At 39.7% G+C, this 71,782-nt stretch overlaps 4 protein-coding genes and 1 long non-coding RNA gene across 15 annotated transcripts; 2 read left to right on the forward strand and 3 right to left on the reverse strand.

Moving 5' to 3' along the window:
* Positions 1-8,885: 8,885 nt before the first annotated feature.
* LOC103833572 (protein GrpE) lies at positions 8,886-32,440 on the reverse strand. Of its 9 annotated transcripts, none has more exons than XR_004449910.1 (6): positions 32,169-32,413; positions 31,622-32,095; positions 30,956-31,327; positions 30,707-30,772; positions 16,193-18,250; positions 8,886-9,954 (listed from the first exon to the last, which is right to left on the reverse strand). XR_004449910.1 is itself a non-coding variant. In XM_033276464.1 (6 exons), the coding sequence occupies exon 6, from the start codon at positions 18,055-18,057 to the stop codon at positions 16,396-16,398; it is 1,662 nt and encodes a 553-aa protein (XP_033132355.1). In that variant the 5' UTR covers positions 18,058-18,250; positions 30,707-30,772; positions 30,956-31,050; positions 31,134-31,327; positions 31,622-32,095; positions 32,169-32,413; the 3' UTR covers positions 14,494-16,395. The 9 variants fall into 9 exon arrangements, 5 of the variants coding, with proteins under 5 accessions (XP_033132355.1, XP_033132356.1, XP_033132358.1 ...); XR_004449909.1 differs by lacking the exon at positions 8,886-9,954 and adding an exon at positions 14,494-14,941 and having other exon boundaries at positions 15,054-18,250; XM_033276464.1 differs by lacking the exon at positions 8,886-9,954 and having other exon boundaries at positions 14,494-18,250; positions 30,956-31,050; positions 31,134-31,327.
* LOC117127124 lies at positions 27,955-31,016 on the forward strand. The gene is made up of 2 exons (XR_004449912.1): positions 27,955-30,169; positions 30,358-31,016. It is a non-coding gene; the product is annotated as an uncharacterized LOC117127124 (long non-coding RNA).
* A 14,510-nt stretch (positions 32,441-46,950) lies between the features above and the next one.
* Positions 46,951-49,482, forward strand: LOC103833575 (serine hydroxymethyltransferase 7). The gene is made up of 4 exons (XM_009109655.3): positions 46,951-48,135; positions 48,423-48,828; positions 48,922-49,023; positions 49,113-49,482. Exons 1-4 carry the CDS (start codon positions 47,098-47,100, stop codon positions 49,337-49,339), a joined length of 1,773 nt encoding a protein of 590 aa, XP_009107903.1. The 5' UTR covers positions 46,951-47,097; the 3' UTR covers positions 49,340-49,482.
* A 7,378-nt stretch (positions 49,483-56,860) lies between these two features.
* Positions 56,861-58,812, reverse strand: LOC103848759 (uncharacterized protein At4g37920). The gene is made up of 5 exons (XM_009125590.3): positions 58,549-58,812; positions 57,878-58,378; positions 57,556-57,800; positions 57,289-57,476; positions 56,861-57,214 (listed from the first exon to the last, which is right to left on the reverse strand). Exons 1-5 carry the CDS (start codon positions 58,667-58,669, stop codon positions 57,055-57,057), a joined length of 1,215 nt encoding a protein of 404 aa, XP_009123838.1. The 5' UTR covers positions 58,670-58,812; the 3' UTR covers positions 56,861-57,054.
* A 6,788-nt stretch (positions 58,813-65,600) lies between these two features.
* On the reverse strand, positions 65,601-67,420 carry LOC103848760 (tRNA (carboxymethyluridine(34)-5-O)-methyltransferase). Of its 3 annotated transcripts, none has more exons than XM_009125593.3 (3): positions 67,274-67,420; positions 66,088-67,128; positions 65,601-65,972 (listed from the first exon to the last, which is right to left on the reverse strand). In XM_009125593.3, exons 2-3 carry the CDS (start codon positions 67,047-67,049, stop codon positions 65,873-65,875), a joined length of 1,062 nt encoding a protein of 353 aa, XP_009123841.1. In that variant the 5' UTR covers positions 67,050-67,128; positions 67,274-67,420; the 3' UTR covers positions 65,601-65,872. The 3 variants fall into 3 exon arrangements, with proteins under 3 accessions (XP_009123841.1, XP_009123839.1, XP_009123842.1); XM_009125591.2 differs by having other exon boundaries at positions 66,088-67,117; positions 67,274-67,395; XM_009125594.3 differs by having other exon boundaries at positions 66,088-67,060; positions 67,274-67,387.
* Between the last annotated feature and the right edge of the window lie 4,362 nt (positions 67,421-71,782).

Consider the following 71,782-nt stretch of genomic DNA (forward strand, 5'->3'; position numbering starts at 1 on the left):
CTTCCTCGTGGGCCAAGCGCGAACCATGCTGTGGTTCACGGGCTTTGGTTAGGAAAAATCGTAGGATGGGCCTCGAGTCGTGTTTTAGGTCCCTTTGGGCCGTCTTCCGACTCGACACGTTTACTACGAGTTTTCCGCGGTTTCTAATCCGCGAAGTTTGATCGATGAATTAGAATAGCGGGAAACATAGACTGAGCTTGCTACGGTCTTCGGGAGATAGCATTCGAAGGTTTGACGAAGAATGAGGAATGCAAGACTGCGTGTGTCGTATCGATGTCGGAAAGGTTCAATCGCTACACAGCGACCGAACTTTGGCTCGAGCCCGGTCGCTACGTAGCGACCGAGCGGGACGAGCGCTCGGTCGCTACGTAGCGACCGAGCTTTGGTTCGAGCTCGGTCGCTACGTAGCGACCGAGCGGAACGATCGCTCGGTCGCTACGTAGCGACCGAGCGGGACGATCGTTCGGTCGCTACGTAGCGACCGAGGGTGACGATCGTTCGGTCGCTACGTAGCGACCGAGCTTGGCTTGAGTTCGGTCGCTACGTAGCGACCGAGCGGGACGATCGCTCGGTCGCTACGTAGCGACCGAGCGGGGACGACGTTCAGTCGCTGCGTAACGACCTGTTTCGAGCTTTCGTCGGACGTCTCGATTCTTTCTTCCGCCAAGCTTTTTCGTAAGGAAGAATCTATTTCGAAAAGTACTCTTCGGAGAAACTCTTATTTTCTTCTTCGGACGTTTTGAATGTTAAATTTGTCGTAACCGTTTTTGACCCCAACAGTTAGCCCCCCAGCCCGTTAGAGTTGTGACTCTAGCGGGCGGATAGATGACTTTGACAAGGTTAAGTGTATTGGACGAAATTTACAGTTAAAACTCCGCGGAAAAAAGTTGTCGAGGCGACATTCCGAACCCATACTTCTATAAGTAGTGAGCTCTTGTCATTCATTTTCTTCACACCTTTCCTCCTTCATTTTCTTCAAAAACCTCTCTAGTTTCATAACTTTCCTTTCAACATGTCTTCCTCCCAAGGTGATAAGAAGGATTCCGACGTCGAGATGGGTGAGGCCACTTCTCCGGCTCCGGTTCCAACTTCTCCGGCGGAAGTGCCGGCTTGTGTTGCCGGTCATCTTTCTTTCCGAGAGAGAAACTAGTTCGTCGCCAAGCCGAGAAAGAATTGGCTCAGACTGGCTCCGAGTTTCCGTCTTCCTCCGCGCAGGTCGTTGCCCCGTGTCATGGGACCGGCGTCGCGGCTCCTCCCCGCAAGTCCTACCTGCGGGATCTTCCACGACTCCGATCCTCGTCGAGGACAAAGAGAAGGCCGCTGACTCTATGCCTCCGCCTCCAGCCAGAAAAGAAATCGTTCTGGCATTGCGTGCTCCTAGCGCTGTCCAGGCTACTCAGCCTAAGAGTCGGAAGAGGAAACTGGCCAAGAGCGGTGACGGGGAGACTTCGCAGCGAGGTGGGTCGAGCCTAGCATCGGGACTTCGCGGAAAGGTTTGTTTCTTGTTTGAATTCTCGATCGTCTTTCGTGCATTCTTTTCATGGACTTAGTCTTAAGAATTTTTACCGTTCGCAGTTCATATCGTTGATCGATGGGATGATCAGCGAATGTGGTTCTGAGACCAGTCGTCTTCCGGGGAGTTGGTGGAGCTTCAGGGCAGATGGTCCGAAACCGAGGCTATGTTGACGGCTGTCGAGGACTCTCACTCTGCGAAAGTGTCGAAGCTCGAGGTTGCGATAGGAGAGCTTGAGAGGGACCTCGGGAAGACGGCGAGTTCCTTGCTTAAGGAAAAGAAAACCAGGAAGGCCAAATCCTCGGAGGTGCGTCGACTCCAGCGTCAGATCGAGAGTGACGCTGGACTAGCGCGCCGCGGGATCCAAGAGGCTACGGATGCCCTTCGTGCGGAGTTTCAGGCTCGCTTGGCGAAGATTTCTGCTTCCCTGGGTTCCCTCGAGTGTATCCGGAGCAGGGATTTCGCTTTGGCGACGATTGAGGGCGGGATGGCCGTGGTTCGGTCGTTCCAAAGTGAGACTCCCCCGACCTTGGAGGCCGAAGAGGCCCGACTGTCCGGCTGCAAGGGAGATATGGCGGCCGAGGATGGCGATTTCGTCTCATCCTGGCCGACCTAAAATCCGCTTGCTTCCTTCCGACGTGTCAGAAGACCCAGAGGGGAAAGATCCGATGGTCGGAGAGAACGGAAGCGACGCGGCTCCAGGCTCGGACGAGGCGGCGGGTGAAGAGGGAGCGTAAGTTCTGAGGGTGACTTGGGTTAGATCTCTTGCGAGAGATTGTTTTTTTTTTTTATGTCTTTATGCTTCGGCCTTGAACGGCCTTGTTTGTATTTCGGGACTGGCCGTGTGTGGCTTTGAATCCCTGCCGCTCCGCGGCTTTATGGTATGATAATCGGATAACGTTTTTTATGAATTTGTGAATAGTGGGGAGGAAGGTGATGAGTTGTCGTCTCATATCCTTCTTCGATTGTGAAATGTTTTATTCGAGACCTGTTTCGAGAGTTCTTCCGCGAGATGTGAACTCTGCGGGGGCGCTGAAGGTATCGAACGTAAACATAGAGGCGTGGTTTAAGAATCTCTTATCTTTCGATATCATGCCTTTGAGATGTTAGAGACCAGTGCGCTGGGTTTAGGGCAAGACCTAGGTTTACTTTCGGTTTAAGGATTGTGCGGTGACTAACCGGCTATCGTTTTTCCTGTCGCGATTTCTTCCTGATTCGTATCGATGTAAAGTCCGCGAAAAGTTCTCGGCTTATACGACTTGTTTGATACGAATCGAGCATCTCTCCGGAGACCGGAAGTGCTAGACCAAAATTTCGGATTTCTTTTATAGCGCTATTATCCTTGTGTCGGATGTAAGAGAGTCATCTCCATGAGATGGCTATGTCTGTTTAGGACGTTTGTGAGTTCGATGTGATCAGCATCGGACTTGGTGGCGTGTGCCGTTGTTTTGATTAATTTGCGCAAAATAAATGTTAATGTGTGCATATATGTGTTTTTTGCGGAGATTTCGTTTGCTCGGAAGAAACCAATTTTGAGGCATCTTTTGCGACGTCTCGCGATGCTAAAGGTTCGATTCTCCCAAGCGGCCGACCAATTTCCGAAGACCTCGTTGCGATTTCGCGGGTGAGGATGTTTTGATAAGTCGAAAACACCAAAAGTGCGGTAAGAAGTTTTTCGATTTTTTGGGAGTATACGAGTATACGTACCACTCCCCCCCTTTTTAATAAGGGAGGACAGCTGAATTTGCCTTTCGGCAAACTGCCTACGTACTCCTTGCGGAGATCAAGCCGTCTCGTAGTTCAGTGATTGCGAGTTGGTTCGTTTAGTGATAGTATTTTTTGAGATGCATCGCATTCCAGGTTCTAGGGATTTTTATGCCCTGCATGTTGGCTATTTCGTAAGAACCTGGTCGGACGACTTTTTCGATTTTATAGGGACCTTCCCAGTTTGCTCCGAGTTTTCCCGCGTTTCGTTCAGCGGTGTTTTGGAAGACTTTGCGAAGGACCAGATCTCCCTGATTGAACCTTCGGTCCGTACGTTGGATATAGTATCTCGCAGCGGCGTGCTGGTAGTTTTGAATTCGGATGAGCGCTCGATCCCGGCGTTCGTTAATGAGGTCGAGATCGTCCAAGAGCATAGCATTGTTGAGTTCCTCTCGTTCGGGTAAGAACCTTCTTCGAACACCGGGAAATTCTACTTCCGCGGGAATCATGCACTCCGCGCCGTATACCAAGGCGAAGGGAGTTTCTCCCGTTGCTCGCCTTGGGGTGGTACGGTGAGACCAGAGGACTCCCTCGAGTTCGTCGGCCCATCTACCTTTTTTGGCCTCCAAGCGTTTCTTCAGTCCGTCGAGAATGGTCTTGTTGATTGTTTCAGCCTGTCCGTTGCACTGCGGATATCTGGGAGTTGACTTGTTGAGTCGTATCTTCCACTTTTCGCAGAATGCCTCGAATCGGGTGGAAATAAATTGAGACCCGTTATCGGTTACGATTTCGTAAGGAACTCCATGCCTACAGATGATGTTTTTCCATACGAAATTCTCGACTTGGACGTCTTTTATACTCGCGTACGAGTCCGCCTCTACCCATTTTGAGAAGAAATCGGTAAGGACTAGAAGGAAACGCTTTTGCTTTGAATTATGCAGAGGTCCGACAATATCCATGGCCCAGCGCATAAAGGGATAAGGCGACGTGATGGAGGAAAGAACTTCGGCGGGTTGTCGGATAGTTGGCGCATGCCTTTGGCATTTTTCGCATTTTCGTGCGAATTTTCGCAATCTCCGATCATTGTTGGCCAATAGTACCCGTGGCGTTTGATTTTCACGGCTAGTGATCTTCCGCCGGAATGGTTGCCGCATGAGCCGGAATGTATTTCCTCCATTACTTTCCTCGCCTTTTCTCCTTCCAGGCACGTCAGGAGCGGTCCGGAGAATCTCCACTTGTAGATTTCGCCGTCCACTGTTACGTAGCGTGCGGCCTGTGTTCGGATCTTGCGAGCTGACCATTTTTCGGCGGGCAGTTGCCCGTCGATAATGTAGTCTCGAATCGTCGTGAAGCCATGGGGTATCACAACCGTAATCGGATTGCTCCGATGGTGGTGGTATCGTAATCTCTTCTTCCTCGTCGTCTTGACCCTCTATGAGATTGACAACGACTGGGGGTCCGATACTCGGATGTTCGATGAACTCGACCGGAATTACCCTTTTGAGTCCTGGATCGGAACTTGATGCTAAGGCCGCGAGGGCGTCCGCCTGGACATTCTCGGAACGGGGGATCCGGGTAAGGGCGAAACAGTCGAAGTCTTGAGCTAGACCTTGGACCAGTTTGAGGTACGCGTCCATCCGTTCGTCTCTGGCTTCATATTCTCCGCTGAATTGACTGGCCACTAACTGGGAGTCGCAGTAAGCGTGGAGATTGCGTATTTTTAAGCCGTGAGCCAAACGTAGACCTGCGATCAATGCTTCGTATTCGGCCTCGTTGTTTGAGGCATGGAATTCCAGTCTGAACGATTGTTCCAGGATCTCGCTTGTTGGAGATGTGAGACGGATCCCGATACCCGATCCTTGCTTGGATGAAGATCCGTCGACGTGGAGGAGCCAGGTGGAATTTGGTTCCTCGTTGGTTATTGCTCCCGTTGGAAGTTCGACCAAAAAGTCCGCGAGCACCTGTGATTTTGCGCTCGTCCTTGGTCGGTATTCGATGTCATACTCGCTCAACTCGACCGCCCACTTCGCCAATCGGCCTGATTGACTTGGGCTATGCAAAATTGTCCGTAAGGGAAAAGTCGTGAGGATAACAATCGTGTGGGATTGGAAATATGGTCGTAGTTTTCGGGCCGATGTTACGACCGCGCATGCCAATTTTTCCATCAACGGATACCTAGATTCGGCATCCAGCAAGGTTTTGCTTATGTAAAAAATAGGTTTCTGCTCCCCGCGTTCTTCCCTGATCAGGACTCCGCTTACGGCTGTTGCCGATACCGCGATGTACAAGAACAAAGGCTCTCCTTCCACGGGTTTTGCGAGGACTGGAGGAGTAGCTAAATAACGCTTCAGCTGTTGGAAGGCGTTTTCGCACTCTTCCGTCCATTCGAATTTTTTATTTCCTCGCAGGACGTCGTAGAAGGGCAGGCACTTATCTGTTGATCGTGAGATAAATCGGTTAAGTGCTGCGATTCTGCCGGTCAGTCTTTGGACTTCCCGTTTATTCTTCGGCGAAGCCATCTCGATTAGAGCGTTGATCTGTTTTGGATTTGCTTCGATACCGCGGTTGGTGACCAAGTAGCCGAGGAATTCTCCTGATGCCACGGCGAATCTGCATTTCGTCGGGTTGAGCTTCATGTTATGGGAGTTTAGTTGTGCGAAGCATTCTTCGAGATGTGACACGTGATCCCTTGCTTTGAGGGATTTGACAAGCATGTCGTCGATATAAACTTCCATCGTTTTTCCGAGTTGTTTGGAGAACATTCGGTTCACGAGTCGTTGGTAAGTTGCTCCAGCGTTTTTGAGGCCGAAGGGCATTACCTCATAGCAATAGGTTCCGCGATCGGTAATGAACGCAGTCTTCTCACGATCGTCGGGATTCATCCTAATTTGATTATAGCCTGAGAAAGCGTCCATGAAGGATAGGAGTTCGTTGCCCGCCGTTGCTTCTACCAATCGATCGATATGTGGTAGAGGGAAGCTATCCTTTGGACATGCCTTGTTTAGGTCGGTAAAATCTACGCAAACTCGCCACTTCCCGTTTTTCTTTTTGACTACTACGGGGTTGGCGAGCCAGTCGGGGTATCTTACTTCCGTTATCGACCCAACTTTAAGCAGTTTTTCGACCTCATCGTTTACTGCGGTAGCACGTTCGGGTCCCAGCTTCCGTCTTTTCTGTTTGACGGGTTTGAATGTTGGGTCGATGTTCAGCTCGTGACATGTTATGTTAATGTCGATTCCTGGCATATCTTCCGCAGCCCACGCGAAAGTATTAAGGTTCTTTTTAAGACAGGTTATGAGTTCTGTCTTTAAAGGCTCGTGGAGATTGGCTCCGATCTCGATGCAGCGTTCTGGGAAGGCTTCGTCGAGACAGATCGTTACCACGGGTTCACAAGTTGGCTCGCGTTTTTCATCTAGAGCTGCGAAGATACGAGATTGCCAGAAGACTTCTGCTGAATCCTGACTTCGCGTATCTTTGCTGGAGGTCTCTTTCTCCGCTTTCTTAGGAGTAATTTCGAGGATCGGTCTCTTTCGTTTTAGTTCCGCGGCGAAACAAACCTGAGAAACTCTTGGATTTCCCCAGATTACCTCGACTCCGTTAGGGGTCGGGAACTTGAGGCAAAGATGGTAGGTTGATGGGATTGCGCGCATGGTGTTCAGCCATGGCGTCCCCATGATAACGTTGTAAGATGCGGGGCGGTCGACGACTAGAAACTCTGTGATGTTTGTCACGGTTCCGGCTTTGACAGCGAGTCTAATCGATCCGTAGGCCATGGTCGTTTCCCCCGAAAGCCCTAGCAGTGGGCTTGGGCATTTTGCGATCTCGGATTGACTGATCCCCATCTTTTCAAGAGTGTCTTTGAAGATGATATCGGCCGAGCTTCCGGTATCGATTAGTACTCTAGCGACGTCGATATCTCGAATTGTCAACTCGATAACAAGGAGATCGTTCCGAGGTTTGGCTCGATCGACCGTTTCTACCCCCCTGAATGAGATGACATTCGCGCACGTCGAATCTCGCATGTCTTTCCTGATCGTTGAGTGGTTTTTGCGGGTTAGATTGATCCGTAAGTCCCCCTCCTTCTAGCGCCAAACTGTGGGAACCGAAATTCGCACTGTCGATTTCCGTTTAAATAAGGAAACTAAGAAAACCCTAGTTTCCCAGAGGACCCGGATATCTGTTAATTACCACACGTCAAGCAATCAGAACACGAGAATAACAACGATAAAAATAAGAAATCGAAAAGAGAGCAAAGTAGATCTTATTCCGAATCTGCGTATGAGCGTTACAACAAGGTATAAGCCTGGGCTCGAGAGCTGTCGGCGAGATTCCTAGTTCTAGCAACCCTAAGACGGCTAAACCTAATTGAGTCGCAGCTCGAAATAACAAAAACGGAAAGTTGCCTAAATCGCTCTAAGTGCTAAGTTTGCTCTGAAAAAGTTCTCCCCCTGCTCCTCGCCTAGGACTCCTTATATACTAGCTCCAAGGTCGGTTTACGCTTTTACTCTTCTGCCCTTAAGCCGTCATAGCATAAAAATGGAGATATTCCATTTTTCCCGATCTTCACAATTATCTTCAAAACTTCCGTATTTATCCGCGGAAACTTGACATTTATCCTTCCTCGTGGGCCAAGCGCGAACCATGCTGTGGTTCACGGGCTTTTGGTTAGGAAAAATCGTAGGATGGGCCTCGAGTCGTGTTTTAGGTCCCTTTGGGCCGTCTTCCGACTCGACACGTTTACTACGAGTTTTCCGCGGTTTCTAATCCGCGAAGTTTGATCGATGAATTAGAATAGCGGGAAACATAGACTGAGCTTGCTACGGTCTTCGGGAGATAGCATTCGAAGGTTTGACGAGAATGCAAGGACTGGTGTTGTATCGATGTTCGGAAAGGTTCAATCGCTACACAGCGACCGAACTTTGGCTCGAGCCCGGTCGCTATGTAGCGACCGAGCGAAACGAGTGCTCGGTCGCTACGTAGCGACCGAGCTTCGGCTTGAGCTCGGTCGCTACGTAGCGACCGAGCGGGACGATCGCTCGGTCGCTACGTAGCGACCGAGCTTTGGCTCGAGCTCGGTCGCTACGTAGCGACCGAGCGGGATGATCGCTCGGTCGCTACGTAGCGACCAAGCTTTGGCTCGAGCTCGGTCGCTACGTAGCGACCGAGCTTCGGCTCGAGCTCGGTCGCTACGTAGCGACTGAGCGGGACGATCGCTCGGTCGCTACGTAGCGACCGAGCTTCGGCTCGAGCTCGGTCGCTACGTAGCGACCGAGCGGGACGAGCGCTCGGTCGCTACGTAGCGACCGAGCTTCGGCTCGAGCTCGGTCGCTACATAGCGACCGAGCGGGACGAGCGCTCGGTCGCTACGTAGCGACCGAGCTTTGGTTCGAGCTCGGTCACTACGCGGAACGATCGCTCGGTCGCTACGTAGCGACCGAGCTTGGCCGAGCTCGGTCGCTACGTAGCGACCGAGCGGGACGATCGTTCGGTCGCTACGTAGCGACCGAGCGGGACGATCGTTTGGTCGCTACGTAGCGACCGAGCCTTGGCTTGAGTTCGGTCGCTACGTAGCGACCGAGCGGGACGATCGTTCGGTCGCTACGTAGCGACCGAGCGGGACGGACGTTCAGTCGCTGCGTAACGACCTGTTTCGAGCTTTCGTCGGACGTCTCGATTCTTTCTTCCGCCAAGCTTTTTCGTAAGGAAGAATCTATTTCGAAAAGTACTCTTCGGAGAAACTCTTATTTTCTTCTTCGGACGTTTTGAATGTTAAATTTGTCGTAACCGTTTTTGACCCCAACACAAGTGGGTTTTGAGAATTAATTGTGACAAAAGTAACAAGAATGCCTAGGTAATTCGAATTCAATTTAAATGAAGCTGGCTTAGGGTCAATGATCGGATGTTAATTGCAGAACGGAACAACTATTCAAGTGCGATGAAATGCAGTCTAGAACTCAGATCACTCAGCTGGAACAACTCACTATCGTGATCTTGTTCCCTATGCGTGTCGGTCTTGAATCCTAAGCTCTCGCTTCGAACAAGACGCGATAGCAAGCCTTAGATGCAAGATCTGATTAGTTTACTTAATACCCTAATATCTACTCTTGCTGATTAAGGATACAAAGCTCATTTAATATATGTCAACTTATCTCCTAACGGTTAGCTAGAGGATTAAATCAAAGATCCAACATTAAGTGATCAGTTCAATGCAGGCAGTAAGATCAATATGAACGAAGAACAGTTGAGATCACTTATTTGTGTTCAGTTCATGCGGCTAACACCCTACAACCCTAAGCAAGCTTAGCCTACTACTCAATCATAATGCAAGATGACACAGACATGATTTCTGAATAATACTGCATATAAAATAAGTAGAAAGACAAGGGTTCAGGATAATCTTCTCGTGAGAATGAGAGATGGAGCCTTCTCCCTTACAAGTTGCGTAAATCCAAAGAGAATTGTCTAGGTTTCTTGCAAAACTAGCGTAAGTAAAAGAAATGATAGCCTAGGCCTTTTATAGGGAGGCGCTAGTGATAGGAAAATAAGAGAAAGAGAAAGTCGAAACTAGGGCAAACTCCCGGAATAGGAAGTTTCCTTAATGATCGGGAGCAGTCAAATGCTTGATCTCTTCGGAAGCAACCCTTGGGTTGTTCTAAATGACTGTTCCACGTTGAATTCTTCAAAACGGCATCTGACTTACTGAATCTCTCTTCTTTATTCTTTCACCTGCTCCCAACCTGGAATGATGTAAATTAAACACGAATTAGGACTGAGAATGAGCTAAAAGTGCACATATATTGGTATTAAAAACACCACATATCACTGGGACAGTGTAATTTAAGTTTGGGGGGAGATTTACTGATATAATTTATTTTATTCTTATATTAAAAGAATTTTAATAAATTGTGCTTAGCTATTGAAAATAGGGACTATAATCTTATATTGATTTAAACTTGAATATCTAACCAATCTTTAGCACCATTTTAGATTTACTGATTGCAGATAGCACTATAGATGCTAAAGCAGATCAACCTGTCAACTACACACTTGCCTTGAAAAGCATGAAGCAACCAAAGCTGATTTCCAATACTAAACCTGACATAACCGCTTGTCTTGGGGCTTGGTATACATGGGATCGGATTCTTTAGACAAGTCTGGAAGGTAACGCCTGGTGTAGATTATTTATCACATTTTCTCTCTCTAAATTTCGACCCTAGAATAGTTAGTGAGTATTTTTTTTAAAAAAAAAGAAAGATCTATTGTTTACTTAGGATGAGTCTGAACAGGACTTGGTGGCTAAAACCATTAAGGCTTGATTCATAAAGACTCCAATAAAAGAGTTCGAAACGGGACTTGGAGGCGGCAATCTTCAAGGCTCGCTTTCACAAAGTACTCTTGGATATAGGTCAAAAAGAAGTGAACAGAGCTTGGTGGCAACCACCATTAAGTTTTGATTCATGGAAGCCTGTCCAATCTTGGTCACTGATCCTGCAATGGAAGAAGACTTTGACTCAAGAGAGAAAATAAGAGAGAGAGAAACTATGAACTAACTTTTACCTGCAGCTCCAGATACTTGTCTGAAATCCTTGCTTCCTATGATCGATACTCCCAAGGTAAAGCATTCACTTTATATTTATGCTAAGAAATGAAATCAGTAGAGGGGATGTCAGACGTGAATTGATGAGTTGTGTTATGTTAGAAATGGTTGTTAAGCTAGGATATTGCATAATGTTCTTCTGTGATTAGGACTTTTTAAATGTGGTTGCAAAATTATTGAGGAAAAGATTTCTATGCTTTAAAATCTTAAGTCCCTAATATTTTCAAACCTCTTTCAGAGAGACTGCCTGTATGTTTTGCTTGAGGACAAGCAAAAGGGTAAGTCTGGGGGAGTTGATATACCTTGGATTTGGCCCGTTTTCATCCATGGTATATAGGTGTTTTGCTATATATATATATCTACGTTTTCTACTCTTCTAGGTATGTTTTCAGGTTCAGGTGCATTTCGGAGTAAAACTATGACTTTGGAGCATTTTGGAGCTTAAAGGACATTTCACCCGAGCTGACCACGTAGAGGTCGACGAGAGGAAGAACAATCGATCGATGTGCATCAGTGCTGACGATCGATACCAGGAGATGCCTCGACAGATGAAGATTAATATCGATCGATGTACACAAGTACCATTGATCGATGTCGAGACATCAGACACGCGACATTTTGGATTCAGCAGACTTAAAACCCAAGGCCCAGCAAAATTACGAAAATGCCCTGATGAGTTTTTAACCTAGTAGATTATATATTGCCTAAGTGTTTTGACGGCAGAGAGCTTAGAGAAAGAGCTTAGAGAGACCTTTTTTGTTACAAGTTTTACTTTGAGAGAGAAGAGAGTTTTGGAGAGAAGATCACTTGTGATTGGAACTCCTTGTCATCATTTCTTTTCATCTATACTATGAGTTTCTATTTTTTCATTGTTATGAATTGCTTTGCTATGTGTGAGTAGTTCAATTATTAGATCCAGGGTTCAGATAGGTTTGTGGGATTAGCCCCAAACTATAGATCTGCCTTGTTGTGATATTCATGATAGATTTGTATTCATTGCTTGTTTTTTTCTTGCTAACTAGAACTTGATCATAGGATTGCATATTCAAACTCCCTTGTTATCACATCCTGACATCTATCTATCATATTAGGACTGGTAGAGAGGGCTAACCGCCAATTTAGTATCTTAATAGGGCATATCATACTCGCGCATAGGCCTGGCTAGAACCCATCGATCGACACTCTCTCGTTGTCAACATACTAACCGTTGAGACACGAGATCTAGCCTGTTAACCAGTGAAACATGCGACAGCTGATCACTGAGTTAAGCGATTGAGCTCTAACATATCATGCATGCAACAATTAGGCATCTATAGGTATTATAATCTCCAACACCTGAATAGTGGCCCTGCATCTAATATCATTTCCAACCAAGTTACATTTACTATTACCTTCGTTTGTTACTATTGCTATTTCATTTAAACATTTACAACTCTTAGAATTAATAAACACTAGATTTAATTGTTCCCTAGCTCCTTGTGGATTTGATCCCTAAGTACGACATCTGAACCTCTTTTGATGAGAGTAACACTCCTTAGGGTAATTTGAGTGGTATCAGCATTCACGTGGTGTTTTGCTTTCTCAACTCCTACCTCTCTAGCCAAGGCTTCTTGCCTCTTTACAGTGTCTCTAGTCTGAGCCACTTGCATTTCAAGCTTCCTCACTTGGGTCCCTAAGGTCTCAATTCTTGTGTTCAGACAGTTGTATGCAGAATCTATCTTCCCATTGAAGTCCACGGTGAGTTGTTGTTGTCCTTCCAGAACTCTGTCAAGCATTGCTTCAATCTTGCTTTCCTGAGTCTATGGTGGTGGATTCTGGTAATATGAGTATCCATAGCCTTTGTTGTTGTTGCTGAAAGGTTTCTGGAACTGTGAACTCTGGTTACTCCTCTGACCATTGCCAAAGTAGTTTATGTTTTCACCCTGGTTTCCAAATCTCTGAAATCCAGTACCTCCAATGTAGTTCACATCTTCTTCTCCTTCCATGTCTACAGCTACTTCTCCTTCAGCTGAAGAGACCCGCTTCCTAAGAAGCTCATGAACCACATCTAACTTCGTACATCTGCTCCTTTCCTAGGGATGCAACAGACTTCTTCCTTTTAAGGTCAGTGTTCTTGGTGCTGCTGTTGTTTGCTAGATTTTCTATCAGTCTCATAGGAACCACCTTGCTCATAAACCTGTCTTTTACATTTAAACATAATCAACCTAGCTTAATCAACTTAATTAGATTTATTAGGTTCCCTAGCTCCCTGAGAATTTAATCCCTAAGTACTACAACTGAACCTCTTATTTGAGAGAGTAATTCACTCCTTAGGGTAATTTGAGTGAGATCAGATAAATACTCAGGTATTGAATTCCTCTTGACCCCAGGCAGGACACCGGCCTCCGGGTCCCCGCTAGGAGATGCCTTGGATCCCCGCTAGGGAGCACTCCTGGTCCAGTCCGATAAGGGGATCCTTCTATATTTCCGAATATGGAAGAGTGTAGCCCTAGCCGACCAAGACCGACCTACAGACGACTATATAAGGGAAGCCCAAACCCTAGAACAGGGGATCGACACTTCAAGACTTAGAGATTAGAGCTAGACGGCTAGAACTAGGGTTCATACTCAATTCATTGTAGGTCCAGCTTGTTTACTCAATAAAACATCTCTTCAAGTCTTCTCTCTTCAAAATAATACAAAACACCATACTTGTCCATCTTTCTTTGGTACTCACAAAAATCTTACACAAAAATCCACTAACAATGACATGGGCGTCCAAGGCTTCAAATTTTCCAGTAAACTCCTTGTAGACAAAATTCAACCTTAGATTTAAGTGGTCACTCATCTTCTACTGAACTTTCGGGATCTTTTCCATCATAGATTCCATCCTCTGAATATGGTCATGTGATACTACTCAAATTACTCTAAGGAGTGAATTACTCTCTCAAATAAGAGGTTCAATTGTAGTACTTAGGGATCAAATCCACAAGGAGCTAGGGAACCTATTAAATCTAGTAATTATTAATTCTAAGTGTTTGTTGTTTTATGGTTTAAATGTAAATAGCAATCCTAATTGAGCAAGTCTATTGCTCGACTAACAAGATGATTTGGGGGTGTAATTTATTGGAAAGGTATTATGGTTTCTATTCAGGTGTTGGATATTATAATCATATAGATGCCTATCAGTTGCATGTATGATATATTAGAGCTCAACCCCTTAGACACAGTGATCAGCGATAGTAATGTTTCACTGGTTAACTAACTAGATCTTGGATCTCAACTGTCGTATATTGATCACAAGAAAGTGTCAATCGATGGTCCTATAGGGATATCGTTCGATACACCTTTCACAAATATCGATCGATTGTCAGAAGACGATATCGATCGATGCTTCTAGTTAAGCCTTAGGCGTAAGTTGATAATGCTCACTAGCTTCCTAGTTCAGCGGTAGCCTTTTTCCAGTTGTCTAGTATGATAGATTAGGTTCAGGACTGGATGGTCAAGGATGCTTGACTCATGCAAATTCCTAGGTTCAATATTCTAGGTAGCTAATCTGGAACAAGCATTACGAACAATCAATCAATGAATACCACAACTTAGCAATCTATAGTTGGGACTAATCCCTCTAACCTATTTGAACCCTGAATCTAACGAGTAAACTACTCAGACATAGCTAAGCAATTCATGACACAAAATATAAATAAAAACTGCATAGAATAGAATAGATGAATCAATGGAGTTCCAATCACAAATCTCTCTATGATCTTCTCTCCTAAAACTCTCTACTGAAAATAAGAATACAAAGGTGGCCAAAAGCTCTCTTGCTTCCTAACACTTAGGCAAGTATATATCTATTAGGTTAAAAACTCGTCAGGGGTAATCTTGTAATTTGGTGAAGTCCAGGGTTTTAAGTCGGCTGTAACCAAGTCTTGATTCCGCGTCTCGAGCGAAGGTACAGGATGTACATCGATCGATCTCAATCTTCAATTGTCGAGGCTTCTCTTCTGTGTCGATCGACGACACTGGATATGCATCGATCGATTGTGTCTTCTTTGTATCGACCTCTAATGGTCAGCTCGGATGAATACTCATTTAAGCTCCTAAATGCTCCATAGTCATCACTTTACTCCAAGATACTTCTTAACCTGAAAACATACCTAATAAGATAGAATATATAGTTATATAAATAGTAAAATACTTATATACTACGGATGAAAATGGGTCAAATGCATGGTATATCATCTCCCTCAGACTTACCCTTTTGTTTGTCCTCAAGCAAATAAAACAGGCAGTCTTTCTGAAAAAGGTTTGAAAACAACAAGGACTTATAGATATCAAACATAGAAATCAGCACCTCTACAATTTCGCAAACCACATCTAAAGTCCTAATCACAAAAGCACATTATGCAATATCCTAGCTTAGCAACAAAGTTCAACTAGTCTACAACTTAGGAAATCATGTCTGACATTCCCCTCTACTAACCTCATTTCTTAGCATAAATATAAAAGTGCATGCTTTACCTTGGGAGTATCGATCACAGGATGCAAGGATTTTCATACAAGTATGTGGAACTGCAGGTAAAAGTTAGTTCATAATTTTTCTCTCTCTAATTTCTCTCTTGAGTCAAAGTCTGCTTCCATTGCAGGATCAGTGACTAAGATTGGACATGCTTCCATGAATCAAGTCTTAATGGTGGTTGCCACCAAGCCCTGTTCACTTCTTTTTGACCTATATCCAAGAATTATTTGTGAAGCGAGCCTTGAAGATTACCGCCTCCAAGTCATGTTCGAATTCTTTATTTGGAATCTTTATGAAGCAAGCCTTAATGGTTTTAGCCACCAAGTCCTGTTCAGATTCCACCTAACTAAATCCTAAGTCATATTTAAATAATAATTTTGGGAATTTTGTTTTTTTAAAAAAGCTAGTAACTAATACTAACAACTCTAGGGTCGAAATAGAGAGAGAAAGTTGTGATAAATAAATCTACATAAGGCTTTAGCATACAGACTTGTCTGAAGAATCCGATCTCATGTATACTAAGCCCCAAGACAAAGCGGTTATGTTAGGTTTAGTATTGGAGGTCAGCTTTGGTTCCTTCAAACAATCAATGCAAGTGTGTATAGTTGACAGGTTGATCCACTTTAGCATCTTAGTACTATCTGCAATCAGTAAATCTAGAATGGTGCTAAAGAGTGGTTAGACATTCAAGTAATAAAATCATAGTCCCTTTCATATAGCTAAGCATAATTTATAAAAAATCTTTTTATAAGAATTAGAATAAATCATATCGGTAAACCTTCCCCCAGACTTAAATTACACTGTCCCAGTGTAACACAGTCGGAGTTATGGTGGAAATAAATCATAAGTACAAATGTAACAAGTTAGGAAGATAAACCTGACCAGGGTGGAAATCGATCGATGTGCATAGGTATGCATCGATTGGTAATCATCCTACTTGGGTCTTGCAATAAATCTGAAAGAATATAAACGAAAGTAAATACCAATAACTAAGAAAACTAATTAAAATTACCTAATAATGGGTTGCCTCCCACTCAGCGCTTTGTTATAGTCAATTAGCTTGACTTTGGAGGTATGTGGCTAGTTGGTGGAAAAACAGCTACTTGTTGGGAAACAAGCATCCACCTCATCTCTGCACATTATGGACCAAGCTGCAACGAAACTTATTGTGGCCTCATCATTTCTGGTCCATATCTCATCCATCTTTTGTACTGCATTTGAGATGTTTTGTAGCCTTTCTAGGATGTCTTCAACGCTGAACTGATGCCAGCTTATCTTGCTGTAGGCGTATTCTGATAGCTCGTTCAGTTGCTCCTGCATTGCCTCCATGTGGTTTGGTATCAGCTGTGTGCCGTCTAGTATGGACGTGGTATCGATCGATGCGACCAAGTGTCTATCGATCGTTGCTGGTGTAGCACTGTCGTTTGATTTGGAATGTGCTCCGTCGATTGATGCTGATATATGGTGTTGAGATGCGAGTTGCCTTTGAATGGCTTTGACTTCCTTCTGTAGCCATTCTGCTTGGCTATCTAGTCCACTGATTTTGACGTCGAATGGAAAGTAGATGTCATCACACCGCTTCTCAAGTCGGTCCTCCAAGGTGTCCATAGCTTTGTAAAGCTTTGATGTGATCTGATGAACTTCTGCTGCTGTGTAGGGAAGATGTTCTGTAGGTTTTTTGTCGTCGAGCGATGTCCCGCGGAACCTATCGATCGATGTTAAACCTTCTTCCTGGAAATTATATTGATCATTAAGCTTACCAATGTCCTTCTGGACATTCATCATCTGTATAGACAAGGTGTCCAAGTAGCGCATGATAGGTGAGGTGAAACGGTCGTGCATATCCTCATACGATTTCAACCTATCCTCCATTGCTGCGAACCTTGTGTCGATCAATGTGATGTTGAAAATATCAATCGATGTGGCTGGTTGTGGATCATTCATGCGAATGGTGTCCAATTCTTGTTGTAGCAGATCGATTCCCATGCTCAACCAGTCCACGTTGTTGTTGAGAGGGTTGTAAACGTCGTTAATCCTCGTGTTAATGTATGCGATCTCCCATTCATCCTTCTTCTCTGTCAAACTTTCTGGTTCTGCCGGAACATGGGATGTCTGTGGCTTGACGTTGATCGATGGTGCTTTGTTGGCGTCAATCGATGTTAATGTCGTAGCTTCTTTCTCAAGGTTGTGCTGCATACTCTCAATCTCTGTCCTTAACTCTGCCATACATCTGAAAAGCTCATTGTAACCTCTGTCCAAATGCTGATAAGTGTCATCTACCAATGTCTTGAGTTCATCTCCAAGCTTTTCCTGAGTTCCACAAATATCAGTCACCATCTCATTGATTTCATCTTTGGTGTAGATCTTTGGTGCCAGTGTTGTAGGTGTGAAGGAAGTGGCATGTTCTGGAAGACATATGTGACCCTCTCCAAATAGGGATGCTCTCTCCAGAATTTTCCTGATGTCATCCTTGGTAACACGAATCATATCACCAGCTGTGCTCCTTGCATGTCCAGACTCGTCTCTGTAGACTCCATATTCGTCCTTCTCTTCCCATCTGAACTTTCTAGCTCCATAGCTGTCATAAGCGTGACGTCCACATTCGTAACGTCTATCGATCGATGGTGAAGGTGCTTTATCGAGCGACGTTGGTGTTACTCTGTCGAGTGATGTAGAAGCAACCTCGTCGATCGATGTAGAAGCAACCTCGTCGATCGATGCATGACTAACAGGTTTGCACATTTGGTGTGAACCAATTCATGTTATTGTATCCTCTGGATATTCGTCTATAACAGTTGGATTGTTGTCTGGGATGTTGTGTTGCTGCGTAAACAAGTTGTCTACTCCATTGGCCAACTGAACAATATATGCTATGTCCTCTCTGGATACTTGTACAATCCTTCCATCCATAGCTCTTGCATGGCTCTCTTGGTCCCTGAAAATACCAAATTCATCAGGCAATAGAAAATCGTAATCAATACTCATATTCTTAGTAGATAAAGAAAGTTTAGGTTTAGAATGAGAATCGATCGATGTTGATACTGGGGTATCGATCAATGGTAGACGTTTGTCTGCTGAATTAGGGTTTTTGGTTCGAATGCATCTCCTGGATGTTCCTTCCGATTGGTGTGTGGGAGCATGGATATTTTCTGCTTCTGTTTCGTGAGAAGTACTCCTGGGTGCAAAACTACTTATATAGGTGTTGGTAAACCTATTTGGAATAGGTATATTCCCATTTTTCTTTTCTGAGGCGGCGGCTTTAATATCGATCGAGGTACAAGGTGTGGTATCGATCGATGCAGATGATCGTTTTGCCGGATGATGGTGGGAATCGACCGATGCTGAGTATATGCTATCGATCGATGGTGTATGCATGTTGTTGAAGGAATGGGTTGAATATCTTTCATCCTGCATAGCAATCTCTGTAGCTCTTTTCTTCCAGTAATCCTCATCATACTCCTCAGTAGGATCCTCATTGGATGAAAGAATCACAGTCTCCACTGCAAAACTTTCATGGAATCCACTATCTCACCAATTGCCTATGGAATAGTCATCTCGTCCGTTCTTGTTGGGTTGTTGAAAGCCAAAGTCTGGATAGTACTGATCTGGTAATGTGGAGTGGTCTACCGATTGCATCACGTCGAGCGACGTGGGATAGTGTTCATCGGTCGTCGGTGACTCATTGGAATCGATCGATGTGACAGTGTGAGTGTCGATCGATTCCGAGTACTCGGTTTCGTACTCTGCTCCACAATGGCATACTGCGATGTAGCCAAGATCATTTCCAAGCTCCACGAGGTTGACATGTTGTCTCACAACACGAACTAGGTCATAGTGGACGTCTGGATCTATCTGTGTCAGACATAATCTGTTAGTGTTCATGTCACATACAGCTCCTATTGTAGCTAGGAAAGCTCTTCCAAGCAGAAGTGAAGAGTTCCAGTTAAGCTTGATGTCAAGGACATGAAAATCTATTGGGACAAGGGTGTTACCAATCTGTACCTCAAGGTCTCTTATGATGCCTTCTGAGCCCCTTTCTGAAAGATCCACGAAGGTGAAAGATTCTGATGAGGGCTTTATTTTCAGACCCAGCTAGTCTGCCATAACTTTAGGTAGGATACTGACTTATGCTCTTGTGTCACAAAGTGCATGGGGAAATTTAATACCCTTTACCAGACATGGTATTGTAAACTTTTCAGGATCACTCTTCGTCTTCAATGTGATCCTTAGTTTCATCCTTTTCCTGACATGATGAAACATTCTCCTAATGTCCTCCTTAGTTTCCTTAGTCTCCTTGAAGAACATCCACAACCGGTATGTGAAATAAACTTCATCAAATTTTTTCTCCACTGGGATTCTGAGGACTCTCTTAGTGAAACCATCCATTTCCTTCTCATTAGCTTCCCTCTTAAGGTTCTTAGAAATCTTTTCCTTCCTTTTCCTTAACACTATTTCCTCAGTTGCCTCATCAACGTAGCAATTTTGCTCCTCAAGTCTTCAGCGCGTGCCTCATGAAAGAAGTTTCGCAAGAAAGCATTCTTGAAGTCGGCCCAGGATTTTAGAGATCCTATGCGTAGCTGCTTAAGTCAGTGCATCGCTTCTCTAGACACAGTATACTTGAAGAGCCTGCACAATAGGTAGTCCTCAGGGACTCCATCCATGCGAATAGCAGCGATAAGATCCTCGAACCTCGCCAGATGGTCCATAGGATTCTCGTGCGGTAACCCAGAGTAGGATAACTGCGACACGAGTGTGTAGTACTGAGGCTTCAGCTCAAAATTCTCCTTCTAAATCTTTGGAGTTAGCTGATCTGGTTGTTTAGTACTCGTCTGGACGATTGTCGTCAGCCAGTGCCTTTGGTGGATCAGCCTCTTCTACAGGTTGAGCAGCTCCTGTAGCATCAGCATCAGTGATTACATTCCCCTGAGCGTCTAGTTTTTGACCTTTTGCATTACGCAGATGACCATCCTCGTCATACATGTCTCCATTCCCATCATGTCTGAGAATAACAATCGCAACCATGTTTCGCGACTGAGGATCGATCGATGTACGGTGTAGGATCGATTGATGTCGAACGAGGTAGATCGGTCGACGATGAAGGTCAAGTGTCGGTCGATGGGTGGGTGCGAGAATCAGTCAACGTGAAAGCTGCTGCGTCGATCGATGTGGAACGTTGAACTTTGCGGATCGTGCGTTCCAGGTGAGAAGAATCTTCTTAGAATAGCAGGTGTTTTTCCTTGTTGCTTCTGGTACTGCTGGGCATGCACCTGAAAAGACAAGAAAAATTTTTTTGTCTCAGAATGGGGGTAAAGAAAAAGAAAAGAATTAATAACACTAAATTTAATGGCGATCAAAGCTCCCCGGCAATGGCGCCAAATTTGATACCACTCAAATTACCCTAAGGAGTGAATTACTCTCTCAAATAAGAGGTTCAATTGTAGAACTTAGGGATCGAATCCACAAGGAGCTAGGGGACCTATTAAATCTAGTAATTTATTAATTCTAAGTGTTTGTTGTTTTATGGTTTAAATGTAAATAGCAATTCTGATTGAGAAAGTCTATTGCTCGACTAACAAGATGATTTGGGGGTGTAACTTATTGGAAAGGTATTAGATGCATGGTTTCTATTCAGGTGTTGGAGATTATAATCCTATAGATGCCTATCAGTTGCATGCATGTTATATTAGAGTTGAACCCCTTATACACAGTAATCAGCGACGGCAATGTTTCACTGGTTAACTAATTAGATCTTGGATCTCAACTGTCGTATATTGATCACAAGAAAGTGTCGATCGATGGTCCTATAGGGATATCGATCGATACCTTTCACAAATATTGATTGATTGTCAGAAGACGATTCTAGTTAAGCCTTAGGCATAAGTTGATAATGCTCACTAGCTTTCTAGTTCATCGGTAGCCTTTTTTCCAGTTGTCTAGTACGACAGATTAGGTTCAGGACTGGATGGTCAAGAATGCTTGACTCATGCAGATTCCTAGGTTCAATATTCTAGGTAGCTAATCTAGAACAAGCATTAAGAACAATCAATCAATGAATACCACAACTCATGCATATTCCCTCTAACCTATTTGAACCCTGAATCTAACGAGTAAACTACTCAGACAAAGCTAAGCAATTAATGACACAAAATATAAATAAAAACTGCATAGAATAGAATAGATGAATCAATGGAGTTCCAATCACAAATCTCTCTATGATCTTCTCTCCTAAAACTCTCTACTGAAAATAAGAATACAAAGGTGGCCAAAAGCTCTCTTGCCTCCTAACACTTAGACAAGTATATATCTATTAGGTTAAAAACTCGTCAGGGGTAATCTTGTAATTTGGTGAAGTCCTGGGTTTTAAATCGGCTGGAACCAAGTCGTTCTTCCGCGTCTCGACATCGAGCGATGGTACCGGATGTACATCGATCGATCTCAATCTTCAATCATCGAGGCTTTTCTTCTGTATCGATCGACGACATTGGATGTGCCTCGATCGATTGTGTCTTTTTCGTATCGACCTCTAATGCTCAGCTCAGATGAATACTCATTTAAGCTCCTAAATGCTCCATAATCATCACTTTACTCCAAGATACTTCTGAACCTGAAAACATACCTAATATGATAGAATATATAGTATATAGATAGTAAAATACTTATATACCATGGGTGAAAATGGGTCAAATCCATGGTATATCATCATGATTCTCATCCTTCTCTACAGCCGGTTCTACTAATGAGACTTCATCTACATAACCATTGTCAGCCTCAGCGATTTTGTCACCATCCATTGCATATCCAGATTCTTGGTACTTTTTCTTGATACAATGTTTTTAATCAATTTCTTCTCTAGGATCCTTGTCTCGAAGTTTCCTTCGCTTGCACTATGCAGCATTATATGGTATTGCGCATCAATACCCTTGCCGAAATGTTTCAACAGCTGGATCTCTGTAAAACCATGATGTGGACAGTCCCTTATGTATCTCCTAAACCTTTCTAAAAGCTTTTAAATGTTTAAGTAGGTCCCTGAGAGAATGTCCAAATCTCATCTCTTATCTCTTCAGCCTTTGCATCATCAAAGAATTTAGTCAGAAATGCCGTTTTGTCATCACTCCAGGTAATGAGAGATCCTGGTGGTAGGAGCTTCAGCCAACTAACCGCATTCCCAGAAAGAGAATTTTTGAACAACTTGCATATGATGTAGTTTTTGGTTGCTTCGTGCTCCTGGATGCCCAAAAAAAATTCTTCTAGTGTCTCAGTATGGTCCAAAAGATTTTCATGAAAAAGACCATGAAAAGGGTGCGGATCCACATAGGAGAAATAGGCGGGTTTCATATCAACTCCCTTGATTGCTGGAAGCTGAATCGCAGACCTGTTGGTATAGAACTGACTAGGCCTGATTAATTCTGCTATCGTTCTCTGTCGAAGAACTCTTTCAACCTCAGTAGCAGCAGATGCTTCAAGTATTTCAGTCCCTTGTGCATCTATTTTCTGACATGCTGCATTACACAGATGAACCTCGGGGTCATGCAGGTATCCATTTTTAGTCCTTGTCATCACAAGAGTCGCGACCATGTTGTATGTTCGTGGTTCGGTATCGATCGACGAAGAAGAGTTTGTGTCGATTGATGCTGTGTGTTTCTCTTTGCGGATCGTGCGTTCCAAACGCGCTGGGTCTGAGAAGAAAAGTAATTCCTTCTTCCTGCTCTGGTATTAGTGGGCATGTACGTGAAAAACAAAAAAAAAAAAAAATCGTGAGTAACTTAAAACAGTAAATAAAACCTAGACTAAACCTATTAATCAAGTCTAATGGCAATCAAAGCTCTCCGGCAACGGCGCCAAATTTGATATCACACAAATTACTCTAAAGAGTGATTTTTACTCTCTCAAATAAGAGTTTCAATTGTATTACTTACGGATCGAATCCACAGAGAGTTAGGGCACACAATAGACTATAGAAATCAAAATTAAGCTAGGTAATCAATATTAAAATAGTAAACAAAGTAGTAAACATGGTGAACAAGACAGTTGTCCGACTGATTGACTGAGGTTTGTAAACAACAAAGAAATAGCTAGACTTATGGTTTCTATTCAAGTAATCAGGATTATAATAGTATAGAGATTAAAGTTGCATGCATGATATTCTAGAACTCAAACTTAAGTAATAATCTATCAACTTCCTTTTGTTTAGAATATATATTGTCTGGATCTCAGATCTCAACTGTCAATCTTGAGAAACTGTCGATCGATACACCTTTCAGAACGTCGATCGATACACTTATAGGATTGTCGATCGATGTTCCTTCCATCAAGCTTTACCGAGCTGTTTTGAATTATTGTCACTAGGTTTCCTAGATCAACTTATGTTTGTTTCTAACAATCCTAGCACAATAAAAATTATTTCAGGTAAAAGACTAGTTTTCTGCTTGCGCCTAATTATCCTAATATCAGGGTTATAGTTCGGGACTCTAGAACACAAAAAGTAAGAACAATTATATTTATGGATATCATTAACAACTTAGCGATTCTATATTTGGCTAATTCATAACCTATTTGAACCCTAAACCTAACAGAGGTGAATTAATCAGACATGGAAGCAATATCACAAGTCATAGTCCGAATAACAGATAACAAATTAGTGATAAAACCAATGGATTTCCAATCAATCTCTGAAGGAGCATTGATCTTCTCTTCAACTTTAAGATAAAATAAAATAATAGAATAAAGCGTAAAGAAATCGTAGCCATCAGAAATGGCTTATAAAACACATAAATAGGATTTTTTAGGTCGTATGATGAGACTAGTGTAAACTCGGATCAAAAACAAGATTACAAGTTGCCAACTACATAGATTTTTATAAGGTTTTATGAGTTACAAATCATTAAGCTACATATAATGGTTGATAATGCTTGAAGTATGGACAACCGGGATGGAGTCTTGGGTGGTCTTTGCAAGCTGCATGAAGTTTGATTGGCTGGAAATGATTGCTCATGATTGGTTTCCTAAAGGCTCTTTTTAATCATTCCACAAAGGTCTCTTTCTTTCCAACTTTGGACAGGCTGTCTTTACGACCACTTAGACCACATCCTCTCTCTTCCCTTGTGTCTCCAACGTCCATAACGATCAGACCACGCGTCTCTTGTGCCCTAAGTCATCACAACTCCATTTCAGGTCGATCCGGGTAAGGTTGATGTGTCTGCTCGTTCGTACGGTCGATGGTACAGACCGCATGTCCTTACCTCGCCCTATATTTGCACAACTCTCCCAACTCCTCACATGGTCGAACCTGACATGATCTGGGTTGCCCTAAGTTTGTATGGTCCTTTTTAGACCAATATTTAGCACTAAAATCCCTCCCTCCAAAAGGATCAGAAAAGCGACTAATGATTACCGTGAGTTGAGCTTAAACGGACCTGCGAGAAGTTGGAACTTGACGACAGCCCATAAAGCCCGTTGGATAATGAATGAGTCAAAGATCACAGAGATTATTCTCAACATATCTTGGAATATGGTCAACAAATAATGAGTCACAGCTTAATATGTGGAATCACGTGCAACAACATTACGAAGTGGAAGGAGCCGAGCTCTTGGTATAAAAGAGAGTAAGAGGTCGCTCTCAAAGACATCGGGTTTTCCAAGAAATATATACACAAATATAAGAAGATATAATGCTAGAAAAAGAAGAAGAAGGAATCACGCTTCTTCTACATGAGATCACGCTTAACAAGATATATAATTCTCTACGCCTTTGGAGGAGAGCTCGTGATCTAGGGAATCTCTCTCACGAACAAAACCAGAAAAGAAACCATTAAATATTCTCTTCATAAGAGTCAAGACCACCGCTTGATGGAAAGGTGGAAAGGAGAACTCGCTAAGCTCGAGCTAAACCGTAGATGACGTCTCCACTTTTCAAAGAGAGAAGTTATTCCTTTATGTTTAACTTGTCCCGAACAACAACATCGAGCCGGAGACATGCTACTCTTCCCGATCACATTCGCTTCTGTGTTTGATCAAGAACAATGGCTCTTCACACGAAACCTTATCTTGCAAGATCGTCATTAGCCGATATGAGGACCCTAACTCCTTATTCTTATCCATAATCGATGTATATCCCGAAATGATAATAAACGAAACCTAACAAAGAAACCCGACGTCTCTTTCGAGAGATGATAATAACCGAACTACGTTTAGACTTGATCTCTCGTCGAGGGTACGTAGGCAGCTCGATCCCGAGTTCAGTCACGATCTTCCTTCTCCCGATATCTTTATGCTATTCAGCATACGAATTGAGTCCATTTTTGTCAACTCATACATGATTACATCATTGTGTTCTTAGGATATTGTTGCCCATATCCTTTTTCTTTCCTAGTTTTATATCTCAAATACTTAGTGTAGATTTTAGGATCTACATTTTGGCGCCGACTGTGGGGAAAAGAAACGATAACATCCTTACTAGGAACCCGATCCAAGGCTTCTAAGCACGAAAATGGATCAATCTCATATGGAGTACGATACTGCACCAAACTAGCCATCATCCACCACAATGACATTTGATATTGCTAGGTCAGCAACAAGAAACAAAACATGAGATTCGATTCCGACGTCAGCCAAATCAAATCTCAGAAACCGATAAAAGGAATTTTCTTCATCAACGCCCTCAAACCATAGCGGACCGATGATGAGCTATGATAACCCGACCTCCCTGAGTTTAGATCGCAAATCCAATAAGTGGTCGATATTGTCTCAGGCAACTTAAATGATCGTAGTCAAGGAAGAATCTTTAAGAGACTGAAACACAATACCTCGAACACACTCGGACTGTGCACAAAAAACTAAGTACACCTGATTCTCAAGATCCCGATATATTTATTGAGGAGACATTGAGAAACCAGAGTGCTTCACTTTCCAATGAAGAAGAGTACTGGCTCTTAAAAATCACTTATATGCTCGTCGTTTGTTTCACGATGTGGTCATATATTCGACTAGACCCGAATCCTTCGTCCTGAGAAAAAACTCAAGAAGACTTTCATTGGAAGATAGAAATATTTATAAACAGAAATATGTTATTATCATTTTATGATAATAATCTTCGCGGACATGAAGAAGAACAAGAACTACGTGCCTTTTTCAGGATCCCACTCTCATTAAGTCTTATGTTCCAGTCTTCTTGACGACGTGTCTGTTTGACGAGTGATCATGCGATGTTCCTACAGGCGGGCACGAGCCGGAGAAAAGGTCGCTCTTCATATTTCTTCTATTGCCTTGATACGACTCCGTGTTTGGAGATAACGTGAGTTCTTCACACGAAACCCAATACAAGATCATTTTCGGCCAATTGGAACTTATAGAAGACGAACCAGACTTCTCAGGAGAACTGACAAACCCAACTTCCGGTTCGAGACGAGATCCAACGAACTCGACGTCTCATTTAAGAACGGCGAGATGATTTAAATTGAGCTAGGGTTACTATCCACGCGAGCTCACAAGCTGGAGAACCACAGCTACAGGCACCTCTCTCTCATGGAACAACACTAACGAAAAAACAATTAATGTCCTGACCACCGCTGGATCGAAAGGGCAGAACACGAGTTCCCTGCCATAACTCAAGAGCTAAAACCGTAAACAATGTTCCCTATGATGACCGCTCCACTTTCAGGAAAGAAGAGTACGAGCTCTTAAAGACCTCTTTGGTTCAGCAAGAGAGACAATAAGAGCATCTCCAACTCATTGCTATTTTCACCTCTATAATAGCATTTAGAGGTGAAATTGCTCCAACCCACCTCTATTTCTTACTCTATAATAGAGATCTCTATTTTTTCCTCTATTTATAGAGGAAGAAATAGCATTCCTCTATTTTTTACTCTATATTTTAGAGATTACTATTTTAGGGGAATACATTGGAGTATATATCACCTCTATTATAGAGTTTCCCTATTTTAGAGGTGAAAATAGCAAAATACATTGGAGATGGTCTAAAAAAAATATATTGCGATAACTTCATTATATAACAAAGACATAGCTCCCCATCACGAGACTGGAAAAACGAGGAGCTTGGACTTAGAGAGCCGCATCCAAAAAGACCACCACATTTTCTATTAATGTGCCATGGAATCATTAACGTACAAGAACAAACGATCAAACAACTCATATTGTTTGAGGAGAATAAAAGATATTCAATTTTTTATATTTGTTGAACGAGGTAAAGACGACGTCTCCGTATTTCTACAAGGAGAGACGAAATCATACTTTGATGATGACAACGAATAAAGATACGAACTCTCCTATTGTAGTTGATCTGATGAGATCGCGACGAAGCAAACGTATTGTTCGAAACTGATGAAACCACCACCCCGACCAAGTGTGGTCAGTCATAACTCAAACCAGATCAGGCTAAACTTGATCAATAAAACTAGAAGCCCCAAGTCGTTGTTGCCCTACTCGCAACACGCAGAAAAAAACGACATAACCACCAGATCTAATGGGATCCGACATCGCTCTCGATCTTACGAGATCCCGATCACAAAATTCCACGAGATCCAAATGAGATGAACCGTCAAGACCCTCTGCTCACGAAAGCGGAGCTAGCCGAAACTTCACCCACCAAAATCGAGCAAATCGGTCGGACCCTAGCTGCAAAGAGATAACGTGCTGTCATCGATCTAAACACCCATCTTCTAATAGCGACAAACGATTCCGCGAACTCTTTAAGGAACAATGGCTTTGGAATCATGTTGTTTCAGTCGATAGAAGATTTCTCAGTTCTCCATCCTCGTCACCTCGCTTGAAGAACTAGGGGGACAATTACCGGTTAACTCAAAGAAAAGTACGTTGACGCTTTATCGAAGGGGTGCATGCAACAAAACGTCACTTTCGAGGAAATCAAGGAGAGTAATATATCTACATCATTTTATCATACACAGCTTAGCACCACGCGATGATTAAACGAGGAGCGATTTTCCAATAGACAATGTAGAAAGAAGAAAATGGCATTTCTCTCATTAATTTAATCTGAAGACATATGGTTCACGAAGCTTTATAATCCATCTTCATTGTGAAAAAACGAAACCACACGTCATTTTATATTCTCGTCAAGGAAGTTCACGTAAGAGACGTGAATACAATTCTTTTTGGAAGCCCACAAGCATCAAGAACAGCTCGCACGTTTCCGAGATCCAAATTACCAATTTTCCCACTACTGCTTGATGGGTCAAAAACGAACATGTATTTGATCAGACCGCTTTCTAGAGCTCATAAGCTCGAGAGCAGAAACAACAAATTCTTTCTACTGCAAAGACATCTCATTCGAGGTAATTATAGACGAGACCGACGTCTAGTTTGAGACCAATGAACTAGACGTCCCGACCAAGAACCGATGCCAACGTCTCGTTCAAAAATCAATACCAATGTCTAATTCACGGACCAAGAAGAATTCATCTCCATTTAATAGGAAAATCAAGTGACATTACGATTAGACAATTCTTCCACCATGGGATTGTTCGATGAAAAAGGAAACACGAAACCCTTTTACGGTTTACTCCACAAAACAAATGCCTCCCCATATTTGTTAAAACGAAGAATCTTTTTCCCACAAAGAAGAACTCGAGAGGGCTACAAGATCTCTTTACAAGATCACGATATTGAAAATAAGTATTTTCATTTGTCTGGAATCCGATAGGGTGAGAGCTCTCTTTCCTTGTGATATCAGAGCTAACAAGTCCGAGATCCCGAAGTGAATACACTTTGAACTTTTTCCATTGGTAAATGACGTTTCATCCAAGATGGTAGAAGATAAATCCAAGGTCTCGCTCGAGAACCCATGAACTTGTTTGATGGGAAAACGGTTATAAAGAAGATGTGGGTTTAACAAAGACGTCTTATTAATGGTCGGAGGAAACGTTCAGTCGGTTACAAAGGAAATGAGAAGAGTGCGACAGAAAGAAAGCCGGTGGCTCGAAGAGCTACCGGAAAAGTACAAACAACGGCGAGATGAAGCAGAGGTGAAAACCCTAATCTAGCCGCCAAGTGTCAGTCAAGAGTTTCGGATCCTTTCGTTGCTTCCCTTTTCCTTTATATAGTCGTCCTGATGCTTCGTCTTTGACCTAGCTTACACCATCTTGATGGGCCTCCCCTGCCGGGCCGAAAAGCCCATATGCGTCTGAGCAGCCACCGAGCCGAGTATACTTCAGTCAATGACGATCGACTAAAAGTACTCTAGAGACAAGCCGAGAGGCCTGACTCTTGAGCCGACTGATCGAACCGTCGCTCTACCTAATCCAGGCCAGGCTTTCTATTCTTTGGGCCTTGTGGGGTGGTTAAATCCATCCCCTACAAAGCTGATGCTTCGATTTGGAGGAAGAAACCGATGACTCGCTCGAGATTGATAAAACCAACATCTTGCTCGAGACCGATGAAGCCAACTCCTCGATCTAGAGGACAAAACCGATATCTCTTTCAGGGATGACAAATTTTAGTCAACCGACTAGAATAAAACGGAGGATATCTCACAGCACATCAAGCCGAAACCTTCTAAAATCATAACTCACATGCCCGCACCTCAATCTGAAACGATCCTCGACTGTCTGAGTTTCGACGGGCAAGATGAGGTTCAAATCAGACAGCAAGAAAGACCACAAGTTCGTGCTAGAATTAGTTTAACCGAGCTTTTGAGCTCCTGACAACGGGATTCCAAAGACTCAGATCGTGTATCTGCCCCAAACTGCAACTTCCCCAAAAAATGGAGCACAGGACGCAATCTGGTTAACCCAAACCCAGATGATGTGGGTGAAATGCATGCAGGGGTCCGATCTCAGGAACAATGCAGCAACCACCCGAGTTGTGGTCCGCCTCTTAATCGGTAAGTAATCTTTACTTTTTCAAACTTTTATTATGCTCTAAGTTGCGAAGCATCTTGATAACGTCTTAGACTGTGTTGTTTAGGTTTGCTTTCCCCTGTTATATGTGTCTACTGCTTGCTAGGTGCTTAGTTCATTGTTGTGTTTTATTTTTCTGATGTTTTAGAATACTTTGCCTCTCTCTCTACAGTCACAGTTGGTTCTTCTCCCCTAGACACACTCTCATTCCTTTAGGTAGAAGATGACGTAAGTTGGAATTTATATGGGGAACGCCTCTGCTTGAAGTGGAAGAGGAAGTTTCAGTTTATTAACGCCTCTGCTTGAAGTGGAAGGGGAAGTTTCAGTTTATTCAAATTTATTTTGGAGAATATTCAATTGTGTTCTAATTAAACGAATCTAAACCCTTTTAACATTGTTTTTAGTTGACCAAAAAAAATACAGACGTGTTATCTCTTTCTGAGTTGTAGGTTTTATTAGTCTATTTATAAGACTAGGTGCGTAGCTTTAACAATCTCTTTTAAAAAAAAAAAGTTAGTCACCTGCTGGAAAGTGATTGCTCTCACCACCGGCTGAGAGGAAGTATAATCTTTCTTCTCACCATCAGCCTAAAACCAAAAGAGAAATTCAAGTTTTATAACATACAGTACGGTTTAGATAACACAAAAAGAGCAGACAAGTTTACCACATTACCATTTTTAACACTAAAAACCATAGTTTCATAAGCTTAGAGAGAAACTAAGGACAAACAGAGAGAGAAAAAAAAACAGGTCGAGAAAAAATATTTGTACCAACGTATTTGTTAAAGACCAAAACAGACGACAAGAACCTGAAGCTTCTGATCAAATCCATGAGTAAAACCACCTCTAAGCAGCAAACGAACTACCTATTCAGAAATAGATGTGTTTGTTTTACCACTGAAAAGGAAAGAAATAGACTTAAACATGAGATACATAGAGAACCATTGACCAAACATCAGCTCAAGCAGAAGGTGTAGTCTCGTCAGCAGGTGAAACAGTCTTCTTCTTGATGGGTCCTAGAGAGACTTTAACCTTTGCTGGTCTCAGAACCCGATCTCCTAGACAAAAACCCCGGGTAAGCTCCTCGGTTATCATCCCTACCTTAACCGCCTCAGATTTTTCACGCGAAATAGCCTCGTGCAACTGCAACAATAGAGGATATTGCTAAGTCACACGAAGCAACAAACATTACTCACTGGTACACAATAATACAAATTTGTGTTAATATAAAGCGTTCCAATACGTGTAGCAAAGACATCCATTGACTCTGTGACCAATTTCTCAAATAGTCTCTCTACTTCCACAACTCATGTGAGCTAATCAAGCTCCTGAAACAGCCTTCTTCACTATTTACACTATAATAATCACTATATAAAAGAAGATAGTTTCAAATTTTATTCATTTTGCTGCAGAAAAACTGAAGAGCATTTTACTTACCAAAGGATCAAATGGCTTGCCCACAGTTGGAATGGCTTTAACACGAAGGTGTCTCAACACTTCAACGAATTGCCTGTAAATTCCCTGATAACTTGTATCGATCTTCTTCTCCGTTTCTGTATCGGGTCTAATCTGTTGCCTAGCGCTCTCAAAACTATCAATGAGTGGCAAGAGACTCTTCATGACTTGCACTTTTGCGTTCGACTCTGTGCTAAGCCGATCCTTGTCAAGCTTTTTCCTTGTATTGTCAAAATCAGCCTGCAACCTAATTTTCGTGTCCTTCTCTGAAGCTATCTTCATTGATAATGATAAAACCTTGTGGTCGAATCTATTCTTTTCCTTCTCGATTTCGCAGAAAAACAATTCGATTTCTGTAAGGGTGAGTTGGTCTCCATTGAAGAGAGCTTGTTTATAAGCTTTAATCAGGGTTTTTACATCTGGTGGGTGCTTTGAATTCGTTTCTTCGCCATTAGTCTGCAAATCAAAAATTTATTCAAATTCTGGAGGGGAATCTTAGACCCGAGGAGAGGAAGAGTATACAACTTACTGGTGAAGCTTGGTGGGCAGAGAGAGATGATACGTGACTTCTCTGACTGTTGACGGTTATAGGAGATAGATATATGAATTGAACCCCTCGGTTTAGTTTCGAAAAGGATGGAGATGAAGGCGGTCTGCCATGGAGATGAAGGTTTCTTAAGGGAATGATTCTCGATTTTCCTGATGAATATGGAGACGGATAGAGCGATGAAGAGGAGAAGGAGAAGAAATGAGTTATGGAAATAGCCATCGTCGGACTAGATTTGGTACTAATTTACTACGCTCTCTTGGTTATATAATACAAAAGGTCTTTTTTTGTCAACCATTATATTTGATTAATTGAAGCCCAATGTTATTACAAAAGATACAAATAATAGTCCACAGCCCAACACTGCTTAAATTAAAAACATAAATATGACGCAGTAAAATGTGTAAGCATACAATTTGCTTTCAACACGTGGCATCTTCATTTTGCCCAGCAAAAGATCAACATGTGTGTTTTCACCGTCATTGACTGTAAGTCTGTAACTATTGTCTGTCAAGGTTCTCAGCCGCTTCCAATAAAAGTCAGGTTTGTGATCTATAGAGCCATATTCGAAATAAAATTACTCAAACTAATATATAGTTTTAAAATAATTTACAAAAAACTTTTTTATAAGATAATAATTATTTATATCTTAAATCATTTTAATTAAATATAATATGTAATCAATTATGGTTCAATTTGACAAATAAACAAAAAAAGCTAATATATATATAGTAATTTTAAGAAAATATTACAACAGAAGGCAGTTTCAAGTTTTAATTAACACAAAAAGGCAGTTTCTTATACCCAGGCAGTTTCTAGCAACTAAAACCTTTATGTCTAACTAAACTCTAACCGCTAACTAAACAACCCACTAACTAAAAGATTATATTAGCGGGAAAACACCCCAGCCGCTCATCTTACCCCTATTTTATACGGTTCAGATCGATCCCATTTTTCTCTGATATGACTTATATCTACCTCCTAACTTAACCGTTGGATTACACTCTCACTTTCTTAATCGACGACTTAGATTAAACACTCTTTTTAAAAGTCAATCTCACGTATATACCTTTTCTGTATTCACGGTTCTCAAACAACCGCCGTCTCCATCTTCAACACAAAGGTATTATGTCGCAACTACACAACTGACCGCCTTCTCTGTTAACCAATATAGCTAACCTGAGACTCTCTATTTTGTCGCAGGGTTATTCATGACTGACCATTGCATCGTTATCCCTGGCGATTGGACCTCAGCAGGCTCGCTTTGGGAGTTTGTAATCGACAAGAAGAAGATGTCTAGGATCGTCCCCGTCCGTGCTGGAATGTCACTGTGTGAATTGCAGAGCAATGTCGTTCAAGAATTCTTCACCTTTACGGTCCCCGCTCCTCAGGCTGTCCTTAGTTACTGGTCCCCAAATATGAAAGAGTTAGCCACCGGTCTCACCACGCCACCTGTTGTTCTCATCAACGACGGGGCCGTGTCATTCTTTTTTCAGCACCTAGCTGTCCACAAAACCATGAACCTGTTTGTTACCTTCAACTCAGAAGGTGTAAACCAGCAAGATACGCAAGTCGGAGACAATGTTTACCCTTTCACAACCCCCAACAAGACGCCTTATCCCAACCTCAACCCTTTTCGACCTTCCTCATCATCATCCTTCAAAATCCCCAGCTTCTCTCTCTTCGACGAAGATGAACTACTCCAAGATTCGCCACTCAAACCTAGCAACGTAAACACATCACCCCATCACATCCATCAAGCAAACCCCCACCGTGTCTCTGTGCAGGATGAAACACTTTCCTGCGGCGACGAGATGCTGGAAGAAATGTTTAAAGAGGACCCAGACAATATACCTGACACATGGCTCCTAGATGAGGAAGACGCGACTGAACCTGAAAACTCGCAGCCGCCTGATCCAATACCGGAACGGGGATACGATAAAGATTTTTGGGAGCCTTTGATTAAGGAACACCTTGGCAGGTCACACGCCGCCGAAGTGATGGCTGGTATACATGTGCCTAAAACAGCCCCCGAAACCTACCAGAGCTACACTGGCAATGCATTCGACCACCCCGTGCGTGTTTCCGGTGTGGATGACACGGACTGGAAGAAAGACCTTGATTTTATGGGTGTACACCAGAGGGAAGGTCCACCTGTACAATGCAAGACACCGAACACACGGGTACGTAGAGCAGACCCAAACACACTGGGCCCCGATGTACACACTCAATCCCCGTACACTGATACTTCCAGTGACTCACCGTACACCCCACTCTATGGTGTACACTCAGGTTTGACGTCCACGCATACGCGGAATAATCTTTTATCCCCGCGTACACTACGTTCTACGCATGGTCGCCCTCGCGAGCCCACTGTTCAGACACCACCACCAAGGGAGACCAGGCCATTAAGCGACATCAGCGACAAGGAATTTGACATTCCTCCTCTGTTTGACGACCTCTCCTTTGAGAATGATGATGTACCAGATCTTAACCTCGAAGACACTGACGGGGAACCTCATGTAGGGAAGCTTTACGCAACCAAACAAGACTGCCAGATTGGTCTAGCTATCTATGCTATCAAAAAACGTTTCCACTTAGGGCAAACGCGCACCACCAGGAACTCCTTTGTTCTCAGTTGCCACAACACTCGCTGCGACTAGCGCATTCTCGCTAAAGAACTAACCACATGTGGCTACTACACTATCAAAAAGGCTCAGCTTGATCACACATGCCCCCTTGATCAGCGGGACCAGTACAAGACAAAGGCTACATCAAAGGTCATTGCTCATATCTACCGATCTCGTTACGGAGAACCCAACGAAGGTCCAAAAGCGCCCCAACTCCAGCAGCTTGTCTTGGAGGATCTCCGTGTATCGGCCTCATACATGAAATGCCACAGGGCTAAAGGACAGGCTGTAGACACTGCAGTGGGAAACACTGAAGATCATACCTCAACCTAGCTGATTACTTTGAAAGACTAAAACACACCAACCCCGGTACTGTCACAGCCATTGAAACCGAGCTAAATGATCTTGGCCAGTCCAGATTCCTCTACGCTTTCCTATCATTCGGGGCATCGATTCAGGGATTCCGTCGTGTCCGACCAGTCCTCATCATCGATGGCACTCATCTAACCGGGAAATACAAAGGCGTGCTACTTACCGCAAGCGGCCAGGACGCAAACTTCCAAGGGTTTCCCCTAGCCTTTGCGGTTGTCGGCGGTGAGAATGACAACTTGTGGCTCTGGTTTCTAACAAAGGTCGAAAGGATCATTGCGGACTCCACCTCTCTTACTATCATCCGTCATGCCTCAATCCTCAAAGCGAAGGCACTCGTTTTCCCAAAAGCGCACTTTGCGGCCTGCATCGTCCACATCATGAGGAATGTGGTATCTCGTTTCAAAAGCAAAGGACTCGCCAAACTCGTGTGCGCGGCTGCTTTTTCATTCAAACGCAAAGACTTTGATGATAACTTTGGGAAAATCCGGCAAACAAACGCTGCTTGTGCCAAATACCTGGAAGACATCGGGACCGCGAAATGGACCCGCACATACTTTCCCGGAAATCGTTACAACCTTCTAACCAGTAACGTAGCCGAGCAACTAAACAAGGTTCTTAAAAAATCCAAACCCTCCCTGGTCGTCGAACAATTCATGTTTATCCAGCGTATGCTCACACGCTGGTTCTCAGCTAGGCGTACCAAATCGTCTAAGCACACGGGTTTGGTTACCCCCGAGGTCGCATCTGTGATAGACACGCACATCAGGCTTACAAAGGGCAGCAAAATTGCTAACATCACGGACTGGAGTTCCCAAGTCAAAGGTGTTTTCGGCCACCCTTACACAGTCGCCTTGGACAATAAATTTTGCTCCTGTCAAGTCTTCCAGAAGCTGAAGATACCGTGTGGCCATGCATTGCTCGTAGCTGACTCCATTGGCCTCCCACACGTTCAGCTAGTTGGTGAATGTTTCAAAACCCTAACATGGAAAGACACGTACTGCGGTGTCATCTACCCGGAAGCCCCTTTTGGGGAGATCACAATTCCACCCGCCATCCTATCTCTCAACTTGCAGCCTCCTAACACTCGCCGCCCCTCTGGCCGCCCTAAGGATAAACGCATCCCCTCAACAGGCGAAATACAGGTTACAATTCATCTCTGACCAACCCAGTCGATCATAAATGCAATTTACAGAAATGGTTATGTACTGACCATCCATCCTTTGCATATGCAGGCTCCCAAGAAAACTAAAATCAATAGGTGCGGGCGCTGCGGCCATTCAGGTCACAACAGGACCAACTGTGATGTGCCCATCTGAAGACTGGTGAATCCTTTATCCCCTAGCATTCTCTTTTGGATAGCGTATTCACCACAACGGCATCTTTTCTCTCTGTTGTTTCCTCTTTTTTGGACCAAGTATTATGTACTTTGCTGTGGGGCATTTCGCTAGTTTTTTGGAAACCATTGACTCGTTTTTAGCAATCACTTTGCACCCCGGAGTAGAAACAACCAAATGGTGTTTCACTCTTAACTGCACCCCACTAAATGTACGCGACAATTGTCCACCTTATAATAATTACTATGTCCAAAAGCCCTTTAGTATTTAAAATTATACTAGCGTACACAGCATACACTTCCTGTATGCACAACTACTACTTTCAAGGCTAGCAAATTTCTACAAGCTTTTATACTGCACAATAGGTCCACACCATTTCGCACATCAGAACACCTAATGTCTACAGCAATTATGTGTACATCATTAATAACGTACGTAACTGTGTATAACTAAAACGTCTACATCATCAATTGTGTATGCAAACATTACGTCGCCACAGTAGCAACTGTGTACGCCCTGTTACCACGTACACTACGCATCCGTACAACATACTTCCGATATGTGGCAGAGGTATAGAGCACATTGAGTGTATGTACAACTAAGACTTGCCATACCTTGCAAATATGTAAAACAGTTTTCCGCGAACTAATAGCGTACACTTAAATTGTATGTACAAACTAACCCTTGCCCTATTGTCCACCACCCTTTCAAGCTACTGTGGTGTACACTCAACATTGTACATCATTTGCGCTGCCGCATACACTCACCAGCGTAAATTATACGCCCGCGTTGTACATCATTACCTTTACTTTCCTTGTACCCCGACCTCTATTGTGCGCCCGTCGTGTACATCCTCAACTCATGTGTCCGAAACATCATGTGTCGTTCATGGTTGACTTTGCCTTATACACCGTCCTCTCTCGCAAAGCAGTGTACATCATCAATTACCATAGCGACTACATAAAAACATATAAACAAGAGTAACTGTTGCACTCTTTAATTGGTATGCATTATTTAATCGGCCGCGTACGTCGTACACTACTCATCATTTACTCCTACTTGTGCAACAGCACATATGTACACGAATGACTACATTATTTTAGTTGTCTCGATTGTGTACATCATAACCCTACGTGTGCTATTGTGCAAGGTTCGACATACCCCGTACCTGTAACATGTACGGAATCATCACTTCCATGTACATCAACAAGTATGTACATCACATCGTAAAGTATGATGCATACTACGTACCCTACAACAGCGTGCATCGTACCTGTTACGTGTAACGTGTACGACAGTTACGACATACCTGGTATCTGTAACGTGTACGACATACCCCGACTTATAAATTCAACATAATCCGTACCTGTAACGTGTACGGTATCCGGCATCATTTTCCCTGCCGCATACACTCAACAGCGTACATCACTTCGTAAATTATGATGACTACTACGTACACTACAACAAGTATGTACATTACTTCCATGTACATCAACAAAGTGGTACATCACTTCGTAAAGTATGATAGCTACTATGTACACTACAAAAAGCATGTACCTCATTTGCTCTGCCGCATACACTCAACGGCGTACATCGTACGCCCGCGTTGTACATCATTACACTTTACGATGTACATTTCTTGTGTGTCAATCGGGTACATCCTAAGCTAATATGCCTGACCCAGCGTGCATCGTTCATGGTTGACTTAGCCTTGTACACCGTCCTCCCTAGGAAAGACGTGTCCACCATCAATTACCCTACTGTGTAAATCAAAACATATGTACAAGAGTGACTATTGTACTCTTTAGTTAGTGTGCATTTTTAATCTGCCGCGTACGTCGTACACTTCTAATCTTTACTCCTACGCGTACACCAGAAAATGAACACATGCATGATTACACTATTCTTCGTGTACTAATGTGTACACGACAACATAAACACCTATGTACCTGTAATGTGTACATAATCTGCTAATGCGCAAGATATAAGTCAAAAGCCCGTAATTGCAACGTGTACGTAATAATCACATCAACAAGTATCTACATCAACAAGTATGTACATCACTTCGTAACGTATGCTGAATTCTTCGTATACTACTCTTACGTACAACATGCTTCTGATATGTGGCAGAGGCGAACACGCACATGGAATGTATGTAAAACTAATACTGGTCATACCTTGCAAATATGTATATCTCAACCTAACGTTTTCCGTACATACGAGCTAAAAAAATGTACAAGTACAAGAATACGCATGTAAAATTATGTTCGAGTTGCATGAAGGTCTTAACACAAACTTCGTAGCACTTTCCACGGGTTTCCACCAAACAAAGACAGAATTCCTAAAATTATAACATCGAAAGCCGTCAAACCAGAACAAAAAATATAATCAGTACATACCCATTACGTTCAAATTATAACATCATTCTGCATCGCATAAACGTTATATCATTCAAACAAGCAACATAATCTTAAAATACATAAACATTAGCTTTGCCCAACACTAATTTTGCAAGTACAGACGCAACACACCTCCTTTGTAGATATCCATCACGTAATGCTTCCTGAAAATGTCCACCATCTCATCAGTTAGCCCGGACATTATCGGGGTCGGATTCCCAGTCGCATGCATCTCCAAGAACTTCACGGACACCGGGCCGCAGTCGCCACTCTTGACATTCTGATACAGCTCATCCATCCTAGTCACATGGAATGGAATATCTAGGCGCTCGCCCACAGCTTCTGGTGGGCAAACCTTCTTCGCAATGTATGGCAACATGCATGCTACTCGCTCCATCAACTCTTCAACCTCTTCCATACTATTCAATCCTGGATTTGGGTCAAGGATGGTTATCGTCCATGCACAGAGGCTGATCCACAACCCAACCCAATGGCAGCCTCCCCACATCATCGGGGCATAGAGGCTATCCACTTCCACACCCCACCTTTTACACCTCTGCGTCAGGTATTTGGTTATCTTTCCATCGCCCCTTCTTCACCAGCTTCAAGGTTGAGATGACCCGTACCAGGTGTGGTTCCCGAGGTACAACATTTGTTTGCTGCCTCCACCTTACGTCTTTTGCGACTGCTCCTTCGTTTTTGGAGGTTAACCTTCACCTTCATCGAGAGCTTCAATCTACATATCAAATCCTCCTGATTCTTACAAACATCACGGAGTCGAGCTACCTCAGCCAACACCTCATCAACCCACCCCTCCAATACCCTAAACATCCGGGAGTCAACGCTAATGGAGGCAGCCGCTGTGTGCTCCCCCGCGACACCCATTTGTTTTCTGTTCGCCCCATCCTCATTATCAGATTGATTTTTCCTCTTACGAGATCCAGTCTTAATCTTAGAAAACTTTTGTTGTGAAAATAGTAAAACAAAAAAAGCACACTTTGCCTCTAACATGTTGGCAAAGCTTATATAATTAGGTTAAAACTCGTCAGGGGTAATCTTGTAAATTAGTTAAAAATGGGTTACAAGGATGTGAGCTACACAACTATTCAAGTTCCTTTAGTTCAAATCTAGAACTCAGGTAGTAAAGTACATCAGCCTACTGTCGTGGTGCTTATCCTTTTATCGGTTGATCTCAGCACCTAAACTCTCGTTTGGACTGAGATGTACCGATAAACATTAAGGAACTGGCCTGATCTGTTCACAAGATACCCTAATATCTACTTTCACTGATTAGGGATGCAATGTTCATTGAAACATGTCAAGTAATCTAATTCACGGTTAATGATTAGATCTACCTAGATTCATGCATTAAGTGATCAGTTCAATGCAACGTTAAGATCAGTTAGGTATGAAGACAATTAATTGATACTTATTTGTGTCTAGCTTGCGATCTAGCAACCCTAACACTCCAAGCTAACATGAGCGACTACTCAGTCATAGAACAAGCACACGCATATAAGAATACTGAATAATACATACTATGATTGAATAGAAATAAACTAGGGTTCAGGATAATATTCTCTATCATAAGAAAGATGGAGTCGTCTTCCTTACAAAGCAAATCCAAAGGTAAAATTTGTCTTGCAAAAACTCGCGTAAAAAAATAGATAGATCAGAGGCGCCCCTATTTTAAAGGAATAGATAAGGTGGTTAGGGAAAATCCCGAAATATCTTGAAGGTTTCCATAAATATCGATAACAATCACTCGGCTGCTCCCTGCGGGATCAACCGTTGCACTGCTCCGCCTGGCTGCTCTGCGGGAAATTCTTCAACTATGGCATAATTCTTCATGCACCCTCCTTTGGCTCTCCAACCTACTCCAGATCTGAAATGACTTGTAAACGACTAGACAGGCTCGATAAAGAACTTAAAAACCTTTGAAAACATATTTACTATGATGTCAAAAGCACCATATATCGATCACTATACAGATTAAAGCAATTCAGACTCATGTGGTACAATCGGCTTAAGTAAATATCTATTGAGAAAAGGATATGTGAATAATTCGATATGTTCATGCGTTTTTGTTAAGGAATTGTCATATGGCTTTGTGATCATTGTTGTATATGCAGATGATGTGAATATAATTTTAATTCAAAAAGAGATTGATGATGCACTAACTCATAAAAAAAAGAGATCGAAATGAAAAATCTCGGCAAGACAAAGTTGTCTTAGGCTCCAAATAGAGCATTTCCGAGAAGGTTATTTGTTCATCAATCAAATTATACGAAAAGGTTATTGAAACGCTTTTATATGGACAAAGCGACTCTTTTGAATACTACAATGGTTAATAGATCTTTTCATGTTGAGAAAACATCTTTTAGGCCCTGTGAAGATAATGAGAAAATATTAGGTTCTGAAGTATCTTATATGAGTGCTATCGGTGAGCTTTTATATCTTGCAAATTATACTAGACCTGATATTGTGTTTGATACTAACTTGCTTGCAAGATATAGTTCTTCTCCTACTCGCTGGCATCAGAACGTAATAAATCAAATATTTTGTTATCTTTAAGGTATAGTTGACTTAGGATTGATTTATTTTAGAAAACCCGAGTTTGGTATGGTTTGTTTTGCAGATGCATGATACTTATCAGATCTTCATTAAGCTCGATCTTTTATCGTTTCCAGAAACAAACTTTGGTTGTGACTTCTTCAAATCATGCATAAACTATTGCGCTTCATGAAGCATGTCAAGAATATGTATGGCTTAGGCCAATGAGTCATCACATACAAGAAGCAGGCAGAATAGTTACCAAGAAAGAATCAATAAAAATATTTGAAGACAATTCGGCATGTATCGCTTCACTCAAAGAAGGTATCAAAAGCGACAAAATAAAGAACCTCTCTCCAAGATTTTTTCGCAATACAAAAATTCAAGAAAAATCAAAAAGTGGACATTAAGTATGTAAGGTTATGCGAAAATCCGGCTGAGTTATTTACAAAGGCTCTTCCCACTACAATATACCGAAAACAAGTCTATGTATCAGAATGCGGCATTTGCGTGATCCATGAAGAAAAAACTATGTCAATTATTCCCAAGGAGAAATTACATACTGCACTCTTTTTTTATCCCAATGGATTTTTCCAGAAATAGGTTTTTAAGGAGACAATACGTAATACTCTTTCCGTTTCATAAAGTTACATATTCTAGAGAAAACATTTGTTTCAAAAATATCTATTTTTTATATTTTTAATGCATGTTTTATTAATTAATTACAAATTTTAAAAAAATTTATTGCACTTTTTAAATTTTTATTGACTTAAAATTATGAAAAAAAAGATAATCACAAAAAAATATGTCAGTTTAATGTGTTTTATTAAAATGTATGAAAAATCTAAAATATATAATATTTTGAAATGGGGGAGTACAAGATAGACAATCAAAAGGAGTGTTAGAAGCTAAAGATAAGAATTAGGGGGTGATTGGTAAATGATGTGGTTTTTATTTTTTGGCTTTAGAATATTAGCTGTATATTTATTTGTTATGACTATTTTTGTTGTAGATTTATAAAACACTATTTTTCTGTTCTAGAAATAAAGCTCTCTACATCTTTTTTTTCTGAGATATTTTTACTGTAGTTTTCTAAAAAAAAATATATATATTGATTGGTTGACATATAACTTTAAATTAATTTTGGTTTTTATAGATCATCTACGCCCCTAACCAATCTCCTCCTTACGGTATGTGCAGTATAAAGAGACCTTAGAGTTGTCGAGATCTGGAGATAACTAATACAAAAATCAAATTAGTCATCTCTCTCACTCGTTGTCTTTTCTTCTTTACACACATATATATATATATATATATATATATATATATAAATAATTAGTACTTATAATATAAATAGTTAAGTATACATTCTCACCTTATTCACGACAAATTTTAATTTTTGAAACACCTAACATATTTTTAAAAAATAGTTGAACTTTACATTTAATGATTTAATTCAAGAAAAATAAAACAATCTCCGAACTTGATAAATAAAAAGCAAAACTCCTGCAAATACAATAAATCTGGATAGATAAATTTCCACCACTAAAAATCAGATCAGATTCGATAATTTGTTTGAGTAGATCAAAAGTTAATCTTGCATTAGATGTTTTGTAGTATTTGTTTCTTCTGTCACGCATTAAAATTGTATTCAATCTAATCTTTTCCACTAGGCGTGGGCGTTTTATACTGTAACCGAAGCCCAAAGTGGAACCCGAACCGAAGTCTCGGTATTGGACCGGTAACGGGCCTTAGCAAAAAACCGAATGGATTTTGTAGCCCACGAATTTCGGTTATGGTCTGGTTCGGTTGAAAACCGAAATCAAAACAAGTAACCGAACAATACCGAGCATTTATAAAACTGTATCATGTATACATACATTCATTTACACTTATACACGCGAAAGAAAACAGTCTCTTCGTTTCTTGTACCCGTGAGCCGACGAACCCTAATTCCCAAAAAAAAATTCTCTCGATAATTAATTATCATCACTCAAAAGCTCAAACTGGCCTCTATAAATCAGTTAGCTTCTCCATCTTCTTCTTCTTCATCCAAGCATTCCAGAATCCAGTCACAGGTATTGTCTCTCTTTGATTATTGTCTGTCTCTTTTTTCGATTCCTTAGTGAATTAAGTCAAATCGATTATAATTATGGTTCGTAATCGTTATGGAACATATGAATTTGTGTTTGGTTTTTCATGTCTACTTAATTGATTTTTGTGTTTGTGTCTACTCTAATTGATTTTGATATTTTGCTTAATTTCGTTTTGCAGATGGATTCTACATCATCTTTTAACCGAGAAACCGACAACATGGATGATGCAGGCAACATTCAAACACCGGATAGTATTACCGGCAAGAGAAAAGAAACCGAGAGAGCGAGTGGAGCGACAAACAATGTGAAGCGCATTCTCCCAACAAGGTCCAAAGTGTGGGAACACTACACAAGAACGAAGGAAGATCGAAACAAGTGTGTATGCAACTACTGCCAGAACACATTTTCCTGTCTCACAAGCTCAGGGACCTCAAATCTTAAGAGCCATCTTGAGAAATGCAAGAGTCATCTTGCTTGGTCGGATGGACAAGAAGATAAGCAGCCAACCATTGACGATGCAGGGAAACTTAAGAAAGCAAAGTTGACTGAAGCTCAGTTGAGAGAAGCCACAAATCAGATGATTGTCTTAGGACAATTGCCGTTGTCATTTGTTGAAAGTGTAGCTTGGAGACATTTCTGTAACAAGGTACTTGTGTTTTTTTTCTCATGTTCTTTGCCCGTCAATTATATTTTTTGTTCATGTTAAATTGTAACTAATATCTTATCTCTTCTATGTTTGTAGGTTAACTTTGGATACACTCCTCATTCAAGAAGAACTGGAACTAAAGACATTATCAAGATGTATGTGGAAAGGAAAGAAGCACTCAAGAAATGGTTCTTGTCTAACAATCAACGAGTATCTTTGACAACAGATATTTGGGTCTCCCCAACTACAGGTAATCTGTTACACATTTTCTGATTCTTTATACACATTTTTTATTCGTTTATACATCATGGAGTTCTTACTGTTTATTGTATATAGGTGCGAGTTACATGGTCATCACAGTGCACTATGTTGATGCTTCTTGGCGGTTGAAGAAGCTGATCATTGGGTTCAAACACATCACAGATCACAAAGGTCAGACTATATCAAATGTTCTACTCGAGTGCTTGTCTGACTGGGGAATCATAAATGTTTTCTGTATAACTGTTGATAATGCGACTGCCAATAGTTCAGCGTTGAGGAAGTTTCAGAGTAGTTTTGCTTTAGGTTCTGATCAGGCTTTTGTGTTAGATGGAGAGTTTTTACACATGAGATGCAGTGCCCATATCATTAACTTGATAGTTAGAGATGGAATGGCTGAAATAGATCAGAGTGTAGTTGCTATCCGTAATGCTGTCTCTTATGTTAGATCACATACTAACAAGTTGAGATCTTTTGAGCTAAAAGTTGACTCCGGTAAGATTACAAGGGGAAGTCTTCCGTTGGATGTGAAGACAAGGTGGAATTCAACTTATCTAATGTTGACAACAGCTCAAAAGTTCAAGGTGGCTTTCGATAAGATGGAAGCAGAAGACAGGCTCTACAATGATCACTTCTCTGAGTTTGAAAATGGAGCATCAAGGGTCGGGCCTCCTCAGCAAAGGGATTGGAGTGCTGTTGAGAAGTTATGTCAATTTCTTATCATCTTCTACAACTCGACACTGGTGGTCTCGGCTTCAACTTCACTCAATTCACATAAGTGCTATGGTGAGATTGTAACCATTGCGACTAATCTATTAGAACTCTCCAGCAGCCCTGATTCTGAGATGAGGTCTAAGGCGTCAGATATGCTCAAGAAGTTTGAGAAGTATTAGGATGGTATGAAAAATATTAACATGATGTTAATTGTGGCCACTGTTTTCGACCCCAGCAACAAGTTGGAGCTTGCCAAGATGTGTTTTGAAGAGTTATATGGGCTAGAGACTACTGAGTATAAGGAGATGTATGACTCCTTGATTTGTGTCTTGAGGAGTTTGTTCAGAGAGTACAGTTCAAGACATGGAGCCGCTGGAGCCGCGCTTAATCCAAGTGACCAATCTTCCCAGTCTAACAACTCAAGTAAGTCTAGAGACCAATGTATTGAAAGGATGGATCTTGTGGACGACTGTGTGGGTTATAAACGAATGGACGTCAGGTACAAGCAGAAACTCAACGAAATAGGGGTTAGAGAAAAGAAGGATGAGCTGGAAACATACCTCAAAGAGTCTGTGGAACATCCTGACCTGATGATTGGAATGGAGTATGATGTGCTCTCATGGTGGAAAAAGAACTCAGCTAAGTATCCTATCTTGTCTTCGGTTGCTCGGGATGTCTTGGCTTTACAAGTCTCGTCAGTTGCTTCAGAGAGTGCCTTTAGTACATCTGGTCGGCTTCTCGAACCACACCGGAGCTCTCTCACCCATTACATGGTGGAGGTTTTAATGTGCACAAAGCAGTGGTTGAAGCAAGACATAAAGATGGAGTCAAGAGTGCTTTCAAATGCTCAGATACTAGCTGATCTTGAAGAAGTGGACATGCTTGAAAGAGGTAATAATATCATATACTTTCAATCTTCTTTTCTTATCATATGAATGTTCAGTTTTAAATTAGTAATCGGTTTTGAACTTTGTGTTTGCAGAGTGTGGAGACACAATAGTTCCAGAAGAAGACTAAGGCTTTGTTGCTGCTTAAGAAGATCATGGCTATGTGAACACTTTGTTTCTTTGTTTCGGTTTGAGGTTTATGTTTTTTTTTTTTGCAATTTGATCGCTTTCTTTCGGCTTGAATGTTGGTTTTAAGTTTAGACACAAATTGTCTTGTTTTGTTGTGTCTAAAAATTTTCAGTTGGGTTTTGGTGTGTTTGAACTCGTTTTGTTTCAATGAAATTTTCGGATGTTCGGTTTAGTTTGGTGTATTTCGGTTTGTTTGGTTATTTATGATTGAATTTGGTTGTTACAAACCGAAACCGCACCGGATCCAAAGTGTTATCGGTTTGTAGCGGATTTTGCCTGCTTCATCCGAACCGATCCGAAACCGGTTGATTCCGAACCGAAACCATACCGAATTATAGAAAAAACCGAATGGTACTTGTACACTATGAACCGAAAGTCCGAAAAACCGATTCAACCGAACCGAAACCGAACGGTGGACCGAACGCCCAGGCCTACTTTCCACTTTTTTTTTCTTTTAACAAAGAAAAAACGTTTACATTTCGGTCAAAATGAATCTGTCTTGTTTTATGGGCTAGATGAACTTTAGAAAACCCATTGTCTTCACCAAGCCTCTATTAAAGATTTGACACGATGCACTAATGATCCTAATGCTACCGGCTATTAGCAGTAAACACGGTCACCGTAGTTATTAGCCACACCGAGAAAGCGTCCAGATTCATATTTCGCAGAAAAGGCGTATCCGGTAATCTCCTCAAAATATATAACTCGTTTCCTTATTTGTTCGCTCTTCGTCCTTGTTTCTTTCTTACCAAACCACAGAAAGCAGAAAACAAAAAACAAAAAAGCGAATCGCGAAACATATTCGTCTTCTCCATTAAAGATCTCCAATTTGTATGGATTTGAGTGGTTCTGATTCTAACGTTTCATTAGGGATTGGTTGTTCGCACGCATCATCATCATCAATGGCTCCGACTCCGAGAATCCCGATTGCTGACGATTCGATTAATCTACAAGTGGATCCCAGTTTCCGATCATCGCCGGTCACTTTCCCGCCGATTCCGTTGCAGTTACTGGAACAGAAAGTCGCCGCCGTGGAGGAGCCAAAGAAAGACGGAGATGAAAAGGAGGATGAGCACTTCAGGATCTTAGGTCACCATATGTGTCTGAAAAGGCAACGAGACTGTCCGCTTCTTCTAGCTCAATCAAAACATCCGAGGAGAACGATCGCCGGCGACACGGATCTTGAATCGAGACGTGCTGCTGTGCGTGCCTGGGGAGATCAGCCTCTTCATTTGGCGGACCCAGACATCCACGAGATGATGGAGAAGGAGAAGCAAAGGCAAGTCAAAGGAATCGAGCTGATTGCTTCCGAGAACTTCGTGTGTCGAGCTGTCATGGAAGCGTTGGGAAGTCACTTGACCAACAAATACTCTGAAGGCATGCCTGGAGCCAGATACTACACCGGGAATCAATACATCGACCAGATTGAGAATCTCTGCATCGCTAGAGCTCTTGCTGCCTTTGGTCTTGAACCCGACAAATGGGGTGTTAATGTTCAGCCCTATTCTTGTACCTCTGCCAATTTCGCAGTCTACACCGCTCTTTTACTTCCCGGCGAGCGGATCATGGGGCTTGATTCTCCTTCCGGTGGCCACATGAGTCATGGCTATTGTACTCCAGCTGGCAAGAAGATCTCCGCTACATCAATCTTCTTTGAGAGCTTTCCTTATAAAGTCAATCCCCAGACTGGGTATATTGATTACGATAAGCTTGAGGATAAGGCTCTTGATTACCGCCCCAAGATTCTTATTTGTGGAGGCAGCTCCTACCCTAGGGACTGGGATTTTTCAAGGGTTAGACAAATTGCTGACAAGTGTGGAGCTGTTTTGATGTGTGATATGGCTCATATTAGCGGTCTTGTGGCCACTAAGGTTTGAATCTTCTTCTTCTTTCTTTTGTTTTTTTGTTTTTAATTAGCTCTTAGGTTTTAGATTTGATTGCCTAGCACTTGAATCGTAACTCAAAGTATTATTGAGTGGGACTAAGTAACTCCGTGGTTCAATAGCTTTAGATGGTTGACTACTTTCTAATCAAAGTCCTCTTTTGTAATAGGTTTGAATGAATACTAGTTAGAAGCTTTATAATTGGATGTTGGTGTGGATATCGTTTGAAACTAATCCAGTACAATTTATTTCTCACTTTTGTTTGTCATCAACAGGAATGTTCTAATCCATTTGATCACTGTGACATCGTTACCTCCACTACCCACAAAGGTCTACGTGGTCCCAGAGGAGGTATCATCTTCTACAGGAGAGGACCAAAGATAAGAAAGCAAGCCCATCACGCCAGTCATTGCGACAGTTCCACGCACTATGATTTAGAGGAGAAGATCAACTTTGCTGTTTTTCCCTCGCTACAAGGAGGTCCTCACAACAACCATATCGCAGCTCTCGCCATTGCCTTGAAACAAGTGGCTACTCCAGAGTACAAAGCTTACGTACAACAGATGAAGAAAAATGCTCAAGCTTTAGCATCAGCTCTGCTTAGAAGAAAATGCAGACTGGTTACAGGTGGCACAGACAACCATTTGTTGCTCTGGGATCTCACTCCTTTGGGCTTAACTGGTACCTTACGAGAAGTCACTCAACCTTACCACTCTCACTGATCCTAATGTTAGAGTTTTGTCTGATTTTTCTTTTTATGCGGCTGATTTGCAGGGAAAGTCTACGAAAAGGTCTGTGAGATGTGCCATATAACCTTGAACAAGACTGCTATATTTGGTGACAATGGTACAATATCTCCTGGAGGTGTAAGGATAGGTACGCTCACGGGTTTATTTTGCATTTCACATTCTTATTCATTAATATATCGCTTCTTTGCCTAAACTTGAGGGTTTTTAACCAATAAGGGACACCGGCGATGACAACTCGAGGCTGTGTAGAGTCTGATTTCGAGACAATAGCGGATTTTCTGATGAAAGCAGCTCAGATAACGAGTGCGTTGCAGAGAGAACATGGCAAGTCACACAAGGAGTTTGTGAAGAGTCTATGCTCTAACAAAGACATATGTGATCTTAGAAACCGAGTTGAAGCATTTGCTTTGCAGTATGAGATGCCTGCTGCTTCTCAGATTTGAATTGAAATGAAGAAAAATTCTACCAAACTGCTTTGTTTGGTTTTCTCCGCGGGGCATTTTTTGAGTTATATCCTGTAAATTAGGGTAATTATATATATATATGTGTGTCTTGTAATTTGATTGCACACTTTTTGATCAAGCTTCAAAAAAAAAAAAATTAGATAAGGTACTAAATTGGAGACCAAATATGAGACAGCGATCGAACCTCTATCCAAACGGTTATGGCGATTGTGAGTGCGATTGTACCTTTTCGTTTGCTCAAGCCCTAATTCTGATCAAGCCATGACCAAAACTTCGATGCTTATGTGGCATTTGTTCTTCTTTCTTTTTGTAAAGAAATTTGTATACTAGGGATTGAAAGTTACGTTGTCTTCTTTACAATTCGTTTGTGCAATCTCCGGCATGGAATATGTGACCATGCTCGATGACAAAACGACCGATCTAGTTCTGTTGAATTTAGATCAAGTGGTAAGGAACTCATTGTAACCGCTTTTCTTTGGAAACAAATGCCATGGAAACCACCATGGGATATAATTGTCATGGAGACGGAAGAAAATGGATAATCTCAATTTTGGTTTCATAATCAAAATTACAATTTTGTCATAGTGAAGCAACCGCAAAGGTAATTAATGATATTTTATTGGTTCTTTACTGAAGTAATTTCTTTGTTGTATGGCGATGTTTTTAGAGTCATGAAAATTAGCAGTTTCAATATATATTCCTTATCAAAGAATAAGTATATTTGATTCTTAATAGATGGATATCTATAGATTTAAACTGGAATTTAGCCAATGTTATACGACAAAGAGAGTCACAACGGAAAATTTGGGATTTGTAATGGAAGCTTGATCTCCGGTATGAATTTGCCACCATTAAAACATTTTTATTACTCTGATTCGATTCTTTTTACATTTTTTACGTCATTAAAGTGGCGTTAATTCTTTTTAGACTTATGATGGGTCTTTGTTCTCTTGGGTTTGGCATCGTCCTGGTGGGCTTTTGAAATATTGGACCGGATCTTCAAAACTATTTTAGAGACATGTGAAGTCAACCTCTAACAATAGTCCTCAGACCCGTCCTGTTTCAGATTGCTAGCCAGGTTGGGAATTGATTCTGGTGTTGGTAGCATATATGTGACTGGCGGTTTATGATTTAGAAACTGGGTTTATGATTCTGATCCTTCGATTTAATTCCTGACTTAGCTTGATGTGTGATTGAGAGCAATCAAGAGATTTGATTTTTACCTTTGTGGAAAGTAAATTGATTTGGCATGAGCAATCATTTTTTTCGGTTTTCGTGTGGATATATAAATCTTTTATGAGTTATTAACATAAATAGACACATTTTATCTTTTTATTACACATGAGAACACAAGTTGCTACTGAGGTACTTTGTATTGGTTGAATACTCTTTTGGTCTCTGAAAAGCTAACTAATAGTGGGTATTTAGGTAATTTGCCATTGAATTTTTCGTTGGGCTGGTTAGAAAATTTGAAATTTGAAATTGGGTTGGTTTGTAGGTGTGGACGCAAAATTGAAGCTAATACTTGGTTTTTTACTTTTTTTTTTTATTTATCGAAGTCAAGGTTTTTTATCGTCATGGGTTAATTTATTTTCCTTCGGTTTCGGTAAAATACAGAGAGGTTCCGGTGGAGAGAGCGACGAAAGAGATTTCCTGCAGATGACGTAGTGACGGAGGCTGATGGAGAAGAAGATGTCATCGCGAAAAAAGCGAGCTGTTAAGAGAAAAGATAAAGGTAGATTTGGGGGTAGGGTTGTAGATTATTTTTTTCGGCTAGGGTTTCGATTTTGGGTTCCGATTTCGATTCAATCTCAGACAGTTCCAAATTCGGGTTTTGCGGCTAGGTTTTCGAATTTGGGGTGGGGTTGTATATGTCTGCTGATCGGGTTCCGATTTGGTGGATTAGGGTTCCGATTTGGGGGTGTGTGTTCTGTTTTGGGAGATCGAAAAGATTTAATTTATTTTGGGTATGTGTGTGTTACAAAGATGGCGCAAACAGAGGAGGGAGCTGTGTACGAGAGGTTACTGCCGCGTTTGTTCGCGAGAGATCGTTATCCGAGCAAACAGCACAACTGTAACTCATCGCTTGAGTACCTGCTTCTAGTGAGGAGTGTGCTTAAAGGAACTGACGAGATGAAACAGCTACTGGGGTCGTGCTTTGGACACTTATTCAGGTTGCCAGTAAGGGGATGTGATTTCTCAGCGAAGGTAGTGCATGAGATGCTGACAATGCAGGTTGTAACAAAGAAGAGGTTTGAATTTTGGCCTGTTTTTGGAGGCCAGCCGATGAGGTTCTCGCTGGCTGAATTTGGCTACGTAACGGGAGAGTTTGAAGCTGGGTATGTAGTTGATGCATACATGTGTACATTTATTTTAGTTGCATTTGTATGTTTCTTGTGTTGGATAGGTGCAAAGATTGAGTTTAAGTTTTCGTAATGGCATTTAAACATGTGTACATTTGTTCGTTAGTGTATACATGTACAATGATTTGTCCCTGTACATGTGTACAATGGTTTGTTAGTGTACAAGTGTACATTTGTGGGCGTCTTTTTCGTGTACAAGTGTACAATTATTTTAGTTGCATTGGTATACTGAGGTTCGTAGCAAAGTTCTGATGTTTCTTGTGTTGTCTTTGCAGCTAATTGTGCATCCAATGATGGAACTCGGGGAGGATGAGGAGGCAGGGTGGGGAGAGTTTGACTTTGAGATTCACGATAGGAAAGTGGGTTACATGGTTGAGATATTGAAGGCAGGGCATAAATTCCAAAAATGTGAGTGAGGAGGCGGTGATTCAGGTGAGCCGAAGTGTGAGCATGAATTAGTTGATAATCGGCTGGTGTGAGGTTTGATTTTTGCAGTTTGCTTGTATGATATGTACGGAACATGGTTGTAAGAATGATGTTTTTATTCCTAATATTACCATGTTGGATCCAACTAATGTATGCATGTATTGGGTATTTTAATCTTTTAGCAAATTTTAAGCAATTTGATAATTTTTATTCCTGAACATTTCAATGTTGGATCCAGCTAGTGTATGATGTTTGTTTATAAGATGTGTACATGCGGATAATGCGGGATAGTTGTACACATAGTGAAGCAGAGAAAGTATACATGCCATGGATTTTTAAAATCCAAAGCTGGGGGTTTGAAACATCATAATTGCGGGATAAAGAAGGTATTGAGCATCACAGAACATGAATATTTTTCCAAGCGAAGTCCATGTGTATGATAGTGGTTTGTGCACTTTGTACATGCAGAGAATGAAATAAAGTTGTACATATGGACACGCCTAGAAGTATACATGCTACATTAGAATTGTGGGTGCTTGAATACGATCGAAGTATGGTTATGTGTTCTTTATTTTATACGGTAATGTCAACATACGGATAAAGAACCATGGTTGTACATATGGATAGACGGTTGTAATTGGTGTGGCGCTGTGGTGAACAAAGAGCTAAAGCGGTACAGTTTTGATCACTGATGAGAAATCTATAGGCATAAACATTTTTATAATTTGATAGTCTGATGGCCTCGAGTGTTGCCTTTTAATCATTTAGTGCATGCGTACATATAAGCGTGTTGTACAGATGGACAGAGTGATAAATGAAGTACAGGTGTGCGAGGTGCAGCGGGCCGGGTTGAAAGGAGAGTAACGATCATGGTCGGAGAGTAATGATCCTGGACATTTGCTGTTTGTCGATTGAGAATGTCCAGTTGCCATCATCGGACGTCTTCCATTCACCGGCGACAACCATCCAGAGATCTGCCATGGAAGATACCTACAACAAGTTTCACGGTTGTTATTCAACGAGTGTTAAGATGTTGGGATTACAGGAAACAAAAATTGTTAAACAAGATTACCACACAAACTAGGATTGATAAATTTAGAATAATTAGCAAAGTTTCAGTTTTTTTCCATTGATGAACACAAAAAAAAAATCGACGCTGTAGTGGGTAGATGAAAGAGGATAATAGAAGAGAAAGTTGTTGATCTGGACCGTTAAAAATAGGAGAGAAGATTGATCCAATAGTTGTTGTTAAATGGAAAATATGTGTCTTTTCCAGATCTGCCAGATTAAATCTGGAGCGTTGGAGCTAAAATAAGATCAATGGTTGGGAGCTAATCCCGCCAAAGAGAAATCTAGTTAGTTTCTTTATGTTTGGGATCTAACGAAAAAGAAGAGAGAAAGTTGAAAAAAGTGTCTCAGTATAACAATGTGTCTTGGGATGTAATAAAAGAGTTATTAACACTGCAGGGCAGTTTTATGTTTTTTTTCACGTACTTTTTTATATTTCATCTTTTATCTTCTTGTCCCACTATATTCTTTTACTTAAGGGAAATTGAAAAGGTTTGACCTTCTCTCTATTCTTGCGCTTTTTTATTACTGTGTGTGTCGGTTTTATTGTTATTTTCCAACTTCTTTTGATAACTCCTTACGAATCTCTCTGAGTTTCTGATCTCACATACCTGTTGGATTCACTTTTTCTCAGATCAATTTAGATCTGGCTGATATTTGATTGAGCAATTGAGTCAGACTTTTTTTTATCGTGTTGCCTTAAAAGAGCCGTTAGTCTTTATAACATGTATAAAACTGTAACATCCCGGTTTGTGGTATATGGAAAGGCTTAAGAGAATTGATTTAGCTACTTATATCACCAAAATTGACTTACATTTTTCGTCACACATCCATTTAGAACTCCAGAGTTAAGCGTGTTTGAGCTCGAGTAGTGCAAGGATGGGTGACCTATTGAAAAGTGGTTCGTGATATCGTGATATCGTGCGAGTGAGACAAAAACGGGGAAAGGTTGGATGGTGATTGTAGTGTTAGTAAACAAGACTTTTGGGCCTTAGAAAAATTAACGCACCATCCGTTGGATGGGATGGGACCCACGGGGCGAGAGAGCGGGTATGGGTGGTATATTAGTTGCGGGTGGTCGGGGCGTTATAAGTGGTATCAGAGCTGGTTAGCCTTCTTGATTCTGATCCGAGAGGTTTCTTGAGACTTTTTCATGGGGAGCAACGAGAACGTTACGTTCTTTGAGATGGGGTGAATTGTAACATCCCGGTTTGTGGTATATGGAAAGGCTTAAGAGAATTGATTGTGCTATCTATGTCACCAAAGATAACTTATTTTTTCCGTCACACGTCCATTTAGAATTCCGAAGTTAAGCGTGTTTGGCCTGGAGTAGTGAAAAGATGAGTGACCTATCAAAGTATTTCGTGATATCGTGCGAGTGAGGCCAAAACACGGAGAAAGGTCGGGTAGTGATTGTAGGGTTAGTAAACAAAACTTTCGGGACATAGAAAAATTAACGCACTGCCAGTCGGATGGGAAGAAGCTCACGGACCGAGAAAGCAGACGTGGATGGTCCATTAACCATGGGCGGTATGAGCGTTATAAAAAACAACACATAGTCTTTGTTGAAGAATATTTCTATGCCATTAGTATTTTTTCCATCCAGAAAGCCGAGTACCATTTGGTCGTTTTTCACCCGTCTGTTTAAATACTTTTTGAAGCCATAAGTATGTTTTCAGTTAAATTGTCCCCATAATATTTATCTTTTTCTTATCCAATTTTTTTAAAACTGTGGAAACTAAAATCTGTAATCAATAATTTTATTGAAAAAGGAAAACAATGAGAAAGAATCTATGTAGGGTTGTATAGCCTCTTCGTACAACCAAACTGATATTTTTCCGCTCATAGAAGGTAGTGATTATTGTTATTTGACAAAAAAACTGTTAAAGTTGGTCAAATTTAAAAGAAACAAATTAACACATGCGCGGTGCAACTTGATCGCATAATCCCCTATATACTAAAGCGCAAGTCGCCTGACCAATCAGATTCTGCCACTTGTTTATTGTTCAATTTCTTTTATAAAAAAATGCTAAATTAAATAAATAATTCTGATACAAGCAGTTTATTTGCATTTGGATCAAAAATAAAGTGACGATAAAAACAAAAAGAAAGCAAAAATCGTTTTAGTTGTCTCAAGACTATCAACCGTTTCAGCCACTATCTCCACCTTCTTCTTATACACTACATCAACTTCTACAAATAGTTTAATTTATTCCACGAAAACATAGCAGCTGATGTTCATATTTGTTTTCTCTGAGAAAGATGTTCATATTTGTTTTCTTTGAGAAAGATGAATCTTCAATCTTATGGGAACTGTAAAGATTTTGAAGCAGTAGAACGGTCATTTAAAAAAAAAAAGTGAAAGTTATAGATGGCTTTGGGAAATACCTTGGTTTCCATTGGTTGGTGGTGCCAACCAGTTTATTTTTGTTTAGGAAATGAGTTAGTACCGAATCTTTTTTTTATTCTCAACATTAGATTATTTTTTGTTGTGTAATTTTGATTTTTTCTATATTTTTACTTTTCTTGCAAAGGAATGGTTCTTCCTCAAACCAAAATGGCTCCACTACGACCGAAGGTGAAGAAGCTGGCAACACCATTTCATCTCTTTTTTGGTTTTAGAGTTATGTTCCGATTAAAGTTGATTAGAGTTTATGAAGAATTGATGAGAAGATGGACTCCAATTTACCAAGAGATCTCAACCCACGTGCTGCCCGTGATTTGATTAATAGGTCAGATGCTAAACCTTGATTAATATTTTTGTTCTTATTTTCTCTCTTTGCTCTTTAACTATCAAACAATGCTGAAAACTCTTAAGATTGATAAATTTTCAATAGTATTTAATATAATGACAAATATCATGGGTAGTTTATATATATAAGCATGTACTGGTCGAGGCTATTCTGTTTACATCTATAATATTATATTGTATATTGGTCAATTAATTATAATACCTAAATTATGTAATATTCTTCTTAGTATTTATTCTACAGCATAGTTAAAATATCATATTTTCATCCAAACAATCCTTTAATTAATTGTTCAAATTAAATTTCATGTAAAATCAAAATTGATTTTTATGGTTACACAATTAAATTGAACTAAATGAAGGGCTTTGTTATTAATTTATAGATAAAAGAAAACTAGCTCTTAATGAAGAAAATTCTCAAATGTGATTATTATAGAACTCAAGCATTATCTACAAATATTATACATGGGAATTAACATCTGACAATAGATTTTTCTACAAATCATACTATTTTTAACATAATAAATTAATAATTATTTTCCCGTATGTAGTACGGGGTAGTATACAAGTCGTTTGATAAGAAGTCAAACACCTTATCCATTAGGCCACATGCACCTTTGCTCGCTACTGTGATTTCTATTACCTTTTCTCAATGGCAAATTGTAGGTAATTTTACTTAAAAGCATCAATGTTGAAAACTGGTTACTTGTTAAAAACTTCATTTAATATATAACTACAACCAGTTATAAAAAGAGTTTATATAATCAATAAATACAAAAGTGCATTGAAATGTTAAAATACTTATATTTTAAAACAAAACTCTTTTGCTCAAACTAATTATATGGTGAAATAGGGGAAGTATAAAATACCGTATTAAGCAAGACAAACTTTAAATCCCAAAGATAGATCAAAATTAAGAGCTGCGGAGGGAAACCTTCAACGTTCCCTACACATGTCTTTAGCCTTAAGGTGGTATCAAATATTTGTGAACAAGTAGTGAAAGCTGGAGAATGTAAAACACAATATACATATACAAGACAATAAAAACTAAAAAACCAACAGAGAGCTTAGGATCTTTAAAATCTCAATCACATATATTTCTTCTCAACAACCTGCTTGAGTTGTTCCATTTTGGCAATAAGCTCAGGATGCATAAGGTCCTTGGCTTCCTTCACTAAACTCCCTTCTCTACTGAAATGATACGCCTCCAGCACCGTCTTTATCAAGCTCTGCAAATGCTCAGGCGTCCTACACAGAAACATCCTCAGATTCCATATCTATAATATAAAACTCAGTTCTAGTTTAGTTTTCTCTGTCCTTACGTGTACAAGTAGTCTACATCAGTCCCTTCAAGCTCCTCCCCAGGGGTAAAAGCGTCTTGTAGAGCGCTCATCTGTTCCTCGGGATCCTCTATGGATAGTAGATACTTGAGTATTCGCACCTCTTTAGGCATAAGCCTCTGCAGATTCCCTCTGGCCGTAACGTACAAATGATACAATATGTCTTTCACCTGTCAGGAAACAAAGACCAGATGGCTCAAGGCTGGAAGATTTCATGCAAGAAAAATGTAAAATCATCCATTTAGTAACCTCATCTTTCATCATGTTGGAATCCTTTGCAGCAGACCAAGCTTTTGTGATCATAAGAACCAAAGCCGAGTCAAGCTGATTCTTCTCAGCCAAACTGTCAATCTTTCTGCAGGCAGCATCAAGAGAAGGTGAATTGATTATGTCTTGCAGCTTCATTTCCGCGGCGTTTAGTGCATCAATACTTTCTGTTGAAGTGTCATAAGCTTGCACAGCCGCGATACACAACTTCCCAAGTGATGCAAGAGCTTTCAGAAGAAAACAAACATAACAAAATCAGCACACAGTGTTTCAACCAAAACAAACAAGTAAAAGGAATGTTTACCAGTCTGCTCATCCGGATTGTCATAGTAGGATTCGGCAACAATGTGCAAATGGTCGAAAAACTCGTTAGTGAAATCTTTACGTCGCCTGGAAACAAGTTGGCCAATGTCAGCAGGTGATGTCGTCTTGATGACATTTAAAAGCTCATTGTGCCTTTGAATGTCTTCATCAACCTCCTTTAGCTTTCTTGCAAGACGGAGAACCTTGTGCTTCATCTCAGGGTTATCATCCTCAGAATCAGCTCGATCCCGACACCTTTTGTAGAAATGGGGACGGATGCTATCCCATTCTTTGCTGAAAGCTAGCAGCCTTCGCCAATCAGATGGTGAGGGCTTGTCGACCATGAAAACCTCAATGAGCTTGTCACAAACTTTGACCATCTTCTGGTCATCCACCACGCTTTCGTCTTTCTTCTCTTTAGGGGTTACAACACTTTTATCATCCACAACAGCGGAAACAGCGAACCGGGGAGGTCTTTTATTCTTCAAGTTTAGGAAATAACCTACCAAGTGTAGTAGCAACAACAAGGCCAAATAAAATTTATCTAATTTTCCCAATTAAAATTACTTGCATCAAAAATCTTCGGATTTGCAAGCAATCAAACCAAGACTTAGTATAGATAGACCCTTCATAATAAATAATCAAGAAGATAGAAAAACTTATACGGCGTACCTTGTCCGCTTTGAAGCGCACCGGTAGTGAGTCGCACATGACTTCCGGCACAAAAGGAAGGAGCTCCATATTCTACGGAGCGAAAGCTAGAAACCGCACAAGAGCAAGAAACAGACACCATTTTCTCTGAGAGATGGATAGAGGGTTTTAGCTGGATGAAGGTGGGAAAGAAGAACAAAAATGGTTTCCTTTAGTCTACTGGTTTTGATTACCCCAAAAACAAAAAGATGGGAAAGGAATGAGCAATATTTTGACGTTTTTGAGATATTCTTTCAACTTCGTGGCTCTTTCCGGAATACACTTTACACAGCCCAATCAGACGGCCCAACAGGATCAGTGCTAGCTCTCATAAGCCTGCGCATTTTACCCGGATCCAAGAACTCAAACCGAAACAGATCCAAAAAACCGGTTTGGGTCAGGTACAGATAATGTCATTTTATCTTAATAGATTTTATCGTGGAGAACCCGCGGATATTAGACCTAATCCGACCCGAACCAGAGACTCGATGGATATCCCAAAACTTCTACTATATATTAGGATATATGGTTGTTTCAGTATTTTTTAGTATTACGAATATCTTTTAAAATTTTGGGTTTGGGTTTTTAGGTATAGTTTTGGGTTCTGGGTAAAATTTTAGATTTTTAAAAATATAATTCGCGCAATCAAATAAATTTTCGCGTATTTTTCATGTCTTTGGGTCTGATTTTGAATAAAATTTTGGATATTTTTGGATATTTAAATATTTTCAAGTATTTTTTGTATTTTGGATATTTCCGGGTCGGACCCGACCTGGATCCAACTCAAACCGACAAATTCTAATTAGCCTATTGGGTCAAACTATATATCCAAACTAGTCTGGACCCGACATCATCTGAACTGAACTCGAACCGATAAATTCTAATTATCCTACTGGGGTCTAAATATTTAAGATCTGAAAGATCCGGACTCCAATAAGACCCAATATGAACCCGACCCGAAAACCTGAATGAGGGACTCACATCAAAAACTTTGCTTTCTTTGCAAGCTATATCTATCAATTATCTTAGACAAAATTACTAGGTTTAATTTTTATTATTAAAAACTGAAATATTATATTGGCTAAACTCACATAAAAAAAAACTTATAGCTCGAATCAGTAAAAAAGACACTAATGACTAAACCCAACAAAATAAAATTATTTACCTAACATTCTTTTTGGTAAATATTACTTACTCTCCCTTCGTTCCGTTAACTGGTTTACTTTTCTACACCCTTCAAACTAACTAAACCCACACTGGAGCTCTTGAACTTTTAAACTGTTAATTTGCCATGTTCATCAGTTATCCCTCTCCCCCAACCTTTTTAAATTCTACTTAATTCCAAATTTTTTAACTGTTTCTTAATTGCAATCTATAATTAAAAAAAAAACATTCAAAAACGAATGTAATATAAAAAGATAATGAGATTATAGTTACTCCATTATGATAAAACAAAAAAATTATAGACACTTATTCTCCATTAAAAGAGAAGTACCATTTTTATCTATCATAAAAAAGTTATACTAGGTCCATTTTATTAATTATATTTATTTAATTATTTAAATTAATCTATTCAATGTATAAAGATATTAATAATAAATCAATTTTAACTGTAAATTTAAATTTTATTTTTTATTATAACAAAATATTGAGAAAAAATCTAACAAAATCTTTCTAAAAATTTAAAATATTTTATATAAATTAATACCATTGATTAATTTTGTAACAAATAATATATACTATTATACATTAATTTAAATAAAATTTTATTATAAAATAAAATAAAATAAAAGGGTATGCTATTTTTCAAATTTTGTAATTATATTATATATCTTATTTATTAAAAGAAATACCATAAAATTCATACTAGGTCTATTTCATCAATTACATCTATTTGACTATTTAAGTTAATCTATTTAATATATAACTTCTAAAAAATCTTATAAATTATATAGATATTAGTAAATAAATTTTAACTGTAAATTTAAATTTTATTCTTACTTATAACAAAATAGGTTCAAAAAACCTAACAAAATCTTAATAAAATTTTAAAATATTTTTTAAATTAATGCAGCGATTGATTTCATAATTAATAATATAGTATTATTATGGGCTTTTTGCAAAATTGACCTACAACTTAAAGTCAAACACAAAACTAACCTCCCTTTTTCTTGAAAATTGGTTTTGCCCTATTCACCCCACAAGTTCATATAATTTACGAAAATGCCATCAATTTTTTTATTTTTATTTTTTTTCGAAAATGACATCTTTACTCTCTCACCCTCATCATCTTCAAGTAATTACAAGATTGTCATTGTCATCGATACCACAACCACCATGAACAACCAATTTGAAGCTCTTAATGCTCCCAAAATCGATTGACCCTTCTTCTTTTTCCATTCTTGTGAACTAAACACAACATATCTCCCACTTTCTCTCCACAATGAGCTAAAAAAACCCAAGATTTTGATTCTAAATTTTTTATGGTTCATAGAGTCATAGAAGCTAACGATTCTGGGTGGGTGACTTTCGTTTGTGATTTTGTGTGCTTGGAGAAGCCTTATGTATGTTAAGGAACTTATCTCACCAATTTAAAGTATGACATCGAGTTTTTTTCCAGATCTGTTCGTCAGACGACTTACTTGGGAAGTCGTCTGGCTGTAGACGACTTACCTGGAAGTCGTCTGGCTGTAGACGACTTACCTGGAAGTCATCTGGTCAACGCAGAGGTTATTTTTGTAATTGACTTTGAAATTTGTAACCTGAGACGACTGAAAGTTAAGTCGTCTACTATTGTTTGGTTTCAAAAAATTTTCCAAAGAACCTAGACGACTTACATTTCAGTCGTCATAGGTTAGTTCTGCATTTGACTGGATAATTTCAGAAGTTTGACTTCCCCTGACGACTTAAATTTCAGTCGTCTGTCGAAAATTAAAATAATAATTTTTTTTTAAAAGTAAACGACTTACAATTAAGTAGTCATAGGTTAGTTTTGCAATTGAAAAAAAAAACTTCAAGATTTAATTATACACAGACGACTTATAATTCAGTCGTCCACCAGACGACTTACTTGTAAGTCGTCCAGGATTTTTTTCCGAGATTCTGGTCAAACCTCGTAAATCCTGGACGACTTACATTTCAGTCGTCTCGTGGACGACTGAATTATAAGTCGTCTGTGTATAATTAAATCTTGAAGTTTTTTTTTTCAATTACAAAACTAACCTATGACGACTTAACTGTAAGTCGTCTACTTTTAAAAAAATATTATTATTTTAATTTTTACTAGACGACTGAAATGTAAGTCGTCCAGAAAAGTCAAACTTCTGAAATAATCCAGTCAAATGCAAAACTAACCTATGACGACTGAAATGTAAGCCGTCTAGCTTTTTTGGAGTTTTTTTTTAACCAAACAATAGTAGACGACTTATTTTTCAGTCGTCCGAAATAACAGATTTCAAAGTCAATTGCAAAAATAACCTCTGCGTTGACCAGACGACGTATAGTTTAGTCGTTTGGACAACTTAGATTGAAGTCGTCCGCGTCTTCTCCGCTAGTTTTTAAGTCTTCTACGTTAGTTTTTGAATAACTTGTATTTTTAAGAGTGATAAGTAACTTCAAGATATGTAAAACTCATATTTACAAAATATGTTCTCTCTCTTAGTTTTACTAAATTTGACTAAGTTTTTCAATGCAAACTTATAAAAAATATGATATGCTTTGACTAGTTACTATTGTTTGTTTCCATCTCTTAAGTATTATTGTTATAGACAATAATGATGACTATTGTTATGAGTTGGAAGAAGGGTTAAAGGCTTCTTAAAATGTTGTATCAATATGAAGCTACCAACATTCTTGTTTATTAAGATGAGAAAAAGGCCATTGGAGTTTATTATTGCATATGAGAGATCCAAAGATATAAAAAAGGCTACTGAAGTCTACTATTTCATTGATTTGTAAATGTGTAAACACATTGTTAGCACATTTAATACATCTTGGAAAACATTATTACTGATTTTACAAAAAATTCACAACTAAAAGAGTAGACATGCAATTCACAAAACAGAGCACAAACAAAACTATTATAGATCATTCCTCTACAAAGACAAGCTTGGACTCCACTTGAGTAGACAAGACAAGACGACTTTTAAGAAGTCCAGACGACTTCTAAGAAGTCCAGACGACTTCCAGGAAGTTCAGACGACTTTGTCAGAAGACTTTTAGGAAGTTCAGACGACTTCCAGACGACTTTACAGGAAGTCCAGACGACTTTTAGGAAGTCCAGACGACTTCCAGACGACTTTCAGACGACTTCCAGACGACTTCCAGACGACTAACAAGTAAGTCGTCCCAGAAGTCTTCCAGATCTGAAAAACCTGCATATTAAATCCAGATCTGAAAAACCTGCATATTCAAAAACGTTCAAATGGCTTAAAAACAGAAAAAATGAGTGGAAGATTAGATAAATCTACCTTTACAGAACACACAAAAATACATATCTAAAAATAATATATCTACCTTTAAATTAGTGGAAGATGAGTACCATCTAATTAAAAACCTGCAAAAAAGATAGATTAGTAAGAAAGACATGAGACAAAACTGAAAAATTCATATAAAGTTTGGTCTTTTCAAGTCAAAGATATTAGAGTGGGTTTGGAGAGTTTTAGTGAGACAAAACTGAAAAATTCATATAAAGTTTGGTCTTTTCAAAAAGATATTAGAAGAGTTTTAGTTTGGGAAAAAAGTAAGAAATTTATACAACAAGAAGTTACCAAATGAAGAAAAATCAGACATAAGAACTTACCAAAACGCTCAGAAAAATCCAGACGACTTCCTGGAAATCCAGACGACTTCCTGGAAATCCAGACGACTTCCTGGAAATCCAGACGACTTCCTGGAAGTCCAGACGACTTCCTGGAAGTCCAGACGACTTTGTCAGAAGACTTCCAAGAAGTCCAGACGACTTCCAGACGACTAACAGGTAAGTCGTCTCAGAAGTCTTCCAGATCTGAAAAACTTGCATATCAAATCCAGATCTGAAAAACCTGCATATCCAAAAACGTTCAAATGACTTAAAAATAGAGAAAATGAGTGGAAGATTAGATAAATCTACATTTATAGAACACAAAAAATACATATCTAAAATTAATAGATCTACCTTTAAATTAGTGGAAGATGAGTACCATTTGATTAAAAACCTGCAAAAGAGATAGATTAGTAAGAAATACATGAGACAAAACTGAAAAATTCATATAAAGTTTGGTGTTTTCAAGTCAAAGAGATTAGAGAGAGGTTGGAGAGTTTTAGAATGATGAACATTACATTTTTGTTGCAGCCATTTGAGAGGAGAGAGAATGTGTTAATTTTTCTTAGTATAGGGAGACAAAAAATCAAATTAGGTTAAATATTTTTGACTCATACGACTTCCTGGACGACTTACATTTCAGTCGTCTGGTGAAGAAATTAAAACAGACGACTTACATGTAAGTCGTCCAGAAGAGTTTAATATTTTTAGCGGGAAATTAAATATTTTTAGCGGAAAACTAAAATAGAAGACTTTCCAGACGACTTACAAGTAAGTCGTCTGGTTTAAATTATTTAAGCGGAAAAATAATTTTTTAAAAAAATTTTAGGCGGGAATATTTGAACGACTTACATGTAAGTCGTCTGTTTTAATTTCTTCACCAGACGACTGAAATGTAAGTCGTCCGAGTAAAATGATCCGGTTAGGTTAAAACGTACATTGGTAAAATTAAAGGTTCGGTACGATGTGGACGACTGAAATATACGTCATCCGGGTAAATTATTCAACAGACGACTGAAATATAAGTCGTCCACACCCTAAACATAACCCCTAAACTTAATTATCTAATTAAACACTTCATAAAACCAAATCAAACTTGAAAAGTGTTTACTATACACAGTAATAAACACATATAGGTGAAAACTAATTTTTGAAAAAAACATTTTAGTTTTCCAAAATCTAACCCTAACAATACATACAATACTACAACATATGTTTGTCAAACTCCTAAACCAAAGTATTTCATGATTCACTACTTCCACTCATCTATCTTCAAAACAAATCAATTTTATCATATCTTAATTTATATCACTTAAAACTGTTTATAATTACTTGATTTTTATTTTTCACGCATCAAAATATTTTTTTACAAGATTTATAAATTATTTTTAAAATAAACTGGTACCAGACGACTTACACTTCAGTCGTCCAGACGACTTCCAACATCTCAGACGACTCAGACGATTTACTGGGGCTATATTCGTAAAAATGACTTCTGTTTTTTTGTTTGGTCACAAGGGGTTGAGCTGTAATTTCACTAGGCTTTTAGGTTAGTTTTGCATTTGATTCAAGTTTGGGTATATATTTGGAATTAAAATCAAGTTGTAGGTTAGTTTTGGCAAAAACCCCTATTATTATAATGTATTTACTTATAAAATCCCACAATATACTAAAACAAATAACATAGAAATATAAATTATGCTAAAAAAAATCAGCTTTATAGTATAACAAATAAAGTTTTAAAATGTATTGTATACATTCTGTAAAAATTAGAAAAAAAATGAAGGAGATTCTCATTTTTTTTATTTCATACTATAAATTTATTTTACCAAACTCAAAAATATATTAATATATAATAACAATTAATAATAAAGTAAAATATATAAAACAAATCATTATACATTTATAATATCGAATAAGAAACATAACCAATAACATTATAAATTTACACAATATATAACACTAAAATGTAAATCATGTATTTTAAAGTTTTGCGATGGTATCCGTTATATATTTATAAAATGAAAATGTATCCGCACATGAAAAATCTAGTATACTATTATAGTAATACTGTTTATCGTCTCCTTTCTATACAAAAATATCTTAGAGAAAAACTTTGGTGGTTTGTAGGGCAGAACGAGTGGTAAGAGCCCCATTATCGAAATCCTCGTGGCTTGAGTAATTTCAAAGTTACCATCAATAAAGTCGTTTCCTATAATTCTGTTTGTAGCAGTTGACAAAACATTCATGCCTTTTTTTCTTTTTGTTGTTATACAAATGACATTTTGTTTATCTTGTAGACTAATCGTTATACATAATACGAAGCCTTAAAGCCAACACTTGCACAACAAATGAACTGCCACAGAATCCAACTACAACCATAGAAAAGATTCGATTACATATGAAAAAAACCTCCAATGGTGGCTGCAATGGAGTTCCCATGTCAGAAAGAGGGAGAAAAGTATAACTGAGTTTGAAGCCAAAGAGTCTGGTTTCAGTCGATTATCAATCTTGGTTTAAAGCTTCTTTCTGAAGAACAATACACCAATTGGACTTGTCGTAAAATCTATCAACTATAATTGCATTGCCTACTCCAGATGCCAACCTGTGAAAGATGATTTGCTACATGTTACTGCTTTAAAAACAAGACTTAACTATGATGGACTGAATCTTATGGGTAAGCCAGATACATTTAAACCTGAACCAATTTTTTTCTGTACCTTTCAAGTTCGCCTTCACTGAAAACGTGGTAGTATCTGTTGTACACAACAGTTCCTTTTCTATCGTCTTTCTTTGCAAGGCCACTTGCAAGTGCAGAAGCGGATGCACCACTAACTTCAGCACGGTGGTAAGGTAAATGCCATGGAACAAAGTACTCTTGCTGATTCATCTTCAGAGCCTCCAATAACACTTCAACAGAGCTCTTATCCTTTTGCTCGCCCAAGCTATCTTGGGTCGCCTTTGGCTCTCTCGTGCTCTCCTCGGTCTCTGGAATGCTCTCAAGACCAGCCTTTTGATCCTTTGCACTCACGTCAGTCTCCGGAATGCTCTCAAGACCGAAGAACGGGTTGTTCCTTACACGAGGGCTGTTCATTGGACTACCTGGTCCGACCCATTCCTCAACATACTTTGGAGACAATGGTGTCCATTTAGTGAGCAAAGATTTGTCTTCCTGCTCTGCCGCCCAAACCGTGATGAGAACGAACCCACCAGGCTTAACGACCCGAACCAGTTCCTCAATGGCACTCTTCCTTCTGTTCTCGGTGCTCAAGTGATGCAAAACCGCAATGGAGATGGCTGCATCGCCAAACTCCTCTCTGTAAGGAAGATTGACAGCGTCTGCAACGAGAACCTCTTGCCCTTTATCCGAGCAGATTTTGATAAGTGGGTTACTTATGTCGCATCCTATAAAGAAACAGCTCGGGTTTAACCCCAGATACTTGCCGTTTCCGCAACCTGCATCAAGAACCACAGATCCTGAAGGCAACGACTCGAGAAAGGCAGCGACCTTAGGCCACTTAGCAAACCTTGTCGAGCTGAAATGTGGAGCAATAGCGTCGTACACTCGATGAACATACTTCTTCTCGATCTCCGGTGTGGATTTAACGCTCAATGACGAAGACATCTCATTTTCTTCTTCTTCAGTTGACTTAGAATTAGCTTTCACTTTGACGTCTCTCATTTTACCGAGCTCTGGAAGAAATTATAATACTTCTCAGAACATCTAATAAACAGATGAAGTTTAGCCGCCTGAAACAAAACTTTCAATCACAGATTCAAGATCCCAATAAGTAGCAGCAAATATAGCATCGCGAGCTTGAAATCGAATCCAAATCATCGCATTGTTGAAATTTATATATCCAAAATCAAATTGACCTTAGGAGGGGGGGATAAGAGGAAGCTTACAGAATCAAGAAGAAACGGCGAGGCGAGATCATGAGTGGATCGAGGAAAACGCAAGGTAGATTTAGGGTTTCGAAAATAAAATAAAATGGATTAAATTTATTATTCAGTACTTAATATTTAACAAGTTAACGAATACAACCCATTATTTGTACACGTTAATTTGAAAACCCAATGCTTGCTAGGCATAGAATCCAAAACCCGATATTCAAACCGAATCCAAACCAAAAAACCCGATCCATTATTTTATTCGATATGTAAAAATATCCGAGTGAATATTGTAAGAAGGTACAAAAATATCCGAACTCAAAATATTATTAGCCGAACCCAAGCACATAACCCAAAAAACTAAAATTCTTAGTCAATATAAATATTTAAAATATATAAATACTTCAAATACTCAACTAAAATTTTATATTGATGTGAGATATAAAAATAAATATTAAAATTTAAATAAATAACTTAAATACCCAATTAGTTATAAATAAATACTTTATAATTTGCTTGTTGAAATAACAAGGATATTATGTTTATATGGTAATGCATATTGTTTAGAAATGATGTTTGTTTTCACGCTGGATTTAACATTTTACTGTTATTTTATCAATTTAATTTGTATTGAATATATGTGAACCGAACCGATATAACTTGAATCCGAACTATAAATGATTACTTTATAGGGTTTTAGGACACAATAACAATTTGAAACGAACCCAAAATGTTATTAACCGAATCCGGACCATACTGATAAATTATTAGAATGAGGCCTAGAAATGTAAACAAAAAAACCCCAATAATTACTTGATCCCACCCCGGACGTATACAAGAACACACATGCCTAGCTGAACCAACCAACGCTTCAGGTGATTTTCTTATTAATTTATTAGGGTTGGATTTTTTTTTGAATTATGTAATAGAAAATGAAAAAGACACTTGGCAACTGAATTGGCGTGGGCGGTTCATAGGGGTGGGTAAAGATCGAATATCTGGATTTTTGGAGGTATTTGTGATCTGATCTATTTCGTCCGGATAACCAATTGTACAATCTCATTTGATTCATACAAAAAAAAAATTAGACAAAAACCCAAAATAATATAAAATAAAATTTATTACAAAAAAAAATCATTTACTTTTTAAAATTCTAATAACTAAGATTATAAATTTAATAAATAAAAATATTGTAAAATTATATAAAATAAAATTATATAAGTTATATAATTCTTTATATAAATGTATATATATGCATATAACAGATCGTATTCAAATATCCGTTCTTAAAAATATTAGTATTTGCTTTGGTGCACAGTATTATGGATATCCAGATTTTTCGGTTCGAATCGAAACAAATAGAAGCAAAATTTACTGATATTTTCCCAGCCATATCAGTGGCGGTTAGTTGTTGTTGGTTAACAAAATGAAGCAACAAATATGTGGAAGTAAGTGATTAAGGAACAAAGTTTGTAGCATAAGTTAAAAGAAGAAGAGAGATGTTGAATCTAAGTTTGGTTGGCATTAAGGGGAAAAACAAACTCGATTGTGGGTTATTTTAAAGACACTTTTATTGATCAACGAGAGAGATTACAAGGTGTTTTAACAATGTTTAGATAGGAAATGAATGGAAACACGCAGGTCAGAATGAGGTAAAATATCGAATTGAGTCAGTGAATGTGAAGAGGAAACCCAGTTCACTATCAGCATGTGTGTGTTGTGTGTTTTACAATACCCTTCCTGGTCCCTCATACCCTTTTTTTTATAACTTGACTTTCTCTCCCAGTTTTCCGTAAAGTCGATTCGACCTAAATAGTCTGAGCCGAACTTAAAGAGTCCAACTCTTGGGCTGTGTATGGACCGAGTTTGAAAGCGCCAGGCTCGACGGCCGACTCTTTATTCAATAGGTCTTGTAGAGGGGTGTAATCCATCTCCAACATTTTCACTTGTGAGAGACGATGTTGATCTCAATGAATTTGTGAGAATAGGTCAAGAGAATAAAGAGTTTGGCCAGAGATTTTCCTCTGTGGAAACGGTAGTTTATTAATTTGGTGCAGCGCTATCGTAATGGGCCTTGTGGAGGTTGTGATTCAGTATTTTTGGATTGCGTCGTTGTGAGATTCGTCCACCCATGTTTTACCACACATCGTAAAAACCTATCTCTTCTCCTGGATTCGTTGTATCTCCCAAGAATATTCATTGACTACCATCCGAACTGCTTGCTCATTTCCGAATTGTGTGACAAAATTGATTAAGGATAAAAGATCATGATTTAAATTTCTGAGGCGGGGTAATGTCATGATATGTGATCAGCGTTGCGGGCAGTAGGCCGTTTCCTCTTGTCTTAGGTATACTTAAATTGGCCATTGCGATTTGTGTGTTTCAAGTGAGAATTTAGAGCATCTCCAAAAAAACACTTTATAATTTTAAATATGATTTTTTCTTTTCCAAAAATTGACTTCGCTACTCAAATTTGAAGTTTTAAGTGAAACTCTCTATATTTCAAGTTTTACTACTCAAAACTTCAAATTTGAAGTTTATATTTTTATTTGCATTTTGGTCCATACAATTACACATCACATTTATAATTTTTAAATATTTTTTCATTTATCATATTAATCCTTAAAAAAGTTATATCTCATAAGTTTTACAACTTTTTTTTTATAAATTTAAGTTTTATACATAAAATTAAATAAAACTTTAAAATAATTTTTAAAATATTTAAAATTAAATTTAGACAACAACAATGCAAAATATATTTAAAATTAAATTTAGACAACATATTTTTTTAAACGATTACATGAAGATATAACTATTACACAAATTTAAATATTATAACAACATTAAGAGTCAGGTAATTTTGATCTGAAACCTCTAAAATATTGTCTAAACGATTTTGTGTAACCGAAGATGGTTGTTGTTATTATTTTGATGTCTTTTCGTACAAATCTAATGTATTCACTGAGTATTAATATCATCGAGAAATTAAGTCATTTAGCAATATTTATTTTCGTCTTTTACTTTTTTGTTTAGATCTAATTTATTTTCAAGTTTAAGATCACCCAATTTTTTTTTTTAAAAAATTAGTTTGTAATCTACAAATTCAAAATAAAGAGTCATTTTTACATCGAAATGCACTAGTTGATCATATATGCATTACTGAAATAAGTTTATGGAATAATTTGGTATTGTGCTTGAAGTTTAATATTAATTATATTATTTCTATTTACAAATATTTATTTTAACATAAAATTTTATTAATTAATATGGTTATAATATTTTTATATAGAGAAATTCTCTACGATAGACCTAAAATTTATATTGTCACAAATATAGACCTTGAGAATAAAAATATACACTTATACCCCTAAGATTAATTAATCTAGACATTGTGGGAACCGAAATTCGCACCGTCGATTTCCGTAATCGGAGGAAAGTCAAGAAACCCTAACTTTCTCTGAGGTCTCGGATTCTCTGCGAGAGTCAACAACAAGTGACCAAATAAATGCAGAAAGTATGAAAAGATAACAAAAACGAATTTATAGAAAAGGTAGATCTTATTTCGAATCCGCATAAGAGCGTTGCGACCATTACAAGAGATTATAAAAGCTTCGGTCGCAAGAGCTGTCAGCGAATTACCTAGTTCTATTAACTTAAAACCTTAAACCTAGTTGAGCCGCAGCTCAATAACAGAAGAAAAAGATACGAAAAAGGTTTTGATTGATTTCAGACTGAACCTTATGAAAGGCTGCCTACGTACCCCTTTCGAGGATCAAGCCAAACATAGTTCGGACTTGTACTGGAAGGCGTAATTGACTGAGGTCCAAAGAGCGCTTTTCGAGATTGATAGGATAATTTTTCCAAAGTTATCTGTCTTTAAGATGGCCGATAGTCGTAGAAAATGATTCTCCGCTCTAGGTTCAGTTATATGGCAAATGTTTCGTATAATGTTACCTATAGTCTTATGAAAATTGATTCGTTTTTGTTTGAGGAAGACGAAGCCTAAGAGGATTAATATAGAACGAGTGCGGAGTCAGCTGCGGGATGATTTCCTTCTCGGATGTGACCAAGGGAAAACACAGGCAGAAGCCAGCGAGCCGCAGGGCTAAAAAAATGAGATCTATTAGATCGTAATGCGAAGAGATAAAGTTTAGATTGATCATCCAAATTCAGATCTCACATCTTTGTGTTTGCTATACAAAATATACTTCTTCGTAAAACCAATTACGCTTACGTTCGAAAGTTTCTTCGTAAGATTTGTTCTGATGGTACGAAAGATTTTTCGCGTAAGTAATGAGGACCGGTTTTACGAAGGTTGTAAATCATTGATATGTATACACATGTCAAAGTAGCGTTGTTTCTATGGGTTTTATGAGAAACGTTTCTGCTGTGATTTCGATCTTATGTGAAAGTTGCTTGGAGTTTACTCATGGAGTGTTACCGAAGTTTATTTCACTACGATCTAGTCGCAGAACTTTTTTCATAGGTTTTTTTAGAGGATTCTCGTGAGACATTCGTTTCTGG

This window comes from Brassica rapa, chromosome A08 (assembly GCF_000309985.2).
Source record: "Brassica rapa cultivar Chiifu-401-42 chromosome A08, CAAS_Brap_v3.01, whole genome shotgun sequence".
NCBI lineage: Eukaryota > Viridiplantae > Streptophyta > Magnoliopsida > Brassicales > Brassicaceae > Brassica > Brassica rapa.

Coding starts and splice junctions, on each gene's coding strand:
- LOC103848760 (XM_009125593.3), bottom strand. CDS start 67,049: ATGAGAGACGTCAAAGTGAAAGCTAATTCTAAGTCAACTGAAGAAGAA. Junction 65,973..66,087: donor AGTGAAGGCGAACTTGAAAG/GTACAGAAAAAA, acceptor CATCTTTCACAG/GTTGGCATCTGGAGTAGGCA.
- LOC103833575 (XM_009109655.3), top strand. CDS start 47,098: ATGGATTTGAGTGGTTCTGATTCTAACGTTTCATTAGGGATTGGTTGT. Junction 48,829..48,921: donor CACTCCTTTGGGCTTAACTG/GTACCTTACGAG, acceptor GCTGATTTGCAG/GGAAAGTCTACGAAAAGGTC. Junction 49,024..49,112: donor TCCTGGAGGTGTAAGGATAG/GTACGCTCACGG, acceptor TTAACCAATAAG/GGACACCGGCGATGACAACT.
- LOC103833572 (XM_033276465.1), bottom strand. CDS start 18,057: ATGTGCAAACCTGTTAGTCATGCATCGATCGACGAGGTTGCTTCTACA.
- LOC103848759 (XM_009125590.3), bottom strand. CDS start 58,669: ATGGTGTCTGTTTCTTGCTCTTGTGCGGTTTCTAGCTTTCGCTCCGTA. Junction 58,379..58,548: donor TGCGCTTCAAAGCGGACAAG/GTACGCCGTATA, acceptor TACACTTGGTAG/GTTATTTCCTAAACTTGAAG. Junction 57,801..57,877: donor CAATCCGGATGAGCAGACTG/GTAAACATTCCT, acceptor TTCTTCTGAAAG/CTCTTGCATCACTTGGGAAG.